Below are 62,388 nucleotides of genomic sequence, written 5' to 3' on the forward strand. Positions count from 1 at the left end.
GCTCCACAAACGTCCAACGGCCTTGCACCGCCAACCTTCATCATCAGCGGTAAGGCCGAGTGCCAGCGGCAAGCAGAAAACTGGCGGACACCCAGTCCAAATCTGATTTGGACACCCACCACCATCTTCTTTGATCAGCACCGGCCTCACCCAAGGAGGTTTCAACGATCGTTCGATCTTATCTGACACATGCCGAAAGATATATGTACTGCGGCGGACTCTGCCTTCAAATATGCAGTCGAACTGTGGGTTTCTGTGGTGGTCGAGCGGACAACAAAGCTAAGTTTATCTCCCTTCATGCTTTATCTGCTCAGTAAACTCTATATGCTCACCACGTACCCACAGCCTTGCAAAAGTGGGAAATGATAATTTATCTATATATAGAACTCGTTATCAACCGCCACAGCATGTTATACCTGTCTGCCTAGGCACACATAGCGACATAATGACATAATTGATCTGTTCGTGCTCTGCTACATACTGAAGCATATAGTTGATATTCAGTACACGACATTTTGTCCTTTACTCATTACCTACAGCATGCAAGATAATAAAATATCATCACTTATTGAACATGCTAGCAAGGCCCATGCCTCTATGACAATTGACAAGTACATATTTAATTGTCTTTAGGTCGGATATATCATCAGCTATGTCTATTACTATATATATATATATATATATATATATATATATATATATATATATATGCTCACAATTGGTACATAGCTGGGCGACCCAGGAGCATGTATATGTATTGAGCACAACCACTATGTCATGCATGTGCTACACACTAAACCACATGACTATTAAACAAAGCTTGTCCCTCGCAGAGTGCCATTTCACTCAAAATGTCTCTAAAATATCATCACCAACTTGAAATTCATATGGCAGCCAACAAAAGCTCATGCTTCTACCATATATTTTGTGGGCAGGGACCTATATACGTGTATAAGCTGCTGCATATGTATACCAAAAACATTATCTCACTACTGCCACATGACTAGTCCAGTTACACATAATTGATGCCGCATTAATATGTTCCAATTGTCATGGCACCGAATGCGTTCGGTTCAACACAAATTTGACATTCAAAATGGATATATATGCATGTTATTTGTTGTCAACTACTACACTTGCCTATACACTTTGTTTAAAATTTTTATCAAAGTACATATGCAAAATACTAGTGTTGATTTTACATACTCATGTACTAATCACCTATTTTGTTTCAAGGAAATTCAACTATTTCCATCGAGCATTCAACCTCAACTACGAGTTGACATACATTATCGGAGCACTTTATCCACCAAAGCAATGGACCGCCATGTTCGGCCAACTCCGCTAGCCTCCAAATCGGCATAAGATAAGTCACTTTATCTTATCTTTTACGCTCTTTCAATTTGAGCTACCGCCATGCCAATACCATGCTTTTACTAATTCTAAGCATGCTTATAGAATATCACGCTTGATATGCTTTTACATGCTTCCGTAAACTTTTTGAGCATGCCAACAACATTTCGTAGATTTGGCAACACTTTCTAGACCTCACATGCTAGATATGCCATGCTTCACATACCGATCTCAATGACCCTTTAGCATATCTACAAAAAATGCAAAAATGATATTACCATCCACATTACAAGCAAATGCTATACACATATGTCATGCTTCTATTTTAATTGCAAAATTAAATAAGTATGGGAAACTCAAACAAAATTTTGTTACTTGCTCTATGTGTTTATCATTTTTCAACCAACCGCCAAGCGGTAAGGCTACGCCTCATAATGACAATGACCGCTACGCGGCATTGCAGTCAAGTTTCTCATTTGAGAAAACAGTAAGGGACTAGTTAACACAGCCTACGGCAGCCATTGATCCGGCAGTTAACCCCGACGCTTGGGTACCAAAGATTGGGCTCGCTACCCAACACCCTCTGCTCCGCGCAGCTCCCCTCATCAAACAATTTTCCGACCATCCGGAGGTCTATAGCCAGGAGTGGGGGACTCCTCGCAGGGCCTAGCAGGGGCCCACCCGAAAGGGCAAAAGCGTTCGCTCCAACCAATTCTAGATGGACGACGCACTCGCACTAATTATGCTTCATATACGGCACAAAGCTACGCTTTGGTATCAACCCGCAAGAACACCCTCCTTGACTGGGGACTTCGGGGACTTGTACATACAGCCCAGCATAATTAGCAACGGCCACGCTCATGCCCCAGGGCATCACCATCGAGCTACCCGTTAGTGCCTCAGCGGCACCGCCACACTTTCCGCTCATGCCTTCCCGGCACCCCCGAGCTTCCGCTCATGCCTTCCCGGCACCCCGAGCTTACCGCTCATGCCTTCCCGGCACCCCCGAGCTTACCGCTCATGCCTTCCCGGCACCCCCGAGCTTCCGCTCATGCCTTCCCGGCACCCCCGAGCTTCCGCTCATGCCTTCCCGGCACCCACGAGCTTCCGCTCATGCCTTCCCGGCACCCCCGAGCTTCCGCTCATGCCTTCCCGGCACCCCCGAGCTTACCGCTCATGCCTTCCCGGCACCCCCGAGCTTACCGCTCATGCCTTCCCGGCACCCCCGAGCTTACCGCTCATGCCTTCCCGGCACCCCCGAGCTTCCGCTCATGCCTTCCCGGCACCCCCGAGCTTCCGCTCATGCCTTCCCGGCACCCCCGAGCTTACCGCTCATGCCTTCCCGGCACCCCCGAGCTTACCGCTCATGCCTTCCCGGCACCCCCGAGCTTCCGCTCATGCCTTCCCGGCACCCCCGAGCTTACCGCTCATGCCTTCCCGGCACCCCCGAGCTTCCGCTCATGCCTTCCCGGCACCCCCGAGCTTCCGCTCATGCCTTCCCAGCACCCACGAGCTTCCGCTCATGCCTTCCCGGCACCCCCGAGCTTTCCGCTCATGCCTTCCCGGCACCCCCGAGCTTTCCGCTCATGCCTTCCCGGCACCCCCGAGCTTCCGCTCATGCCTTCCCGGCACCCCCGAGCTTACCGCTCATGCCTTCCCGGCACCCCCGAGCTTACCGCTCATGCCTTCCCGGCACCCCGAGCTTCCGCTCATGCCTTCCCGGCACCCCCGAGCTTCCGCTCATGCCTTCCCGGCACCCCCGAGCTTACCGCTCATGCCTTCCCGGCACCCCCGAGCTTACCGCTCATGCCTTCCCGGCACCCCCGAGCTTACCGCTCATGCCTTCCCGGCACCCCCGAGCTTCCGCTCATGCCTTCCCGGCACCCCCGAGCTTCCGCTCATGCCTTCCCGGCACCCACGAGCTTCCGCTCATGCCTTCCCGGCACCCCCGAGCTTCCGCTCATGCCTTCCCGGCACCCCCGAGCTTACCGCTCATGCCTTCCCGGCACCCCCGAGCTTACCGCTCATGCCTTCCCGGCACCCCCGAGCTTCCGCTCATGCCTTCCCGGCACCCCGAGCTTACCGCTCATGCCTTCCCGGCACCCCGAGCTTCCGCTCATGCCTTCCCGGCACCCCCGAGCTTCCGCTCATGCCTTCCCGGCACCCCCGAGCTTCCGCTCATGCCTTCCCGGCACCCCCGAGCTTTCCGCTCATGCCTTCCCGGCACCCCCGAGCTTACCGCTCATGCCTTCCCGGCACCCCCGAGCTTCCGCTCATGCCTTCCCGGCACCCCCGAGCTTACCGCTCATGCCTTCCCGGCACCCCCGAGCTTCCGCTCATGCCTTCCCGGCACCCCCGAGCTTCCGCTCATGCCTTCCCGTCACCCCCGAGCTTTCCGCTCATGCCTTCCCGGCACCCCCGAGCTTACCGCTCATGCCTTCCCGGCACCCCCGAGCTTCCGCTCATGCCTTCCCGGCACCCCCGAGCTTCCGCTCATGCCTTCCCGGCACCCCCGAGCTTACCGCTCATGCCTTCCCGGCACCCCCGAGCTTCCACTCATGCCTTCCCGGCACCCCCGAGCTTTCCGCTCATGCCTTCCCGGCACCCCGAGCTTCCGCTCACGAGCTTCCCGCTCATGCCTTCCCGGCACCCCGAGCTTCCGCTCACGAGCTTTCCGCTCATGCCTTCCCGGCACCCACGAGCTTCCGCTCATGCCTTCCCGGCACCCCGAGCTTCCGCTCACGAGCTTTCCGCTCATGCCTTCCCGGCACCCCCGACCTTACCGCTCATGCCTTCCCGGCAATCCTCGAGCTTTACGCTCATGTCTACTCGACACACCACACGTTAATGGAACATTGAATTTTTCTACCATTTGTCATTTACCGACCGCGACAAATCAAATTCTTTTCGCGTTCCATTAATACGAGCGACAACCAAACAAACACAAGCGTTCAAACATTCAACACTCACGAATTACAAACGCTTACCTCCGCAACGCTCATACAACTTACATTCATCATATGCAATCCATATGCGCACACGCCCGTACGCGTCCTCGAGTTTGTACGTCATAAGCGATCGTACTCGGCACCATTCGAGTGTATACATCAACATGTATCATGCACCCCGTACGTTCGTATATGCCAACGCATATAGGTGCAACTCACATTTGTTGCCCAGGGCAACAAGAATCCTACATATGCCTGTTTTTTGTCTTTGTTTTGCAGGTTCACGAGTCCCTTCTTGCTTACGGAGTTCGGGGACTTGTAGGGGCTCCGTACCGCCCGGTTACTTATGCTTGATGACTTCATGATTTGAACTCCCCAACCAAGAAGCTACTCTTACTCGGGGACTTCGGGGACTTGTACATACCTCCAATAATATAGAGTATTTACTACATCACCAAGCATAAGTAACACCTACTTTGGGACATCCACAAGACATGGCAAGGCCCAACCGAGACATGCATCGTGTAGCCCTATGTTCAAGCTACGCCACGGTATCCGGAAGTCGCAAATCCGACGTCGGGAAGCCACCTTTCCGCCCTTGCCAAGATGCCACTACAACATAGCTTTCTACATGTTAAATAGACTAGAATAGTAACTTTGCTTGTCCCACATCGAAGAACAAGTAAATGAGAGGCATTCCTTCATCTATAAAAGGAATGCCTCCTCCCACAACTCAACACATTCATTACATCTCTTGTAATCTTGTTAGGCCGCAAGGCTCGACACACTAGTATAGCTTTCAAGTGGACGTAGTCTCCCGCTCATGCGGAGGCGAACCACTATACATCTTGTGTCAATCTCTCTTTCACTCTCTTTACTTATCGTTAATAAGATCCCACGGATCTAAGCATTAACATAAACTTAAACATAAAGTTGCCACACTGCAAGATCATTCACAATATATAGACACAATTGTACGCATTAATATTCAACAAGATGATCATATATATCTAGGGTTAGAACTTGTACTTGACGTGTTACCTGTGGAAGACAAGTTTGCTAGCTAAAGGTCTTCTGGATTTCACTAAAGTTTAAGTGGCTTGCCAAAGGTCTTCTGAAATTCTCTAAAAAGTGTCTTTCTTTGCTTTCTGTGAGACAAGAACTGTATGCATGCTTGGTCTTTTGAGGTTGCAGAAGGGACCTTTTGTTGCTTTCTATAGGAGTCAGGTTAACCCTGAATGCCGCTCATGAATTTGCATTAAAACTATATTCTTAATTAGTAATATTTACTATATCTTTTGAATAACCTAATATTTAAGAACTAGATTTATATTTCTAATCCCAAGATCACGAGGAACTCGCTCCTAAGTTCAATCAGAATTTACCTAGCCTTTTTCCTAATTATATCAAGAATTTTGTGAAAAAAAAAAAGGGAAATACTAGTGTAGTGGTGGGTATCTCATACCCACATTTACAAAAGTGAGAACAAATTTTGTTGTCAAAGTTGTAATTTGAGTCATACTTTGTGTAATCTTAGTTCTAATAATGGTAATTACACCTCTTACGATATTTTACAAGTTTTTGAACAAATTCGTTGTCAATGTTGTAATCTTAGTTACACTTCTTACGATATTTTTACAAGCTTTTGAACAAATTCGTTGTCAATGCTGTAATTTTTGTTTAACTATATGTAAATAGTGTAAATGAATATGGTAACTTTTGTTCTCAATGTTGTAATTTTAGTTCAAATACTTGTAAATTTTTGTTCAAATAGTTGTAAATGAGGGTATCTCATACCTACCAGTACACTGCTAGCTTGTCTCAAAAAAAAAAAAAAACCACTATATCACCACATTACAATGAATCATTGACATTATCTAGTAACATTAGTAAAAATTATTATCAAACTCACCAAAAATATAGTTTGACATGCATAGTATACCTTTACCAAAGAAACAACACAGCCACCAAAAAAAGAAAAACGTACACTCCGATAGAATTTATTGAAGTCTTTAATCATGACTTATTTAGTATGGCTCAGTCAGAAATTTTGCTTGACGACGTCTGTCTCGAAAGAAACCAGCAGGCCAATATTTGTGGTCTAAATATATTAGTGATAAGTTTGGAATATATAATTTAGAGGCTAAATAAAGCCTCTTTGGAGATTTAGCAATCTTGATGTATACTGATTTACTATTAATTATCAAGGATTTGATAATTGAATGGTTTGCTTGCTTACAAAGATTGTGCAAGATTGGGCAGTATTGACAATCTGCAACTAAGTGATGAGAGGCAATGAGTAATCTCACTCTAGGCTAACACGTACTCGGAGAAGAAGTCAGGAGACGCACAAGAGTTATCAGCGAAGCTCCAGTATCAATACATTATGAATGTGTTGGCACGCATCGCAGAAGCAATGACATCGATCTAGACATAGCGGCCAAAAGGAACTACTGCTTGTCAAAAACACGTCAAATAGTATATGCGCGTTCTCTGAGTCCAGCTTTGATATTCTAACATGCGTTGTTCATTAAAATAGATCTGTGAAGCTCTCGAAATTAATGTTTCTCCCCAATGTCACTCTCAGCCTTTATAGCTGAAATCAAAGCCATCATCATTATGGTATCATCGTGCTCATATATAGTTCACCTTCTCATCACCAAAGTGCATTACAAAATCTCTCAGCAATTCTCCTCCCTCTGCTTGACTGAGAACAAGTGATATGTGGGTTTCAACTCATACATTGGACGCATAAATCAACTCACGAATGCGACAGCGAGGTGAGTAAAGAAACCAATAGACCTAGTAGGACTCAGCAACCTGAAACACTTTTAAGCTGGACCTGTCAAGGTTAGTGCGAAAGCTCGACACAAAATTACTTCTGGAAAGTTAAAGAGATCCGTATAAATCCAAAAGTCTCTGAGGTTGTACTTGGGGTTTCCATCACATGGTACTGACAGTAGTAAGCCTCCATTTTTGGCATCTTAAATTTGCGTGGTACAGATGCCTCTAGTACTTCTGTAGTGAAGGGAGGCTCGCGAGTTGAGCTGATTCACTAAACCGATTGATAAACAATTTACTGAGATCGATGAAAGAACAAATTGACCCGAGTTTGAGTCCCCTGAACCACTTTCGACCTGCACCTGTCTAGGTCAATGAAAAGTGCGGCACAAAAATGCTCTTAATGATGCTGCACCTTGCATTATTCATCGAAGACCTAAAGTACTCAAGATAGTCAGTAGGGTCTCCCTTGCAAGAGTAAGCTCCCGATGGTTACTAATTGATACTATACTTCTTCTTCTTTTTTTATTGAAAATGTGAACTTTATTAAACTCCACATATTACATCAATCTTGGAACACTCTGAAACATCAAATTAGTTTACTCTACTACATCAATAATCTAATGAAGCTAAGGGGGCTCTACTTCCTTACAATACATAGCTTGCAGCCTTGCACCATTGTCAATTTTGTGAATTTTGAGAGAATCAATTTTGTCAGCCAAAGTGAGTGTGAAATAACAATAAAATCCTTATATTTTATATTAATTTTAGATAATGTTAATTTACTTGTGTGGCAGTATAGTAAATATGAAAATAAAAAACTAAATTAAAAAGAAAAGAAATAACTTCTCACACATTTAGGTATCCATGTCTGGGATAACCAAATATCAATTAAAAAAGATATAAAATTTAGTAAACAATATTCACTATTGCGCCCCTTTTATCAAGTAATCATTAGGTACGTAGTTGTAGACTACTACGCGTCAGTAGTTCCGGATGACTTTATTGGTCAACTTGACCTTATGTTGAGAGTTACTCGTCTAACTAGGATTATTTATCTTTAAAGTGACGGCGTTATGTTGGCGAGAAACATGCACTTAATTGGTATGTTATTTTACTACATAATACTTTTGTAATGAAAATAAATAACACACGATAATAATAACTGTCCCTTTCTTTTTAGTTTGGTTAAATTATAACTGTCCTTTATCATTCAGTAAATCTTTTTGTTTTGTTTTTAATAAGATCAAAACAGATATCTAAAAGTGGTAATTAAATGATGTTCTCTGAGGAGGAATGTAGTATATGATGAGTGGAGTAGCTGCAAAACGTGATGAGGGAGTGGTTGAAATCTGCTGGCATGACATAATGACACGGCATGTCGTTAAGTTTGTTACGCGCACCAGGTGGCAGTCGTTCCTTCCATTTCCATCAGCAGTACTTGAGCTCGGATTCCGTTACAGACAAGTCTGCCATCGCTTTCTCTTCTGCATGCGCTTCTAACCTCTTCTCCTTCTTTTTCTTCTTCACCATCACATCACAGAGGTCCTCTGCATTTTCACCTCAGGTAAAAACTAGGTTTCTCAATAGCCACGAATGCTAGTGCAATTAATCCTGGTTTGGTTTATTATTTTCTAAAGGAAACGGTTTCATTAATTAATTGCTGGGAATTTGATCGAGTTATTTACTTACTGCGTCTGTAATCCTTGTGCATGTGTTTTTACATTGCTAGGTTGAAATTTGGAGAAGCGAAGCTTAGAGCTTACAGAGAAATGGTACTACTACTTGATTGCTTTCTTCTTAAGCTAGCTTCCTACTCATCATCCCGGCCCCCTTTCTTTTTCAACTTGTGATTCGTCTTCAGTTTCAATTTCTTGGAATTTGGGTTAGATTTGTGGGCTGATTCGGTTTCTTCTTAAAGATTTGCTCTTTCCTACTTCAAGATTCGCTGCTTTCTTGGGGTTTAATTTCTTGTTCATGTGTGCATATATGGATGTATGATCTTGTGCAGGATGGAAGTACTTCTGGTGTAGAAGACAATGATATTGATTGGAACACAGAAGATGAGCTTGAATTGGACAACTTCACTTTATCTCCTTGTTCTAGTTTGCTACTTACTGGTGGCGAAGCTAATGCCTTCTCTGGGGAGGTAAACGATTTCGCATCAGAATCTTCTGAAGATTCCTGTTTTTTTTTTTTTTTTTTTAATTAGTGTTACGCTCTTAAGTTGGCTGATTTTATTTTATGAAAGTAGTACAAGAAATTTGATCTGGTGTTCAGATTCAATGCATGTGGGGACTAGATGAAATACTGGCTTGTTATGTGTGTTCCTGGACACTCAGCAACAAAATGCCTCCTTGTGGTACCTAAGCATTCCTTCATTGCATATTCCTGAAAATTTTGTATCTGATTCTTCATAGTTAACTGTTTAAAGAAGCAGCATATATGGTTGCTGATAGTGTTATTTAATTATCTTATATGAAAGTACTCGGACGTATAGTATCTACAAAAATAACTTGCTTGTCACTCCAGCTCATAATGTGTACACCTGGCTGAAGTTTCTGATTTGTGTACTTTTTCTATTTTCAGCTCAAACACACTTCTCTTGAGTCTTGCCCCGAAAAAAATCGATAGAACCTCAAATTTGGATAGTATCACATCTATGGTTGGGGTGCTTTTACTATCTGGACATTCTTCATCAACCTTTTGGTTTTAGCTGAAACTTTTCAGCAAATTCATATTTGCCTGTTGCCTTATCTCTACTGATAGTGAATTGAATTTAGGCATGGTAAGACTAATTGTTGAAGAAAACATATCATTTTATCCCAACTTCAATTAGTTGAATTGGATGTCAAAGTTGAAAATACAATGGACTGGCTTCTAATTTCCAAACCAAATTGTGTCTATATATTACCTGGATGCCTTGGTGCTTTACAGTTGTTTGCAGTGACAAGTTCAGTTTCCCATGAACACTGTAGTTCTCTTTTGTGTATTATCACAAGCAATCATGAGATGTAGATAACTAACATGAAATTAATTTTTCATCCTGAAGGCGAGCTCATGTCCAAGTTCTTCCAACTCCAAAGTTCTTGATCAGTTTATAGGGATGGGATTTTCTAAGAAGATGGTTGAAAAAGCAATTCAGGAACATGGTAAGAGCACTATTTCATTCATAGATTTTTCCCACACTGCATCTATAACTTTATCCTAATGTGACACTGCTATGATGGAATACCCAGGAGAAGAAAATACAGATGCAATTCTGGAAATGCTCCTCTCAGATTCAGTGAGTTTTAACATGCCTTCAGATACCAATGCTGTCTTTGACATATACTCTGAGTTTGTGAGCTTGGTTGTCTACACTTTTAGATTCTGCCAAACAGAATTTGTGTATAGCTGAGAGAGAAAGAGAGAGCACTTGCACGTAATGCTAATATAACTTTTGCTGTCTGTCTTTGATGTGATGAATAAATGAATTATACAAGCACCACAGCCCAACCATGATTTCTGCTCATTTCTTGTTTTCCATCCTTTTTTCCTATATGTGCAGTACCTTCTGTTTTTTAGGTCTATTCGTCGTACTTGCCATGTTAGTATTACACGATCCTTACCGTTTACTGTAGCTTCTCTTCTTTTGAGTGTATCTAGTGGTCGTCCCTGTATATATCTATACATTCTCAGCCAACCTAATTTTATCTCATCACCTGTTGCCACTTCGTATGTTTCTCATCCAGTGATTTTTTATCGCCTTTTCAGTCAATGGCATCATTCATATTATTTCAATGTACCTTATGCATTGCTCTGGCTTCTGCTTTCATGTCGATCCACCATACATCATATCTTTTATTTCCCTTAACTGTAGTAAATAAATTAAAATGAAACTAATAAGGAAAAGACAGAACAAATAAAATAAATAATAATTTCTAACTTCAACCTTGTCAAGTACACTTTGATGTTGAATGTATGTCATACGGTAGCATAATAAAGTGGGACATTGTTGGATCGTTACTTTGTTCATTTACTTTATTTCCAAGATAAATGGATAATAGGTAATCTGCTCTCCTCTTTGCATATTTTAAGAATGTAAGCTGATCTTGACTTAGAAGAAAAGGACAGGAAAGGAAAGTGAAATCAACATTCTTCTATTTCTTGCTATATTTTACAGGTTCTAGAAAGTTCTTCCCAAGAACTGCAACAAACGGATTCAGATCACTTTTCCTCTGATTATGATGGAAGCTTTTTGGATGACTTTTCAGATTTGGAAAGCTCTGGTGATGAGGTAATCATTGGATTCTGTAATAGCTTTCTCCACAAATGAGTCCCACACACATGAATCCAATAATGCCGATACTCCCCCCACTTTAGCCACCCGGTGCAGAACGGGTATGGGGTTTTCATACAAAAGGCCTCGGCATTAATGTGTGTGGTACCATTCCTTATAACCCAAGGATGACTCTTCACCTTTCTGATGTGGGATTCCAAATGGCTCTAATCTAAGCCACACTTTTTCCAACAGTTGGAGCTCCCATTTTTGCTAAGCCTTTCTCTTCTTTTGATCCTTCAGCCGAAAGTTTAAAATCGTGTTGCAATATCTTTACTTTGTGTCTTCTTATGATTGTCTATGAGTAATAAGCCAATGTAGTAATTGGAATTATGACAATGACATGTGACTTGCAGGTTCCATGTATATCATAAAAATTAGTCTGTCTGTTTTGCAGGAAATCATGAGTCCTACATCCGAGGAGGAAAAGCTACTCATGTCCTTGATCAAAATGGGGTACACAGAAGAGGAGGCTTCCATAGCTATAGAAAGATGTGGTATAATTTTAGTTTTATCTATTTTACATTATGTTGATTTAGATTTCTTTTAGATTTTCCAGTACACATATCCAATTAGTTATTTTTCCTTTAAAACGACGGTGTATTTGATTTTTAGTATAAGTTTGAAACCAAACCAAGTCCAGAAGTATGAATAGACCTACAAATAGGGCTAACTTTTTATTTTCAAGGCATTATATAAATCATATTGGTTCCTTTCTCAGTAGTCAGGATTGCAATCATGTGCTCGAAATTATGTCTTGGAAACTTGACTAGTCTGCCCCTTCCAAATTTGCAGGTCTTAGCTCTTCACTTCTGGAATTGACTGATTTTTTATCTGCTGCTCATTTGGCAAAGGCAGAAGATGCCCTTCTTCCTCTAGAACAGAAGGTCTTCTTTTCGTTTTATTTTCCTATTGACTATTAAATATCTGAGTTTTCTATGGAATCAGTTTTGTTTATCTTGTATGTTTGGTAGATTGTGATTGCTGCTTCTGATTTTACAGCCTGGACTAAAACATTTGCACACTGATTATCCTAAGAAGAAAAGGAAACTTTTGGTTAATCAAGTGTCGAAAAGGAAAAGGCAAAATAGGCTCATAGGCGAGGACAATGAGACAGTTCGTCTCCCAAATCCAATGATTGGGTTTGGTATTCCAACTGGACCATGCCAATCTCACAGAACTCTTCCAAAGGCAGCCATAGGACCTCCCTATTTTTATTTTGAGAATGTAGCCCTCACTCCTAAAGGGGTTTGGGACACTATATCGAGATTCCTATATGATGTGCCACCTGAATTTGTTGACTCTAAGTACTTCTGTGCTGCTGCTAGAAAAAGAGGTTATGTTCACAATCTTCCAATCGAGAATAGAATCCCTCTCGTTCCACTTCCCCCACAAACCATAGATGAGGCATTGCCCATGTCAAGAAAGTGGTGGCCTTCTTGGGACACACGGACAAAGCTAAATTGCTTACAAACTTGCCATTCAAGTGCAAAGTTAACAGAGAGGATCATGAAGGCTCTTGAGGGCTATGATGACATTCCACCAGAGAGAGTCCAGCGGGGTGTAATGCATGAATGCCGTAAGTGGAATCTAGTGTGGGTTGGAAAAAATAGGGTCGCCCCACTTGAGCCTGATGAATTTGAAATGCTTTTGGGGTTTCCAAAGAACCACACCAGGGGAATAAGCAGGACTGATAGATATAAATCACTCGGGAATGCATTTCAGGTAGTTCTGTCTACTTTTCACTGGAATTAATGTTCCTTTAGAATTCCTTTTTACTGCTTTAATTGTTATGCAGTGACTCGTAAATACTTATATATGTAACATGTAAAAGAGTTTCATTGTTTCTGTGTTTATGTTCTTATTTTTATTTAGTCAGCAGAAGCATGATACTATCAGTTATTGCCAATGGCCGCAAACATTATATTTCAAGTTATTCTATTAAATCAACCCAATAAATGTTCAATTTAGATCAACTATGTTTGTCATGTACTCTTGTCATACATTTTGCTTATGGGTTCAACCTATTCCAGATTGACACCGTCGCATACCACTTCTCTGTTTTGCGAGACATGTTTCCCAATGGCATCAATGTCCTCTCCCTTTTCTCTGGGATAGGTGGGGCGGAAATAGCCCTTCATCGGCTTGGTATCCGTATGAAGAATGTTGTGTCTCTAGAGATTTCAGAAGTTAACAGAAACGTTCTGAGGTGTTGGTGGGAGCAAACAAACCAGAGGGGGAATTTGATTCACCTTCCTGATGTGCAAGAGCTTAATGCTGACCGCTTGGAACAGTTTATGAGTTCATTTGGTGGCTTTGATCTAGTAGTTGGTGGCAGTCCCTGCAACAATCTTACAGGTAGCAATCGATATCATAGAGATGGACTCGAGGGTAAAGAATCTTCCCTATTCTATCATTTCTTTCGTATACTGGACTTGGTTAAGTCTATTATGGCAGGGATATAAGTAAGTCCACATAAAGCTAATCTGTTTGTGGTTACTTGTATCCAATCCCCTTTTCCATCTGAACATTATTGGCAAGTAAGACAAGATCATGCCTCTCATTTTTTCTCCAGTTTTGGCTCGTATTGTAGATAAAAATTGTAGAAAAAGACTCTAGTAGCTTGAGGATAGCTTGTATATTGTAGCTCAACTGTGTGAATAGCTTGGGACATGGCTCAGCTTGGTTTCTTTGATAAACCAAAAGCATCGGCAAGCAACAAGTCAAGTGGAAACAGGAGGAAAACTACCTGAATGAGTCATTGGTAAGTAGACCACATGTATACTGTCCAGTAAGATAAGTGAACCTCACCATCTGTATCATCCAACTTGTCTACAATAACCAAATAAGCATAATAATGCAATATGAACCACATGCATCCACAGACCATGTCCAGAAGTTTGAAACCCAACTTGCAAATGTGTCTCCTGTTGCCATGCCCGCAGAAAATGCCATTCTTATGAACACAGAAATATGAATGCAATCAGCACCTACCCGTAATAGCTATGTTGTCACTGAAACCCTGGACCTGCTTCGCTTCGTACTTCAAGAACTCGTCCTCCCTGTGCTTGATTGAGAACAAGTGCATTGCAGTTTTGAGTTTTCTTGGGCACTGTTAGTATTGTTTGTGCTGCAAGTTTTAAGCTTCAGGACTTGTTGGTAGGAAGGGTAGGCATCTTCAAGTTTGCAGACTTGCAGTAAATGGATTTTTGATTTTGATAGTGGACAATTCTTTTCTTTTTAATATACTAGTTGTCATATGTAAGTTGTTTATTTATTTAAAAATAATAATAATAAAATAAAATAAAAAAACTAGCGATGAAAATGAGAGAGTGAGGATTGTAATTCGTAACATTTTGTTAACGTGTGACAACGAGTTTCGTAAATTAACACAATACTACCAGCCTTTTTACTAATGGGTAACTATTCGGTTGACATATTAATGATATTATCACACGTGACATCTTAACGAGCTGTGGCAGGTGGACTAAAAGCACGCGGGTCTCCAGAGAACAAAACTCGACCATTAGGATTTGGGAAGTTAAAAAAATTCATATGGTGGGAGGAGTGAAAGAGTGGTGCTACAGATCTCAAAAAGTATTACAAAATGTTGATACCGAATGAGATGACATATGCTATGTCATCAGCTTTTGTTTAGAAAACTAGCTAGTGAGAGGTGGATTTTCCATATTTTGATAATTATGTTATTTAGACTATTTACGAGTAAGGATACATGAATATGATTCATGTCTCATATCATTCATTGTAAATATAGGAAAAGGGATATGAATCATCTTATATTAAAGTGCAAGTGCTGCAATCAAAACTCAATCAATAAAAAAATCACGATGGACAAGAGGAAGAACTTAAACATGCATGGTTTAATACATTTTAATGGCGGAGATTTGCAACTGAAAACTTTAGAGAGAGAGAGAGAGAGCAACTTTTGCTTATGTCATGTTATGGGTGAATGAATTGAACCTCCAACAAGATATCTAAAATAGCAATAGCAAAAAGGGATCAAGTCTGGAGATTAATTGGTATGGTGAGGGTGGACCTGTGGAGGCGATTCCCATAAAATGATAAGGGATTAAATTTAATTTTTTGTTGAGGCTGAATATAATATAATAAAAAATGAATAAATTCCACCTCATCAATATATTTTTAAGGCAAAATGCTAACATGGTGTGTGCCACATCATTTGGAATCTAAATTTTGTATAAAAATTTAGGATCTCTAGCATTTTTCGGAGGGAAATGGGCTTGAGATTCGAGAGTGGCAGTTTGGCTTTGGGTTCTCTTAGTTTTTTGTATAAAATGCAACTATATTACTTGCAATTTAAAAAAAAAAAATTATATACTTCATACTTTTGAAGTAAACTTGTTAAATTTCACGTACTTTTAAATCTAAACTTGTTCTCCTTATGCTTATTGTAATTTGGGGTTCAGGTATCATGTCCCCCCCCCATGTGTTCTATGGTTTTATTAATGGTAAAAGTTTAAGGGCAGCCGTTCTGGCCCTCTTTCAAAAAAATATATATATATTAGTCAAGATATTTACTTTTTTTTCTTCGTATTTCACACATATTTATGAGACAAAAATAAATATAAATTAGTATTTTAATTTTAAAAATTCATTAAAAATATATTTTACTGAATTTATCAGTAAATTATTATAAAAAATATCTGAATAATACACGTATTATACATGTCCCACCTCTTACTAATAGCTTGTTTTTTGCCTCCTAAGAAAGTGAAATTACCGAAATTCCCCACCTGTATTTCTGCTAAGTCTTTTGGTCTCATGGAAACTCTGGATGGTCTGATGGTATCCCAAACTGGGGCAAATAAGGAACATGTGGAGACTAAAAAGAAACGAGGCCGATCTCTTGGAGCCAAGAACAAAATCCACCAAAAAATAAGAAGTCTGATGTTGTTATGGAACCATTAAGGTTGACCTATCCTACTTGTTCTCCTTGCCCTATTTCTAAGGGTAAGGGGAAAGTTTAATTTTCAGTTTTTTTTTTTTTGTTCTAGCTTACAAATTATGGGTTCTTTTTACACCTAGTTAATGAATCTCCTGGAGTACCACAATTGAGTGCATTGACGAATGGAGATTCACAGTAGTTTTCTCTGTGTTGATGGAATTTTATAGTTTGTAGGCTTCTAAATAAGTGAGCTTCATTGTACAAGTGGATGGTATCCGTATTCCCTTAACTGCTTAACCACTGATTTAGGGTACAAACATATATGGCTTATTTGTATGTGCCGTTCTGGTTTTGGGATTAAATGAAATCTCTATTATTCTGTCAAAAAAAAAAAAAAGATTTAGATTTATATTTATATTAGGAATGGGACTTTTTGAAGTGGAGAACCAGGACCTGGGTTTCTTTCTTGCGTTGGCTCGCCTGGTTTGTACGCATGTCAACTTCTTATTGGACATTGGCAGCCTTGGAAACCCAGCCACGGGCAGCCAAGTACGGTATCATTACACGGCGTGTCGTCAATAGTATTAACCACACCAGGTGGCAGGCTCTCTCATTACTTTGCAAACAAGGCTCACTCTCACTCTCACTTCCTCTTCCTCTTCCTCTTCCTCTTCAAATTACGCCCAACACTTTCTCTCTCCTCCTCATTTTCTCTCTCTCTTCACACCTCTTCGTCTTCGTCTTCTTCTTCTTCTCCTTCACTGAGCTCCTCTGCATTTCAAGCTAGCTTTCGGAGAGGCAAGTAAGTAAGCACAACTTCTTGAAAGCCATGAACAGAGAGCAGACCCTGGTTTTAGCGTTGAATTTCTTTACCGCGTTTGAAGCGAAATGTGGCTTCGTTGATCCTTCTTTGTTTTTGCTTGTACAGCTAGCTAGCTTCGGCTCTTTAGTTTTGGAGAAGCGCAGCTTCGAGCTTACAGAGAAATGGTAGTAATTTCTTTCTACTTTGAGCTTCCTACTCCTTGGTTTTGTTTTGGCCCCCTTTTTTATTTTTCTGATTCGCTGTTCATTTCAATTTTAGTGACTTGTGGTGCTTGAGAGAGGTTAGATTAGGTTACAGAATCAATTTGAGGAGGTGTTGATATGATACTCTATTGGGAATTTACATGGTAGTCGGGTTAGATTTTGAGATGGTAACAGTATAAAGATTGCTCTTTTCTTAGGGGTTTTTTTTTGTTTTTTTTGTTTTGTAATTTGTGAGGATATGTTGTGATATAATTTTCTTGTTCATGTGTGCTTATATGTTGTAATCTCGTGCAGGATGGAAGTAATTCTAGTGTAGATGACAATGATGTTGACTGGAACACAGATGATGAAATCGACAACTTCACTCTCTCGCCTTCTTCGAGTGTGATACATCCTTGTGGAGAAGCTAATGTGCTCTCTTGGGAGGTAAAATTACTTGCATCCGCGCGTGTTCGATCTCAAATTTTTACTCATGTAGGCATGGCAAGGCTACTTGTTGGACAAAACTTATCATTCGTGATTCCTAATGGCCAATTCAATTGGTTGAATGGGATGTTAAAGTTGAACGCAAAAATTAACTTCTATTTTTCCAAACCAAATTGTATGACTCTATTTATTGCAATTCTTATCAAGTAACACAGTTTTCCTTCCCTTACTCATAGGATGTCTTGCTGCCATTACCGTTAAGTGTGGTGACTAATTGAGCACCCCATGAACTCTGCACTTAATTCAGTGCTCCACCATTAGTCACTACATTGATATATTGTAGAGAATGCATAATATCTAGATGGAGATACCAATTACCTAACACAGATTAAATAACTAACATGCAATACATTTTCATGCTGTAGGTGAGCTCAGCTCCAACTTCTTCCAATACCAAAGTTCTTGATCAGTTTATAGCGATGGGATTTTCTAAGAAGATGGTTGCCAATGCAATTCAGAAACATGGTAAGAGCACTTTTCATTCATAAAGGAGCTACGCCTTTTCTTTTAAGTGCTTTATTTATAACCCTATGCTAATGCAACACTGCTGTGATGAAATATCCAGGAGAAGAAAATGCAGATGCAATTTTGGAAATGCTCCTCACAAATTCGGTGAGTTTTAACATCCCTTCAGACGCCAATGCTGTCTTGATTTAGATAATTGGGGTTGTTAGCTTGGTTGTCTGTAATATTACAGTACAATTCTATATCTTTAGATTCTGCCAACAGAACTGTGACAAATTGCATGTAACTGAAAAAAGAAGAAATGCTAACTCATGAATTTAAGTAGCCACATTCATTCTTTGCCATTTTTGGAATACATAGCAAGCACAACCAATATGGTATGTCATATATTTTATGCTCATTTCTTGTCTTCCATCCTCTTTTATTATATTCAGTACACCTTACTGTCTACTTTAGCTAGTCTTCTTTTGATTGTACTGAATATAGTGTTTGACTCAGTATACATATCTTATGTTACCACCAACAGGGTAGCCTATTATCCCCTACTGTTGCCACTTCGAATGTTTCTCATCCACCACTTTTTTTATTGTCTTTTCTAGTCAATCTTCTCATTCATATATGCATCACTCTTGCTTTTCCTTTCATGTCCAACATTCTTCACATCGTCCATCTCTAGTAACTGATTAAAGTGAAACTAACAAGGGAGAGAAAAATTACAGAAAACTTAAAAAAAAATTTATGATTCCCTGTTCAATCATTTCTAACTTCACCCTTCTCAACACACTTTAATATTGAATATACGTCATACACTTGGTAATATAACACAATGGCTACCCTGTTGGAGTTAGTTTGCTCAGGAATCAGGATTCATCTAGAATTTCATGGTAGTATGAAGTCCATAATTGTTGGTGCTGTTGTTGGTTATTTATTTATTTATTTATTTTTCACAAGATATATGGGCCATACGTATTTTTCTCTCATTTTCAAACATTTTGAGCAAAATAAAGTAAATTTACACTCTTCTGTATCTTGCTAATGTTTTGCAGGCTCTAGAAAGTTCAACTCATGAACAGAAACAAATGGATTCTGATCACTTCTCAGATTATGTGGAAAGCTTTCTAGATGGTTTTTCAGATATGGATAGCTGTGATGATGAGGTATTGGCTTCTCTAAGAGCTTTCTTTAGTTAGAGCTATCATTTTCCCTTCTTCCCAAGCGGTTTTCTTCTTTTGATCCTTCAAGCTACAAAAAGTTTAAATTTTTTTGCAGTATCTTAACCTTGTATCTTGCCATTATTGTATATGCTAATACCCCAATTTAATTGGGATTGTGGCACAGCCACTTTTTGAGTTTCAGGTTTCATGTTCCTAGAAACTTTAATTTGTCTATTTTGCAGGAAATCATAAGTCATACATTTGAGGAGGAAAAACTAATGTCCTTGATCACAATGGGGTACACAGAAGAGGAGGCTTCCGTGGCAGTAGAAAGATGTGGTATAATTTTAGTTTTATCTACTGTACATATTGCTAATTGGTATTTTAGCATTCTCATGTACACATGTCCAATTAGTTACTTTTCTTTTATTCTTTTTTGGCAGTTTGATCTAATGATCTGCTGTACAGTGGCTTTGTGTATGATTTAAGTATAACTTTAGTCTGAACCAACTCCAGAATTATAAATAGACGTATTCATTTAGCGCTAATTTCTCATCTTCAAGGCATTAATTTTGAAAATTATATTGGTTCCTTTCTTGATAGTCAGGATTGCTATGAAATGAATAGGGAGTAGAATATCTTTGAAACTTGACAAGTCTGCCCCTCTTCAAATTTTGCAGGTCATAACTCCTCACTTCTGGAATTGACTGATTTTTTATCTGCTGCTCAATTGGCAAAGGAAGAAGATGCCCTTCTTCCTCTTGAAGAGAAGGTATCTTTCCCTTTTTTGTGATATCGACTATTTAGTATCCAAAGTTTTCTACAAAATTATCCATATGTTCAATGTTTAGTAGATTCTGATTGCTGCTTCTGATTTTACAGCCCAGACTAAAACATGTGCACACTGATCCTAAGAAGAAGAGGAAAATTATTGTATCTGATATATCGAAAAGGAAAAGGCAGATGGGGCACATAGACACAGATACTGAGACACTTTGCCTCCCAAATCCAATGATTGGGTTTGGGATTCCAACTGGAGCATGGAAATCTAACAGAATTCTTCCAAAGGCAGCCATAGGGCCTCCATATTTTTATTATGAGAATGTCGCCCTTACTCCTAAAGGGGTTTGGGACACTATATCCAAATTCCTATATGATGTTCCCCCTGAGTTTGTTGATTCAAAACATTTCTGTTCTGCTGCTAGAAAAAGGGGTTACGTCCATAATCTTCCTACTGAGAACAGATTTCCTCTTGTTCCGCTCCCCCCACAAACCATACATGAGGCATTTCCCTTGACAAAAAATGGTGGCCTTCTTGGGACATAAGAACAAAGCTAAACTGTATAGTAACTTGCTATTCTAGTGCAAAGTTATCAGAGCGGATAATGAAGCTTCTCGAGGGCTGTGATGGCATTCCACCAGAAAGAGTCCAGCGGGCTGTTATACATGAATGCCGTAAGTGGAATCTATTGTGGGTTGGAAGAAATAGGGTTGCCCCACTTGAGCCTGATGAAGTGGAAATGCTCATGGGGTTTCCAAAGGATCACACAAGGGGAATGAGCCGCACTGATAGATACAAATCGCTTGGCAATGCATTTCAGGTACTGAGTTCTGTCTACTTTAGAGTTCCTTTGTAATGCTTGAATTGTTATGCAGTGATTCATAACTAATATAGCAATTCAAATTACATTTTTTTTTTTTCTGGTTTTCTCTTCAATTTCAGATGCTTCAGTTTGTCATATATGTCAACTCAGTGAATAAATTAAGACATGTCTATACCTAGTTTCTTTCACCAAAAACATCTAGTAGTAGCTTTGTTTCTGTTCTTCTGTTCTTGTCTCAAGCCTGCGGGCGTAAATAAACATTATTCTTCAGGTTTCTCTATGAAGTCAGACCACTATATAGTCAATTTAAAATATTTTCTGTTTCTCATAAATTCTCTGCTGTTACATTTTGCTTATGGGTTAAACCTATTCCAGATTCACACTGTGGCATACCACTTCTCAGTCTTGCGAGACAAGTTTCCAAATGGTATAAATGTCCTCTCTCTATTCTCCGGGATAGGTGGAGCAGAAGTAGCCCTCCATCGTCTTGGAATCCATATGAAGAATGTGGTGTCCGTAGAGATATCAGAAGTGAACAGAAACGTTGTGAGGTGTTGGTGGGAGCAAACAAACCAGACGGGAAATTTGATTCACCTTGCTGATGTAAAGGAGCTAGATGCTAACAGATTGGAACAGTTGATGTTTTCATTCGGTGGCTTTGATCTTGTAGTGGGTGGGAGCCCCTGCAATAATCTAACAGGCAGCAATAGATATCATCGAGATGGACTCGAGGGCAAAGAATCTTCACTTTTCTATCACTACTTTCGAATTCTGGACTTGGTCAAGTCTATTATGGCAGGATAAACAAAGTGGATGTAAAATCTATTTGGTTCGTGGTACTTTTATCTAATCCCTCCTAACACCTGAACATTGACAACCAAGACAATAGAAAAGGTTTTGGGTTGCTTTGTGGATAACAAATTAATTAATTGTCAAAAAGGGCTCATATGGCCTTGATTAGTAACTCAACTCAGCTAATTGCTTCAGACATGGCTTTACTTGGTTTCTTTCATAACCCTATAGCATATGCAGCCAATGTGTTGGAGACAAAACATGAGTGGAAAGAGTTTGTTTACATACACATGCATGGAATTCAGTAGTTATGCTATTTATTTTCATGTACGTAAATTTCTTCTTTTCCCTAAATGTAAGCATAATAATTCGCTTTATGCTTCATGCATCTAGTTATTCTTTACATTCAAAAAAGAAAACTCATCTCTACAATAACATTTCTTTAATTTTCTCCATGAACTTATAGGAAAAATTAATAATCTATCATAAATTAGTTGGTTTAATTTCCTTCTTGAAAGCTAGTCCTTATTTTACGGGGGTAAATCTTCTATAATTTGAATAAATATTCCAAAAGAAAATGTCTACCAAAATAGAAACACACTATTTTTTATTCTCTCTATTCTCTATGACGAAAAATAATGCGATTATGTGAAAGGCCCCGCTTGAAGTAGAATCCAGACTCATCCACTAGTGGGGATTGCACGTTGGCAATTGGGGCTTCCCTTGACAGAGGTCTAAGTGTGACAGCGATGGCCTACATGTAAAGAGCGACAGCAACATCTACTCTAAGCGTATTATCCAGCTCCCATAAGCACTGATTAGTATTATGGGACTAACTAGTTGAGACAGTTAGGTCATAAGGCCATAAAAAACAGCACTTTACTACGTCTAATAGCACCAACGCAGCTGTTTGTACAACCAAAACTCTTTTATTTGATGATGGTGAAAGTAGTACTTTCCTGAGATTAAGCAAGTGAAATACACAAGGGTTCCACCATTCCATTTAAGGAAAAGAATCAAGTAGTACCTATCGATTATTTGGCAAGCATAGAAGGATGTCCTTACAAGAGATCCATAGTTCCGAAAGGTAACCACCCTGTGTCTAAATTATCACAGAGGTTCTATCTCAAATGTTGCAAAAGCAACAGCCACAAAAAACTAGGACAAACCAACGAAACAAAATAAAAGGCTTTTTCATTTTTGAACGTCAATGTTGCAGCGTATACTGGATATTGTCTCCTCCCCTGACTTTATTCCATCCGAATAATATCAGGCTGCAATTAGTGATGATCATCAGAGTGGTCTGGAGATCCGCCGGGTCCAACCACTTCAAGCTGTTAAGTATCAAATGAAATACATTAGGTGGAACAAGCATAGCATGTAAACCACCACATGATCAAACACTGTGATTTTAACATGTTAGTATACAAAGGCCAAATGGATGTTCTGTCTGAATCTACCCTATAAGGTATGACTCAAAGCATGTGTAAATAACCTACTGCATGACCCCTACCATCTTTAGAATTTAGATAATGAAGGGTATGAACCAAAGTACTGGAACAGCTAATTTCGTGTCAACCATGGGCATCCATGGCTCAGGTTATGAATACCGGTGGGCTCAATAACTCTTCTATAACTATGGCTGCCATATCAATGTGGTTAGCAGTTAATTGAAGTCACAGTCCTCTGACCAGTCTCACACATCCATGTATGTGCTTCATGAAAAACCACATCTAATTGAATCTAAACCCAATTTATGACACAAAATTACAAAAAATTTCATTCCGGAGGGAGGGATTCAATAACATCCAACTCCATCAGGAAGCTGTAATAAATCATGGCATCGAGTTAGACCGCACTTACCACAAAATACTGTGAGCAAACTGGGCATTCATGTGGCTTGCCCTTCTCCAGCCAAAACCACACAACATCATGTTCATCCTCTGCATAAAATATCGGGGGTAAAAAAATCATATGGACATTAAATTACAAGAATTATTTTTTCCTATCATATAAATTAATGAACAAGCATACATGAAGAGAAACTATAAAGACAAGAAATACCCACCGCCTTCACCACCAGGGCATCCAACTATTCTCTTGTCGTAATAGGACTTCACAACTGCAGGTGCTTCCTATAGGCCAAATCACATATATAATAAGAATTTCACATCTTTCATCTCTTGATAACAACATTAAAGGAAAAGGTAGACGTATAAAATGATTATGGACTTTCAGAAAACCAAAAGCAAATAACTTCTTCCTCTCACAAAGTAAATTAAAAACATGATTTTTTAGAAGAAACAAGGTTTTATTATAATGAAAGAGTTACATTAAAAGGTTTGCTTACAGAGTCCTCAGAGATAAGAGAGACTCTACAAAACTCATAGACAATGGCAACCAGGTTAAGCATCAGTTTACAACAGTAACCGATGTCCATAAAGCAGAACACAATCGCAAACATCCCAAATCTCTCCCACGCCCACCCATTTATAACCCTAGAAGATGATTATGTTACATTCCATCTATAGAACCCAAAGGGTTTTACTTTCTTTACTTTCCCTCAACCCTGGAACCAAGTACTTTTAAGAGCTCAGAACAAGCCTTTGGAATAAACCAACATGCTCCAATCTTCCTTAACAACTACTACCACAATAAAGAATCAGAGCTGTGGAGAGATGATCCACAAATGGTGAAGTCGCATCAGATTAATAGTAACACAAATGTCAACTTAGAGAACAGAACGGCCATGCAATAAACTCAACAGTATTTTAATTCCCGTCTCCTTGGATGCATAACGGATGACTGTACTTTCGTGGAGACAGAAAATAGACTTTTTGTATAATGGGTGCCAACAGCTGCTAAGTGATATAAAGAGCCAGAGTGGGATGAATTACTGGGAGATTTACAATAATTGTCATAGAGTTATTAACTACCAATATTACTCACGTTATGATTGTATAGAAATATAACCAAAGGATCAGCCATGAAACTCATATGGAGTCTTAAACTTGATAGTATTTGATGAGAAATGATATGGATTGTACTTTTCAAACAGTTTTTGAAAAAGTCCCACAAAGAAAACAGTTTGATGGAAAGACATCTGATTCTACGCATTAAATTAGGAAAAGAGAAATCAATAGAACAGTAAAATTGGTCACATACTAATTCAACCACCTTGCAACCATTTAAGCAGCACATCAAACTGCAAGGGGTGGTGTGGATTTTGTACATTCCAATACAAATTTGAAATGGTTCCATCCTTTCCAGAAAGAAACAGATTTTATTAAAGGTAATATATGAAAACAACCTAAATTACGAAGAGGACAAGGAGTCCATTGTCCACACAGACAGCTGCGCTTAACACTTATCAAAAAGACAGTGACAGAAAAAATGAAACCAGCTCACCTAACTAGAGGCAGTCCCAGCGGAAATAAATAAAAAAGAAAAGAATTTCCCAGTATTCTGAAGAAACCGAAGGCTACAGATGTCCAAAAATAAAACCCATTCCTTGCTCAGATGTTCCTTTTAACCAACTATTACATAATACAGCAGTGTCCCCATGCTATCAACTTATAATCACAACATTTACTTGCAAAGAAACACTAGTATATAACTAAAATCAACCTATATCAGGGTAACCCAATATCTACTCATTTGAAAAGAAAATTTAAAACCACAATGGACCAGCCAGTCCACCCCTATTAACCAGAACACCTGGCAGCCGGTAGGTCTGGTTCAACCATGAAACCAGAATCAAAGTGAATGGCAGCTTGATCACCCAGCAGTATGAAAAAGGTCCTACAGCTTGCTCAATATAATGGCACAATTGATTGACTAGATCATGCCTTCACCCTCTTTATCTTACATTTTAATGAATTGCTACCATGATTTTTCTGTCCCATTTTTCAGAACATCATTAGTTTTAAGCGAGTATCAAGTACACTGTACAACAAATGTGCAAATTATAACACCATAAACTTAAGAAGAACAAAACCCCTTAATATCTGAGAAATTCATTAACAAAATTGATCAGCTCTTCACATTATACAATGATTACAATCCTAACTCACCCTCAGATGGCATAGCAGAAAGCTAGATAAACTAACTTTTAAACCATTCTGAAATAATAAACTGCAGAGTCTAATTTTACTAAAATTTCATATCAGACTGACCTTTGTGCCGAAAGGACCTTCGGGATGGTCGATTTCCAGGATATCCTTTCCCTGAGAAAGTTGAAAAATGTAAATCAAAAAACGCATTCAACCATTAAAACCAGCATATTATTGGACACTCCTTTAGCTTCTAAACCGGCATCGGAAACGAAATATAAACACTGATTTAGAACTCAACTGAGCTACATTAACAAGTAACAGAATAAAGCAAGATTCCACATTCAATCACAATATCAATTTCTTACCCAACATTTTCGATTCCAACAAACACAGGATATCAAATCAATTTCTAAACAAAACGTTGGAAGAACACGAAAAAATGAAGTTTGGAAAACGAAAATGTCACCTGAACTTCAGCTGCAAGCTCCTCTAGCTCGTGGCCGGTGGCAATGGGCATTATCTCCTCAACCTTCTTCTTCACAGTAGTGTCCACTACAACAACCACACACACACACAGAGAAAACTCAAATCAGGAAATTTTCAAGATTAGAGACAGAATCAGGGATTTGAAGGAGATTGTACCAGAAGGAGTGGTGCTGAAGTAGCGAGGAAGGGGCTTGGGGATGAAGAAGCGGGCGGGAGAGGATGCGGCGGCGGCGGATCGGCATGGGGCGGCGGCGGCGGCGGAGGAGGAGGAGGCGGCTAGGGTTAGGGTTCTGAGCTGAGCCGAAGAGAGGATTCTCCGCCACATGGTTTGGTGGTGGTGGTGGTGGTGATGATTCTCTCTCCTTGTGATTTCAGGTCACCTCCGTTTGTTGATGGAGATATATAGAGTGAGAGAGATTGATGGTCGATCTCTTGATCTCGACAAAAAATGGGGGAGGAAATGGGTATGGGAGAGTCAAGAGCGTCTCAGGGTCTTGGGGATGGTGGCGAGCTAGGGGTTTCACCTCGCACGTGACAGGCACGTGCCCAAATTTGTCAAATTTAGATGGAGAAATGGAATCACCTTTTCTTTCTTTTTTTTTTCTTTTTTTTTCCCCTATTAGGATGGAGACATGGAGTTACGGATTTCTCTTCTCTGAAATTAAAACTAAATTTTACCCACCGAGGAGCATATTCCGATGAACAATCATTTGGTGGTAAAGGTTGAATTTCCAATGATGATTCGCCATCTCGGGTCCCACTTACTGGGGTAAACAGAACTCCGGGAGACCAATAAAGTGTTGGGAGTATTTACCCATTAAGGGAAAGCATTTTTTTCTTGCAACTTCGGAAAATGAATTATTATAGAATCCTTAATCCAAAACACTAAAATTGGCCATAACTATCCCAAGTCACAGTAAGAGATTTTTAGGTCCCGTTTAGGATTGCTTCGCTTTTTAAAAAAATCAGTTTTTGCTCAAAATTTTAGATTTTATTGTGTTTGGTAAATAAATAAAAAACAGCTTTAATTGAAAGTTATAGGTCTGGCAGCACATTTTAGAAGCAGCCTAGAGGTTTCTTTTATAAGCTGTTGTGGATCAAAACACAATCTGCAGTTGTTTTATGTACTGATAACACGTTTAAAAATATCATTTACCAAACACGAAACTGTTTTAATTCACAGTTGATTATTCTCACAACACAGTAGCAGTAGTTTTTTTTTAAAAGTCACAGCAATCTCAAACTAGCCTTTATTCTCACTACCCCAGTTTAAAAGGAAATGACAACTTTGTCCTTAAACTAATTAAAAAACTACATCATGCCACTCTCTCATCTCTCTCCTCTCTTCGATCCGGTTTCTCTCTCTCCCCCCGATCTCCAGTTTCTCTCTGTCTCTCTCTAATCTCCACCTTTGGAGAGAACAAAGAACAGAGAGAGACAGAGATGGTTTGCGTCATCAGAGCTCAGCGTAAGGGTGCCGGATCCGTCTTCAAGTCCCACACCGACCAGTGCAAGGGTCTGGCCCAACCTCCGATCTCCACCGGTTTCTCTCTCTCTCCCCCAATCTCCTTTAAGGCAATCAAGTTCATGGACAGAGAGAAAACGGCGATTCTGTTGTCACCTCCGCCTCAGCTCTGCCAAGATTCTGCGCTTTTCTCGAGGACATTTGGCGCATGTCGCCTAGCGTGGTGGTGTTTGTCGACAGCGAAAAGAAGAAAAAAGGAAGTTCTATTAGGGCAATAGAGGTTTGCTAAAGGTCTATTGGGGAACAGTAGACGTCTATTGCCCCCAATAGACGTTTTGAATTTATGTAATCTCCTCATTTTTTTTCTTTAATCAAAGTTTTATTTGTCTAAATTTAGGGAGATTAGTTCTTATTCCGGTGACTGAAAGTTCTATTGTGGAGCAATAGACGTCTATTGAGGGGCAATAGAAGTTTATTACCCCTCTATTGGTGGGCAATAGACGTCTATCAAGGGGCAATAAACATTTCCGGAGACCTCTTTGGGGACCTCTGGCGAGGTTTTCAAAAAAGTCCAGAGGGCGGCGACCAGTGATCGAATTCCGGCGAAGTTGACTGGAATCCGGCGACCAGTGACCAGTGACGAGACTCCAGTGAAGTCTCCTATGGTTTCTCTCTCTGTCTAAGTAACAAAGGGGTGAGAATAAAATAGTTTCAAAAAAAAAACTTATATTAGGAAAGACTTACTTAGAGTGTTTTGGGTAAGGGGGGATTAAAAAAACCATTATTTGATAGTGCCAAAAACAAAAACAAAAAAAATTCGGAGAACTTCTACAGATCTACCATGAATTTCCAAAAATTTTGTCTAGTACAATGAAATTCTCTATTATGTTGAAATGTTGAACTACACTCATGTTATGTTAAATTATTCAATATTTTGTCATTTAGTTTTTAGTAGATTGTGAATCAAACGACTCTCGATGTTGAACAGGAATCATAATAAAAGGAGACATTGATATTAATCCAACTGAAAGATGAACAAATTTAGTATGCAATCAAACTACAATTAAATTAGTAGAGCACACAATTTTACACATACTGCATCCTAAGTTTGCAGTAATTATCATTCTCCAAAAAAAAAAAGTTTGCAGTAATTATCCGAACAAAGAAAAGTTCGAAGTAATTATGGTACAGAAGCTGCAAAGCAATGTTATACGTGACTAATGACAGACAAGACTGCAATGCACAATTAAGGCATAACTAAATGATGGGAAGAGAGAGCAACGGTTAGAAGGTTTTCCTAGCATTGTGTGCCCGAGCTGAGTTCAAAGGTTACATCAGGCAGCGGCTGTTAGATCATCTGCGTATAGTGAGTTACGGACACTATCAAGACCAGGTCATAAGAAGAGAATACTACTAAATCTTTCCGAAATGAGAGGAGGGCAGGCAGCTACAACTAGTTCATCTATTTCTGCACCTAGCTAGTCTGCAACCATTAGCCCGTCAGCTTTCTTTGCCGTTTGTTCTTTACCTCTGGCTTTTGGTCTTCCTCCAGTTTTCTTCTTAAGTTTATTAGATCTTCTTCGCTCACCGAGCTTGTCAACTTCCGGTTCAATGCATATGCTTCAGCCATTTTCTTCTTGCATTCTTTGCTTGCAGAATCATGATAAACCACTGAAATAGTATAGGAAGTAAGCAAAGTACTAAAATGACAAAATCAGTGAAGTCAAACGGACATGCTATGTTAGGCCTCTAAAATGCCTTTCTCCCCAGTCCCCACAACTAAAAGAACAAAAATCACAGTAAAAGTAACACCATAGCATTGCATCTTTGGTTGATTTCCCACAAGACCAAAATTTCACCCTTCATCCCCAAAATCTATAATACTTTGTATTATCCCGAGAATGAAAATGACAGAATTATTTATACTGCAATAGAGTATTACGCAACAAACGCTGCCCTCCAGTTTAAGCTGGTTTAATAAATACTGACAGAACTGACCTGGCTTTGGATAATCTCTTCCAATTATGCACTTTGCTTTGTTCTGAATGCTCAGAGGAGCTGTCCATGGCTCATAAATGTACTCCTTTGGCATATCTGGCCAATGAAATTTGGTTATACATTTCATACAAGAACATCGATTCAGCAGAAAGAATATGATGGAAATGGGAGAAAGTAAAGCATACCTTTAAGTACAGGGAGAAACTGTCTAATGTAATCACCATTTGGGTCATACTTCTTTCCAAACGAGATTGGGGAGTAGATACGGTTATACTGGTCATAATGAAAGTCATTCATATGTAAAGTATTGCATCAAAGTGATCGGTAAATGTAACTATGAAAGCATCAATATTCAAGATTAAAAATTCTCAAATCACAGAGATGCCTACTTCATTACGCTCTTAGAAGAACCAAATTGTAAACTGTAATCTACGCCAAGTCAACAGGCTTAGAAACATCTATCACACAATTCCAAACTATGAAAGTTCACCATAATGTTCTAGATGAGATATCTAAAACTTAATCATGAATTTTGGTATTATAGCCTATGGAAAAAAGCCCAATGTTCAGAATCTTCAGACCAATGACAATCACCTATCAATCCAGTGCTAAATCTAAACAACTAATTTCTAACTTTGCCCAATCTTCGCACCTGGTAGAAAAATGATGAGCATGATAGCCATAGCCAGTTTCCATTATTGATTGCCCAATCTGAATCAATCAGCAGCCTCTCAAAAACATCACGCCCTTTTTCCCAGTGAACAAACTATCAACAAAAACAATTAGCGTAAGAAAAGAGTTGGGGAACTAAAAGAAAATATTACCGGCTCAGAAGAGTATTGAAAATTTGAAATCCTTACCAAATCACCACGAGTTAAAAAACATGCAACAGAATGTCGTGCTAGATGGTGCATCCATCCCCACTTGCGGAGCTAAAACAGCAAACATGTACAGTATGAGCTTCAAATAGAGTGCCAAAATAAGAAGATATTAATATAAAGATGCAGACTAGTTTGAATAACATCCAATATAATCATATCCATGTAGAAGAAGGATGAGGTCATGCCACAGACCTACCTGGGTCATGATAGCATCGATCCAAGGGTATCCTGTTCTAGCCTCCCTCCAAGCTGCCAGCAATTTATCATCATCATTCCAAGGTATCTACAACAATGTGCAGTTACCAAAGATTTATTACAGTCTTACAGATATGGAACCTGACAGTATGTCATCGGCATAAATCGAGATTATCTTTATTAAGTAACATTCAAGGATATTTAATTTAACTTATTGCTGAAAACTACAGTGCTTCTCACAGGTAATCAGAATTTTAAAGTTTTGCCACACAGGAATAAACTACAGTACTGCTAACAGACACCCTATCTTTTAAAGTTGCAGTCTCACTCAACAAAATGTATCATGCACTTTAGTGTACAACTTTCAGTTGTCTAAAAAAAGCATCCTATGGTAAGAACAAGTTCTCAGAAATATCAAAATATAGAAGTAAAGTCATAGAAGCTAATAAGTTTTACCTGCTTGCATATTTTGTTCCCCCGCATCTGGTCAAAATTAGGAGTGCCAAATGCCACTGTGTAGAAAAACTCTCGCCATAATAACTGAAGATTGAGATGATCTTTCATATTTCTAAATTTAGAGTAAGAAATTGCAAGATACGATGTAACTAGTTTAGGCTGACTAACCTGTCCAGCAAGAGATACTGGGGGTAATGTATGCCTTTTGACATTTTTCTGTACATCTTGAAGGCATGTGTAAAAGTATCTAGAAGAGAGACAACCAAACTACAAAAAGATGGCGAAAACAAAGTAACAAACATTAAAGAAATGCATGCCATAAAGTGTGGTTATTTCAAAGAAGATGATTTATGTTAAATAATTAAGCTCTTCTTTATTTACAACTCACTTTCAAATAAGGTGATAAAACAGTTGTTGCTGGCTTTAGAAATGCAGATGGATCACCCTTAGGTTTCTCGAAGTTTGCCACCCACTCCTGCACCGCCAATGAAAGAACAGATTGATGTAAATGCCAAGACGACATCCTACTACGTTTGAAGTAAAGCACAAAGCATGGCAATTAACAATAAAAACTTAAAAAGACACAAGTAGATACATATCATTGGAACCAGGTAACAAGAAACAAAACCAGACAGAACAGTGCTAATTTATAATAGAAAGAGACAGCACAATGCCATACATGCACATATCCTTGAATTGGCTAAATAAACTGGCATTTAAAATGAAAAAATTCAACTCAAACAAACTAAATACTTGAAAACAAACTCCCACAGTCGAAACACAAATTTCACATTTCAATTCTTAGTATCATAATGAATTATGAAGCACAACTTCTGCAATACATAAGTTTCTTCTGGTCACACTTTTGAGTTCAATGATTATTAAATCATAAATGTGCACGCTTACTGTTAACAACAAAGAAAAATTCACAGACTACTAGCCATTGGAGCAAAACCCAAATAAAGTTTCACAATGAAATTCTAGCATTGCACCTTTTTTTCGATTGATTGTCTTAACCTCTTCAAGGCTTCTGACTCACCACCTCTAAAAGGAGAAAATTCACCCTGCACAATGTCTTTTGTTATAATAACAAACTTGAACAATACGGGCCATGAAAAAAGCATTTGACCAAACCTGTTGAGCCTCTTCATAACCAAGTTCTTCAACAGTCGGAACTTCTGAAACCTCACAGTTCGCAACATTCCCAACCGGAGGAAGTGAAGAAAGCGTCATAGAAAGAGGCGTGGATATCCACGAGGGTTCCCCAGCAAGCTTTACAAATGATTGATAACTCAAAGGTGGCCTTCCCCCATTCTTTTAAGCCATCAAATAAATTCATCCATCAATCAAACAAGCATATAACAAAACCCTCCATCACAAAATCACTGACAATTAACATATTACTTCAAAAACCTCACCTTCTGTATAATCTCCGCAGGATTGAACAGCGTATGACTTACAGGGCTGAAAACCTCAATCCCAGCCGCGGATGCGAATCCCTGCCAAAACAAACAAAACCCTCTTGCTGTTACCCAATATCTAAAACTAAAGCACATCCTAAATAGTACCCTATACAACCCATTCAAGATTAAATTATTAGTGTTACGTTGAAACTAAGTACATAGATCAATTTGATAATCAATAATATAACATTTTACATGAGATAACTTGTAATCACAAAAAATGAAAAATATAAAGCTGCATACCTTGACTTTAACATCTAGAGCTTGGTAATATGGTTCAGTATCATACTCAAAGCAAAGCTTTTTCACATCCCACTGCTCAAACAAACAACAAACCAAAACCCCAAACTCTAAATTTCAATTAAAATCTTGATAATTAAAATTATATAGTGAATAATAAAAAATAAAAAAGAGAGAGTTAATTAACCTCCTTGAGGCAGCGAACGATGACCTCGCTGGGGTCGCCTTTAAGCACCAACAATCTGGACCCGAGCTTCTTGAGGCTCAAATCCAAATCGACCAGACTCTGGAGCAGGAACCGGATCCGGTTCAGGCCGGCCTTGGACGACCCGGGGGAGAGTGCGGTCGGGTCGGGCTTCATGTAGTGCGGGTCGATGACGAAGACCGGGTAGAGGAAATTGGAGGCCTTGGAGGCGTGCTCGAGAGCAGGGTTGTCGTGGATCCTCAGGCCCTTGCGGAACCACATCAGAGAACCCGACCCGGATGACATTATCGGGTTGGGACGGAGAGAGAAACCGAAGTTCGGAAAAGGAAGAGAGAGTTTGAACCGTTTGCTCTGTTCGCGCGCTTTATTAATGGGTGTTTTGCTTCAGGGCAAATGTTATGACCGGTGATGAGGGCGCCACGTTGTTCGTGTTATATAGCGCCACGTGATAAGTGTTAGCATTTCAATTTTTACGCCAATATTTTTTTTTTTTTTTTGAGTTACATTCTTGTGGATTGTGGTAGTTAATTCATGAGGAAACTACAACCGCCTCCTTGACCAAACTCTAAAACACAAAAAACTCCATTACATTTGTTTTTAGACACTTAAGGACATTTTTTCTTTAGCAAGTTTCACTTTCTCTTCAAAGTTTTTATCATTCCTTTCAGTAAAAAGAAAATTGACGGAGCGTAGTGGGCCCATGCTTTGAATTTGTTTGTCTAAACATTTGCAGGTATAAACTCATCCTCTATACTCGAAGGCAAACAGTTATTTTACTATTCATAATTTCGATTGTTGACAGACTAGAGTTACTTGCAATTTGTAAAAATACTAGCAAAGAATTAAAAACAGAAAGAGAAAAGTTGAAAAAATTGAAACTCTATAGAGATAATCTCAACAGAAATACTTCGATCCAACTACTGGGATATTATTTATAGACTCCAAACCAGAATCTATAAACTAGAGGAAGATATTGATAATCTCTTATATGTTCTAGAAATATAACAAAAACCTCTGGATTATTTGAGCATCGGTTAGATCCGCACATCACTGGTATCAGAGCTTGTAAAAATAGCTCAAAAGAGAACCCCTCCTTAATGGGGACAATGTCAGAATTGTTATTAGAGAAATAAATTCTCTACTGAAATCTTCTGATGAGAAATATCAGAAGCTGTTACTAGAATTATCTAGATGTCAAGATCATCTAGAAAAATTATCTACCATAATCCACCAAATGGAAAGATTGGAAAACAAACTGGATTATATCAAGGAACTTCCAAAAACGGAAGAAGAAAAGCTGACAGTCGTCAGTAGAAAAATCAATGAACAGCAAAAAACGCTGGATTCTATGAAAAATATACTGAAGGACAAGAAAGTGCCTACAGTAAAAAAGAAAGCTAATGGATTCAAACCATTAGAAAGGCCAGACAAGAATCCTGTTCCAAACATGATTTTTCTGGATCCTTCAACTAGTTCTACTAGTATCCGGTATGAAAACCCGGAAAAAAAGAGAAATGAAGATGTTAAGCATCTTTGGGAAAAAGAAAGGAGTACAACTCCTAAATGCTGAAGAATTTGAGTTCAATGAGATTGAACAAGAAGTAAAAAATTCCTCAATCCCAAAGTTAGATTTCAAACAGATCTACAAAAGAGGAAAATTTGATTTACTGGATAGCCATTATTTCAAATTACTGGAGATTACAACCCCAGCAACGGCAGGTGGAGAGACTGATCTTCTACTGATCACTCCAGCAGAAGTTTCCAGAGCACAAGAAAAAAAATATCAATTTATGCATATTGGAGCAGTCCAGGTAGGCATAAACTTGCTTGCTCGTGAAGGTATAAACTGTTCAGTCCTATGTGTTCTACAGGACAACAGGTTAACAGACTTCCAAGCTAGTCTGTTGGGAACACTTGAAGCATCCTTATGCGACCAAGTAGCATATTTCAACTGCTTCCCCAACTTCACCACCAGCTTGAAAGATGCAGCTCACTGTCTCAGACTGAGAGTCAAGACAGATGGCATATCTATGAAATAAGATATGCAAGAACTTGCAATAGTATACAGGATATACTATAAATTGATGAGCACCACAGTAGCCCCTAAGACGAGGATTACAAATATCCCAGGTCTTACTACTGGGTTCCTCACCAATCAGAAGAACCATTCACAGCAGATCCATAAAGTTACCTGGAATGAAGTAACATTTCCTCCTGAATGGAAATTATCCGGTCCAAAAAAGCAACCGGAAAGAGCAAGAGCAAAAATCTACGAGAGTAGAAGAACTGGAGAAATCAGCCTCAACTTCGACAGTCACAGGAAGAGTGATGTCTGTCCTGAGAACAACCTCAGAATAAATAGCAGTCTTCTGAGAAGGAGCTACAACACTAGAGAAGCTAGTGTCAGTGGCACAAAACCCACTATTGAAGAGCCAATATCAGAAGAAGATCTAGAAGCTGATCTAAACAGACCAGTCCATATGCTCAAAGCTGAGAAGCTCTATGATCTTTATGAAGAAGCTGAGAATTGTGAAAATCCTGAACGATTAGAAAAACTAATCGAAGAAATGAAAGAATTCAAAATCAGAAAGACAAGAAAAGTCTTTCCATATCAAGATATTGAAATGGAAGAAGGAGAGAGCTCCAAGACTTCCATAGTTCGAGAAAAGGGAAAAGTCAAACTCCCTATACAGAAGGCCCCTACGGGCAGAAATGGAGAAAGAAATTCTCAAAGATTTGTCCCAGAGGACAAGATACCCAGAGTACCAATTTCCAACTATGGAATTTGGCTAGATCTGGATAAAGCTCTTGACAAAAGAAAAACTCTTGACCAATGGGTAGACAACCTAATGATGGCCTCTGCTCTTACCCTTGGAAAATTTGAAGCTCCTGATCTTCAGATGTACTTTGAAACTACTCTCACTGGGGTAGCAAAAAAGTACTACTTCTCTTTCAAGGAAACAGCCAGAGGAAAAGAGTGGCTGGAAGAAATCAAGACTTCAAAGTCTCCGTATGATTTTGCAGTACCCCTGTACGATCAGTTCTGTGGAGATCTCTCAAATTTGAGTGAAAAAGCCAAAGAAACGGCAAAGTCGAATATCTATGCTCTCAAAATTTGTGACATGAGATATTTTGAAGAATACCTGAATGAGTTTCAGGAATACTACTGTACAATTGGTGAACTAGAGAATACTGATCTAGTTAATCTGTTGCACAGAAAACTCCCTGAACCATGGAGAACAGCTGTAAGAGAAAGCATAGCTGAAAAACCAATTGAAAGATTTTCAGTTGGAGGCATTGCCGACAGAATCCGGCAATTATTAAAAGAGCAATGTAAAGCCAATCTTAGAGCTAAGATGGCTAAGAAGCAACTCAGAGGAGTTGAAAATTTCTGTTACGGAATATTGGATATGCCCACAAACTGGGGATGTCATGAATCCAAGTTCCACAGAAAAAGAAAAGAAAAATATTACTCTAAAAAATTCAAAAGGAGTAATCAAAAGAAGAATTGGAATTTCAAGAGAAGTTCTAATTACAAGAAACAGAAGGATGAAGATCCTAAACAGAAATTCTTCAAGAAAAAGAAGAATACTCATCAGCATAAACAACCTAGCAAGAAAACTTGCAGATGTTGGTTGTGTAAAGCCGAAGGGCACTATGCCAATGAATGCCCGGAAAAGGGGAAAAGATCTACTAAAGCTCTCTTTGAAGAATATGAGCAAATAGTAGAGGTAGCAAACTTGAAAGGCTACGAAATAGCCTATTCTGATGATGAAGATGACGAGTCAGTTTATTCTGCCTGGTCTAAAGAAGAAACTTCATCAGATGAGTCTGAGATAGATTCTGAAGTAGAGTACTTCGAATCCAGACAAATGAATGTTTTAAAAATCAAGAATTGGGAAGAAAGCAAGACAGAATCTTTCATGTCTTCTTATCAGGTGAACCCTGGTACATTCGTTTGTGACTATTGCTTTTGTCACGAAAAGAATGGTCTCCCTATGTTTTGTGAAGAGTCTAAGAAGACTTATCACAAAGAATGCTTCATAGCTGAAGCTAGAAGAAAAACCAAGAATGGCCTTGTCAGCCAATTGGTTGAACAAGAATATGAAGAATATTTCTCTGAACAAAAAGAGAAAGAAGAAGAAAAAGAGGCAGAAACTTTGTTCCAAAAAATTATGGAACCTTCTCCTCCCTCTTCCTCAGAAAGAAAGGAAGAAATCATCGGTGAAGAAAACATCGATGCAGATATTGAACTGGTCGAAATACCAGAAAATGTAGAGCTGGTGAAACCACCAGAAACTGTTCATCTCTTAGAACGACAAGAGGAGGTTACTAACACATGGGATCTACTTGGCCAACCATCTGGCAAGTTTGATTATAAAGTCAGGTATGACCCTCAGTCATGGTTCAATGATCTAGAGATCAAAGAGATAACTCCTACAAACTGGGATGATGGAATTGATAAATCACCCACTTAGGAAAATGTTCCAGAAGAATGCAAACCATTCATTCCCAAGGAACAAGATCAGAAAAATGAGCCCCAACAATCAAAAGTCGTCTCTACAAGTAGATACAGCAACTATATAGAGATTGGACTCAAGTTCCCAGATCACAGGAAATATCATCTACATGCTTTTGTAGATAATGGATCGGGATTTACTGTTGCAAAGAGATTTGCAATTCCAGAAGAACTCTGGAAAGAAGATAAGAAAAAGTCAGCTACTGGTGTTACATTTGATGGCAGCCATCTCACCATGAAGAAAGTAGCAAAAAATGTTCATATCACCATTGGTGGAGGAACATTTATCATCCAGAATGTTTGGCAATCTGAAGGACAAGGATCTGATTTCTTGTTGGGAAATGACTTTATTCTCCAACAACGATTCATTCAGGATGACGAAGCGATAGGCTTCCGGAAAGGCGAACGGGTGTTCTGGGCAGACCGACTCACACATGCATTCAGTGTGGTAGGTTCCGGTTTTACTACTCACTATCAGAGATCGCAACAGAATTGTGGTGATCTTACCCCCTACAAAACCCCCTACAAACCCAAATTGGAACCCATACTCCAAATCAAGCAACAAGAAGAATTGCTTGTTGAAGAATCTTCTGAAGAAGATGAAGAAGCCAGTTTCATCCATGAGCACAACCTCAAGCACTTTCAGAACAAGCTTGAGTCTCAACAAATTCCCACCCTTGAAAAAATCAAGAAACTACTAGAACAGAATGTGGATACAAATCCTCAGAAGTTTTGGGAAAAAGACCCAGTGGTCTGTGAATTAAGATTGCATGACATGAACGCTATCTGCCATGTCAAAGCCATTCCTCAGTACAAAGAGGAAGACCAGAAAGAATTCAGAAGTGATATTGAAGATCTCCTAAAAAAGAGATTAATTCAACCTTCCACTAGCCCTCATCATGCTCCAGCATTCTATGTAAGAAATCATGCAGAGAACCTACGAGGCAAAGCTAGAATGGTGATTGACTACCGAGATGTCAACAAGAAGACTGTCAAAGACGGTTATCAAATCGCTCAGGTACGAGTACTGATCAACCAGCTCAGAGGAGCCAAAGTCTTTTCGAAATTCGATGCAAAGTCGGGTTTCTGGCAGGTCAAGATGCATCCTGAAAGTGTACCCCTCACTGCATTTGGAACACCACAAGGTCATTACGAATGGCTGGTAATGCCTTTTGGTCCAAAGCAAGCTCCCTCAATATTCCAAAGAAAGATGGACAACATCTTCAAGCATGTGGCGGAGTTCTGCGTCGTCTACATAGATGACATCCTGGTCTTCTCCAAGAACCGAGAAGAACACATGAAGCACCTCCATGAGGTAACAAAGCTGATAGTTCAGCATGCGATTATCCTAGGAGAAAAGAAAATCTTCTTTATCCTTGATGAAGTCGATTTCCTAGGGATAAACATCAAGAATGGAGTCATAAAGCTTCAACCTCATATCCTTGAAAAGATCTGGAAGTTTCCAGACAAAATTCCTGATGCTAAGAGTCTAGAGAGATTCCTTGGTGTCATAAACTATGGGAGAGATTTCATCCCTAAAATCTCAGGGTTAACAGCAATATTATCTCCTAAGACTAGTTCCAAAAGGAAATGGAACTTCACAGAAGATGATGAAAAAATCGTGAAGCAGATAAAAAATCTCTGCAAAAACCGCCCTCCTCTTCAACAACCAGAAGAGAATGATGAAATTATCCTCCAAACAGATGCGAGTGATAATTACTGGTCCGGTGTAGTCCTTGCAAAAAACGCTTGGAACTAACATCGAAAAGATTTGCAAATTTTGTAGTGGCAAGTTCAGCCCTGCAGAACTGAATTATCCCACAGGGGAAAAAGAAATTTTAGCTGTCAAAAAAACGATTTTAAATTCTCCAGCTTTTCTTGGAAAACCCTTTACTGTCCGCACCGATTGTGCTAGAGTAAAGAATTTCAAAAATTTTAAACTGGACAAAGCTGTTGATAGAGGAAGATTAGCTAACTGGCAATTATTTCTTAACCAATATGATTATAATGTTGAATTAATTGCAGGAAATAAGAATTATCTTTCAGACGCATTGACCAGAGAACTGGCAATGTTCAGCCAGAAAGAAGACGACGAAGGTCGTAATCCCAGAAACAGAAGAACTGGAAAAGAACATGAACCTCAAGAAGATCCTATGGAAACCAAAGAAAAGGTTCTTAAAAGGTTTCTGCTAAGTCCAAAAGGCTTGGCCACAACTGATCAATCCCAGGGTAAAGGATTGGCTAACCCGTCTCAAACGGCAGACGGTAAAGGCTCATCAAGACCGTTGATGGCTGCTGCTTTGCCAAAAAGCAGACCAACTCCAAATGGAGTTATAAATGTTTTTAATTATGAATTAAGAACTTTTGATACTCCTGTGTTCAGAACTGGCAGGAGACTAGCTTATCACCAGAAGGCAATCCTGGATAATCTCTTATTTGCCTTTCAAGAAAGAAGCAGTGGTCTAATGTTCCCGGCACTCTTTGCACTAGCTGAAGAACTATATGAGAATGCCATACCACAATTTGAAGAAAGTCATATACAGCAGAGTGCTGTAAGAAAAGAAAAAATCATCTTCCTTAAAAGTCCAGAAAGTGCTAGGGTTCCTGTCATGGGACTTAATGAATCAGACTGGCATGAATTCCATAGTCTGATAGGAAGACATAATCCAGAAGACCTGGTTCCTCCAACTCTCTTTATTGTTTCAGGTCCTTATGTTGGAAGATACCTGGTTAATGTTCAGAGTGAACATCCTCAAGAACACAAGCTCTGGCTTGTTGAAAATGGTTTTGTCCATAATCTGTGGACTAAAACAAATAATGATCTAAAAGGCTTGCCGCCTATCATTGTCAACACAGTCAAAAATATCAGAAAGAATGACTGTATGCTTCGACTGAAGTTCAGATCTACTCCTCCAGAATGGATACAGAAGGCAAACGGAGAAGTTGAATATATTCCTCCTTATCATTATGTAAGAATTATTCAAAGGAAATATCTTCAACCAGCCTGTGTAGGGTACAATGGCCAGCCAAACTCAAGCATCCCATGGTTGAAGGCCATGACTCTAGAATATATCAAGAAGATCATCTCTGAAGATGTCAACAATACCTTCCTGGCAGCAGGAGAAAAAATCATTATCACTGCATACGATCATCCTGACGTAGTCAGCAGTGACTTATTCCTATCTCTTACCAGAAAAGAGATAGATTCGACACTGGCATGCTTAAGATGGGTGGAAAAGCTTGAAACAGACAACCACTACAAAATGTATGTTGATACAGATGTCGAAGATAATGCAACAACAGTAAGGATGGCCCAGGCAGATAACGACTCGTTTGTCCTTGGTCACAATTCAGAAACCGACGAGAACATGTGAAGCAGCAGGTGTAGAAAAACACCGAAAGTTCTTTTGGACTTTTCCCAAAAGCAACTTTTGCTTTTCAAAAAGCAGGTGAAAAACATTTCACCCGAAAGAATCTGCTTTTCCCCGGCCGACCTCCACCAACAGGAGCACTAAGGAAAACAGGAAATCAAGGAGTCGTACTGTACATTTTGTTGTTTTGAATTGTATTTTGAGTTCCGCTCCCTATATAAGGAGCTTTAGCTTCCCTTAGAAGGAATTCGAAAAGGAGAACATCAGTTCTATATTCGAAAATCTCTAAGAGCAGTTCATAGTAGCAGTCCGTCTGTGGACACAGTGTGCTTTCTATTACAAGTAAGTCTTTGTAACTCAGCTATGAGTAGCTAAACAGCTTCTAGCTGTTTGCCCAAGAGTGAGGCTCTGAGTCCTGTATCTGTATTTATGTTTGTTTGCCCAAGAGTGAGGCTCTGAGTCCTGTATCTGTATTTATGTTTGAATAAATAAATTCAGTTTGTGCCCAGTACTCTGTCACAAAAATATTTTACTGTTTTTGCATCTATGTTTTGGTAACAGTAGCAGTCAGTAAGCAGTAGCAGTCTTTCTGTTTTACTATAAAAACTGACCCCTATCATACTAAGGCAGCAGTGATTCCGCCCTGGTAGTAGCCGCTTAGACAGGAAGTCGTTAGGTGAAATTGTGGCATGTTGAAGGCTAGTCCTTAGGCTGATATTGTGTTTAGTTTTGAAAGGAAATAGATAGGCTAATACTGTGTACTATAAGCTGATACTATGTAAAAAATAAAGAAGGTAAAAGGAGAATAGTGTATGTCCTTAATTGTATAGTGGAAAAGGTTGTGGACTTAGTTGTCAAAAAATCTGTTGTCTGGTAGTGCTTTGTAGTTAACCCTTAATTCATTTGTGCCTTGTACATGACTGTCGTTGGATTTAAAATTTAATTATGGAGAATGATGAGCATTTCGATTGTATTGTTATTTTTTTACCAAGTATAATTAAGGGCACGTTTATTTACTTGGAAGGAAAGGGAATGATTACGGGGTAAAAACATTCACTACTAGAATAATGTCATTAAACATCGCCACTATTAAATCGGTCAGGATTGCACCTGATGTTAAAAATCGTGTTAACATCAGTTTGTGAAAAAACCGATTTCTATTGTTATTATAGACATCAGTCACTAACAGAAGCGATGAGAAATGTTTCGTTGGCAAATTTTTAAAAAACGCGGAGGGACTAACTTTCAAAAATTTGAGAACGCGGGGACTAAAATTTCATTCCCCCCTCCCCCTCCCCCCCCCCCCAACACTTCGTTTTTTTTTCCGCTTTCTCTAAAATTTCAAACCCTACCTCCTTCTTCGGCAGATCACCCTGTCGACCTCATCATTCTCCAAGCAGCCTCCGACCTGACCCCGAGTCCCCGACCTCAGTCTCTGACCCCGTGTTCCCCTGCCTCGCTCTCTGACCCCGAGTCCCCGATCTCGTTCTCCAGACCTCCAGCTTGAGATCCGATCTGTCATTATTTTGTGATAAGGACGACACCCGACTATCATCATCTGCACTCCCTTTTTCAGGCTTGGTGAGATTTGGTTGTTGATCTTTATCATCTATTCTTTTCCTTTAATCTCGGTGACTAGATTCACAATTTATTCAATTTCATCACTGCTATTTTTGGGTGGTTGAATCGTGATCTTGGTTTTTGTTTACAGCTCCGCCACTTGGATTTGGGTGCTGATTTTGGAAGAAGGACCGAAGCAACTAGATCTTGCGTTCTTGGAATCAAAAGAGGAGGACAGAAGACTTTTGATTGAAGGTGGGTATTTTAATTACTGGTTTCTGTTGTGGTTTGGTTTTAACTTATTTAACTTCCTATGTTTTAGAGGTGTTTGTGCTTAAAAGAAAGATCAAAGTCAGTCAATCTTGCGTTCTTGGTTAGTTGAATTGATGGTTTTTTATGTGGATAAGTTTTGATTTATTTGGGTTTCTTGTATGAGTATTAGTTTTGCTGTACTTTATTGAGGTTTTGTTGTTGGTTGATGTCTCCCCCGATAAGCACTTAGATTTCAACTGATTTCCAAAAGTTTGCATAATTACATGCAAGGCATAAGAGGTTAATACGGCTTACGTTTTCTCGTGGCAGTTGAAAATGCTAGAAGCTCTCCAGGACATTGAAATTGCTTCCAGATTAGTCGGTTTTGATGCTGATAGTGATGTCTCTTTGGATGAGAAGTATAAGAAGCTCCGGTGTTGTATGAATCCACTACTCCACGATAGTGAAGATTATTGGTTGATTGAAAAGTATCTTCTTACTACTCATGCCCCTACACATACGGTGGGTTTTCATTTTGATACTCTAGTGCATATTGTCCTGGTGAAAAATTTGAATATACTCAAAATTTTAATGTCAATTCATTTATTTATGCAAATCTTGTTTCTGGCATCTGATGAGATTATCAGGATTGGAGTCTTGAACTTGAAGAAGTTTTTTCACTTGAAAGGGAAGGGGAATTGGATAAATACGCTCCTTGTGATCATCTGAATATTTCTGTACCGGCATCAGACTCGATCCATGCTACTAGGTACAGACAATGACCTTCAACCAATGAATATACTGAAAACTTTAGTTTAACACCTTTTGCCTCAATTTTCTGGGGAAGACTTATTCAGTTTATCCTTTTATCGATATGTTATGTTCACAATAATCCTTCCATTGTTTTTTTTATCATGATCCATTAATATATGAATGTTGACTTCATAATCCAAAATCATCGAACCAATTACTTTTATTAAAAGTTTTGGAATCTGACCCATTTTCTAAAAGCAGGTAGCTTAAATAGTTTAAGATTTTGATTTGGTTTCATCTGAATTAGTTATTCATAAGTTCTTTTGCACAACAAAGACAAGTGAAAGGACTTGCAGGGCTTTGGTTCCAGTTTTCTGTGATGGGTAATACTCGAGCCATTGGTGCGTTTCTGGTGCTTGTGTTAGTCCAGTTCTTTGTTATTGCAGCAGAGGCAAACACTCAGGAATGTAAGTTCTCTTCAATTGTTATGTTCTTTCTCAAAGTGAAGCTAATCAGTTTTCCTTGATGGTATGGCAGCAGACATTGGTTTTTCTTCTTTAGCTTTGTTAATAAGCACCTTTTTGCATCCTCTAGTTGTACAAAGAGCTTTATGTAACTGTTTCTGCTTTACAAGCTTCTTGTAAGTCACTGACTGTGGATTGAAGCATTAAACATGATTTGAATTTTGGATGTAGATGGTTATATGCAGATTCTTATGGATGAGTGGAATATAAAACCTCCTAGTTGGGTGAGTGCCGATCCTTGTGACGGCTGGGAAGGTATATAGTGCACCAATTCACGCATCACTGCCTTGTAAGTTCTTGGTCTTCACCTTTTTAGTGCTCCTGGAAGTTGCTTGCTTCATATTTTATGAGGATATTACCGGAAAAATCTTAAAAACAGAATGCTGCTTTGGCATGGTAAGTTGCACTAGCCAAATTTTATGGAATATAGTGTTTTTCTGCAGTGAGATGAGAATGGCTATAGTTCTTTTCAATGTTATTTTTCAAAGTACACAGAAATCTATTGATAAATGTATCAGGATTTAGGATGCAGAATAATGACTAAGAGCAAAATGTATTAGGTACACAGAAATCTAATAGTAATTATCTTTTCCTCAGGTTCTCGGTTTACGAACTTTGTGGGAATACTTAGCCAAGGACTAAGAAAAGCTCCTCCTGAAGCTCCAGCTACTGGTTATATGGTTTGTTTTCTTTGTCTATGTATATATCTGTATACATATGTATTAATGTTTATACATCTCTGTTTTTATATGTATGTTTACACTGTCTTATCCACTTTTCTTGAAACTAACAGTTTCATCATTTTGCCTTGCAGTTTGGCAAGGGGATTTACTTTGCTGACCTTGTCAGTAAGAGTGCTCAGTATTGCTATACAGATAAGAAAAATCATATGGGCCTCATGCTTTTAAGTGAAGTTTCCTTGGGAGAGATCCATGAGCTCATGAAGGCCACAGTGAGCTCATTTGCATCCCCCCTTATCCTTTCTTTTTCTTCTATCCTTTTCATGTGTGTTTTGATCATTTTGATATTCTGTATATATATTGACATCATGTGTCAACTAATTTTAACTCCCGTAAAATTTTTCAATTTGACCTATGTAAAAAAACAATATACTGGATTCATTAGACTTATTATTTCTTACAACTTTTTCCCACTTAACTTATCTTTATGCATTCTATTGTCATTCAGTATATGGATAAACCTCCTAAGGGAAAGCACTCTAAGAAGGGACTTGGCAAGAAAAAACCTGAGTCGGACTATGTTAAATGGAGACATGATGCCACTGTGCCCTGGGCAAACCAGTGGATTCACATGTCAGGGCCTCTGAGCTAATGTATAATGAGTATATTGTTTATGATACAGCTCAAGTAAGTTATGAACTCTGTTCTTGTTTTTTTATCTTCTATATGGGATAGTGGCAGTTTCTTACACTAAACTTTACGTGTTTATAAGATTTTGATTTAAATTAATTCTTTACTAGTAATACTAGCTACATTAACTGGATATCAGTGTAAGATTCTGTACACTTTGGGTTCTAATTCTTAGAGCCGCTCTAAATAACTGGATATCAACCTTTGCCTAGTGTTGGTACACTACTAATTTTAGAAGTTGTTCTCTAAACAGGTTAAGATGCAATTTCTATTGAAGGTGAAGTTTCATCACAAGATAACTTTTTTTTCTTCCCCTGGAGCTTTAAGGCCTCTGGTGGCCTGGCTGGATGTTAACCCTTACTGGCTAAGTGATCCGATCAATCTTATCCATGAATTGCTCATGAATCTTGTTTTGCATTTTGCAGGGCACCAGCAAGTAAAAGGTGGAGAAAGTTGTTTGCAATGAGAGCACCTCAAGAATTTTGATCTGGGCTTCTAGTTCTGGTTCAAGGTATTGTCCACTTAAGTAATTCTAATTACGGTGCATTGATATGCATTCTGTCTGATATATGCTTCAGTTACGAGTAATGTGAACAATAAATTTGTTGTATGTGGGACTGAATTAATCTAGCATGACAGATAACCTTTCTCCATTAACTTTTGTCTTTCAAGTCTCTGTAGTTATAATCAGGTTCCTCACTAGATTTTTCTGTTTTAGGTAAATCATACAAAGCTGACAAATATTAAAAAGTATATAAAGCACTACACTAATTTTTCTGTTGACGTATCTTTTATATTGGAAAATTGTTTCTGAAAATTTTGTTTGATAGGGCAACCTTTCCCAACAAATACTGTTGAAATTTCACATGCTTGCAGCAGAAGAGCTTGCATGATTGGTCCTCTCCATATGAAATTCATATACATATTTTGATCTGGTTTTAGAGAAATTGTACACTAGGAGCATAAATTCATCGAATGTTTATAACTAGTTAGATAGACTACACTCTGTACAAATACTATATACAAATAGTAATAACTTCTTTTATCAGGTTAGAAGCTCAGGCATTTCTTTTCTATATGCTGCAGATTGCCAGTCAACACTATGATAGCCAGTGAGGTATTTAAGCATGCCGCTACCATTTTAGGGTGTTGAACTTCTGGTAAGAATAAAACTGGAGTTTTTTTAAGCTTGTTGTGGGATTTTGCATGCGTGTTGAAGTTCTTCGAGCGCGGTTGTAGGAACCAAGCAGGCTTCAGAACTAAAGGAGCAAATTTTTTGGTAAAATCAATCTTCTATTATTTCTTTTCTTGTCAGTGACAAATAGAGTGAAATTGAGATTGAGTGTACTTTTTGTGTATTTGGTGTTCTCTGCTAGAGAACAAGAAGATAAAAGAGATATCGTTGTGATATTCATATGCATTTTTTTTTTCCTTTCCAACTTGAGTTTGTGTAGCCGTGTGTGTGTGTGTGTGTTTTTTTTCTTTAATTGGTTTGCATTTGATGGATTGTGATGTATATTCTAGATGTATGTCTCTGAGTTACTCAAATATGAGCAGAGGAATGCACACCTTTTATTTCACTTGCAAATCCCATGCTATAAAATCCCAAACAAACTGCAACCTTTGGACTTTTAAAAATAGAACATTTGCTTTTGACATTTCTTAATGATATCTGTCTTTCAAGTGAAAGCATGCACATACAAAATAGTATGTGGTTAATAAAACAGAAGGGAGTTGTGAATAGCTCATTTAAAAGTTTTACATTGTCGAAAGCTAGTAAAAACTTGATCTGATAGTTGTGAATAGCAACCCAGTGTGATTGTATACAACATGAAGCGTATGAGTAATGTAATTATTTGTGTTGTTGCAGATGACTTCTTCAATCATTGAAGCTCTTTCTTGTAATGTAATATTAATGATGACACGCTTTCGTTTTCAACCAAGCATTGTAATTTGACAAAAAACTATGTTTTTAATATTGGTGTATCATTATGACATACATTGTTATATGTATTTGTAGTGGGCGGTAAAGGATCGGAAAGGGTATACCCAACAACAACTTGACGAGGTCTGCATTGAAGTAGCCGACTACTTACAGACTCTGCTGTAGGTTCTGACCAGTTTCTTGATTTTGAGTTAGGCTAGCTTTTAACTAACTTTTTTGTAGCAATTATGAACAAACAAGAATACTAATTGCTAGGCTAGCCTTGTAGTATATAGGTGCATGAATTGGGGTTTTATTTTGCCCATTTTGTAAACTGTTAAGGATGATGAATGTCGGATATAATACCCAAATTTGCAATTTATAATCACAGTTCTATTTTGTGGACAGAATCCTCTTTATAGAATGTGATGTTTAGATATAAAGTTGAAATCAGTTTTAGCCATAAAAACTGATGTCCAGAAATACAGATACATCAGTTCCAAAATGAAAATCGATGTTACTAATATATCCAGACATCGGTTCATTATCAGAAACGATATACTACCGAGTGCCAGACATCAGTTCCGAAATGAAAATCGATGTTACTAAAATATCCAGACATCGGTTCATTATCAGAAACGATATACCACCGAGTGCCAGACATCAGTTCCGAAATGAAAACCGATGTTACTAAAACATCCAGACATCGGTTCATTGTCAGAAACGATATACTACGGAGTCCCAGACATCAGTTCTGAAAGGAAAACCGATGTTACTAAACTATCCAGACATCAGTTCGTAAATGAACACTGATGTTACTAACATATCCACACATCGGTTCATTATTAGAAACGATGTCTACAACAGTATTACTCATCGGTTCTTAAATCAATAACGATGTTAAAACTCAAACTTGTGTTATATAATCTATATTTCTTTAAGCTTTAAATACAATAAAATGTGGGTTTAACAATAGTAAAGCATGCAAGTTTGTTATCATTTAAACTTCTTTACATCGGTTTATTATAAGGAACCGATGTCTACCCGAATATTAGACATCGGCTAAAAACCGATGTCTGCATTTTCCGGATCTTTCTCATCACCCACAAAGACATCGGTTGGATTTTTGTTTCTCATCGGTTTTTGACCGATGTCTGGGGCTATAATTCTAGTAGTGATTCCTGCGTTTACTAACACATAAAGCAATCGGAATGATTCCGGGTAAAAGAATTCCTACATTTACTAACACTTGAAGGAATCGGAATTGATGTAGGTCCCACCTCCTTATCAGGAATCGATTCCTGAATACTCAGGAATTCGATTACGAAGGGGGGAGATGGGTTTAGGAATCATTCCTCCGGAATCAATACCGATTCCTTTCTTCTCTCATTCCACTTGTCTCCGATTCATGATTATTTTCCATTCCAAGTAAGTAAACGTGCCATAAGTTTAAAATCAACTAATCATCTGAGTTTCCACCTAAGAAACTTGATTCCTTGGTCCTTCTCATGAGCATGGGAAAATAAATTTTCCACCAGTTTCTCTGTCAAGGTTTGGCAATGCTAGCGTAACTAAGTATGTATGGTTTCTTTATTCAATATGTGTATATCGAGATTAGAAATCATTTGTCAAATAAGACTAAAGTCATTGTATATGTTGATTAAATTTCGATTCAACTTTTTCTTCCCGAAACAAATCTTGGAAGTAATAAAACAGTATACTCTCATAACGCTTGTCCTAGGCCCCTAGTTAATTTGTATAATGTATACAGTGATTAGTGATACCGATGAGATATGTAACGTATAAGATGAAAGTCATGAAACAAGCACGTAGACATTAATGTCTACAAAAACAAAATTTTGCTAATTGGTGAACTCGTTTCATTTGATAGTAAAGGATGCATAGATATATAGATAAAAACTCGTGTATGTTAAAGTAAAATGACAATTTGAATTGGTCTACTCATTTCATTCATAACCCCTATATAGGGATAGGATTACAACGGAAATATCAATTACATTGATGATACTAAATGCTGATTGAACTGTGATTTGTAATTGCTTGTTCCCTCTTCGTATGTTTCTTTGACGAAGGCACATAATGTGCTTTTCCTTTAACACTGCCCCTTGTGCCAAGTCAAAGACGAAATGGTGCATGAGTTGTTGCCTCACTAAAAACCTTGCCAAGTAACAATAAAAACCCTGTGGGACAAAAATAAAGCTTGGTCGAAGGAAAAGAGCACAACGCACCTTCTACATTTGAGAATGACAAGTGTGTGTTAGACTCCCCCTGACGTCTACACCTCCCCCTGATCATTACATTAATCAAGTGAGCTTGGAAAGTCTTCGCATTCCCATGCTTTTCACATGTTTTTCAAATGTGGCCTTAGGCAGTGATTTGGTGAACAAATCTGCCACATTCTCCTCAGACCTTACTTGATTCACTTGAATCTTGAGAAAGGTCTGTTGTTGCTGATTGTAGAACAACTTTGTCGATATGTTTTTTGTGTTATCACCCTTAATACAACCTGGCTTCATCTGTTCGATGCAAGCTGCATTGTGTTCATAAATGCAAGTAGGCTCTTCAGTGGTAGAACTCAAACCACTAGTCCCTCGAATATGTGTAATGATAGCTCTTAACCATATACACTCACGAACCATCTCAAGTAGAGCAATGATCTCTGAGTGGTTCGAGGAGGTAGCCACAAGGGTTTTCTTGGTTGATCTACAAAATATCGCGGTGTTCCCAATGGTGAGTACATAACCATTTTGGGAACGACCTTTATGTGGGTCATAGAGGTACCCAGTATTAGCAAAACCAACCAAAACGTCATTTGGTGTTTCAGTGTAGTTAGTGGCGCTTTCGCCATCAACATTTCCTTTAGGGATTGCAGTTCCATATGCGGTCCCTCTTGTCTCTCTGTAGGGAAAGAACGTTCCCAAGTCAATGGTCCCTTTTAGGTATAGAAGATGTTCTTGATACCATTCCAGTGACGCTGCTTTGGCGCTGAGCTAAATCTAGCTAACAAGTTCACTGAGAATGCAATGTCTAGCCGAGTAAATTGGGCTAAGTACAATAATGCGCCTATTGCACTTAGATAGGGAATTTCAGCTCCCAACACTTGTTCATCATCTTCCTTTGGACGAAATGGATCTTTCCTTGCATCCAAACTTCGACCAATCATGGGAGTGCTAGCAGGATGTGCTTTGTCCATGTTATATCGCCTGACTTTTGGACATATGCAGACTGGTGGATTAATATTCCACACACTCGGTGCTCTAGTTCAAGGCCTAGATAGAATCGAGTTTTCCCAAGATCCTTCATCTCAAATTCGGATTTCAAGTAGCTCGCGGTTTCTCTTATTTCATCAAGAGTACCAGTTATGTTCATATCATTGACATATACTACTACAATTGCAAATCCGGAACTTGTTTTCTTTATGAATACTCAGGGGCATAATTCATCGTTCTTATATCCCTTCCCAATCAAGCAGTCACTTAGACGGGTATACCACATCCGCCTGGATTGTTTTAATCCGTAAAGTGAGCGTTTCAACCTAGTTGCAAACGCACTCCGTGGTTTAGAGTCACTTGGCTTGGGTAATGTAAGGCCATCAGGCATTTTCTTATATATCTCTGAATCTAGATCCCCATGGAGATATGCAGTAACCACATCTATGAGCTGGATTTCCAGTCCTTTGGAAACGACTAAGCTAACTAAGTAGCGGAACGTTATAACGTCCATTTTTGAGAGAGAATGTCTCCTCGTAGTCAATTCCAGGGCGTTGTGAGAAACCTTGCGCCACAAGGCGAGCCTTGTACCTTATAACTTCATTCTTCTCATTACGCTTTCTGACAAAGATCCATTTATGTCCTACAGGCTTTACACTTGGTGGGGTTAGCACTACCAGACCAAATACCTGTCTCTTTGTCAGAGAATCTAATTCTACCTGATTGATTCATTCCATTTAGGCCAATCTGCTCTTTGTTGACATTTTTCAACAGAGCGTGGTTCGATATTATAGTGCTCCATGATTCCTTGAGCAACAGTATATATCATCAATGTGTATGGAAGATCTTTCTATCAACTCATACGCTCCTTTGAGATTTCTTTGTTCTCTGGAATCATTTCAAACATCAGAGCGTCCTCCAGTATTGATTAATGGTCATAACTATAATCAGAGATAATCTCATGAGAGGGATTCTATACATTGATGATTGGTTTGTGCCTTACTCACCCTCTTCTTCCTTGGGTGAGTGTCAATCGAACCAAGTGACCTCCCCCTCTTCCTTGGGGAGCCACGGCCTCAACCACACCTCCACTAAGTGCAGTTGCAGTGCCTCTATCTGCGGCACCGTGCCCCTTGTTGGGGACTTCTAACCTTGCAGGCACATTTGCATCTGGTATATGTGATCTCGTCCCTTTTGCGATATCAGTAAACATATTAGACATCGAATCTGCTACGTTCTGAAGATCGATTATTCTTTTCACTTCACTTTCACTTTGTGAAGTGCGGGGATCAAAATGAGACAGAGTGGGGACAAACACGACAATTCCTGTTGTTCCCTTGGAAAAAAAATTTTCCTATCTCCCCCTAACGACGGGAAGACTGTCTCATCAAAGTGACAATCTGCAAATCTAGCGGTAGAGAGATCGCCTGTCAAGGGTTCCAAATAGCGGATAATTGTTGGGGATTCGTATCCAACATAAATACTTAATCGTCTCTGAGGACCCAGTGTAGTGCGCTGTGGGGGCGCAATATGCACATATACTGCACAACCAGATATGCGTAAGTGTGAAATGTCAGGCTCATATCCAGTTACCAACTGGTACGCATAAAATGGTTGGCTAGCAGTGGGTTTGAAACGAATAAGTAAAGTTGCGTGCAATATTGCATAACCCCATGCAGATATAGGCAGGTTGGTGCGCATAACCAATGCCCTAGCCACCATCTGTAGCCTTTTGATGATGGCTTCTGCGAGACCATTTTGTGTATGCACATGGGGTACAGGATGCTCTACATCGATCCAAATAGATATGCAATAATCATCAAATGCTTTTGATGTAAACTCTCCAGCATTATCAAGCCTTATAGACATGATAGACATCAGGGTGGTGATCCCTTAAACGTATAATCTGTGCTAAGAGTATTGCAGCATTTCTTGTGGACAATAAAATGACATGTGACCAGATTGTCGAAGCATCCACCAGAACCATAAAGTACTTGAATGGTCCGCATTCTGGATAGATAGGTCCATAAACATCTCTTTGTATCCTTTGTAAGAATGGAATGTTTTGTTTTGTATCTTTAGTATAGGAAGGTCTCGATCCTGTTTCTGCTAAAGAGTAGGCTTTGCAAAACGAGTTATGTGCCTTTGAAATAGTCAATGAGGCATAATGGGAGGGAGGTAGTGCTTCTGGTACTTCAGAAGGCAATGACTGCATTTGAGAAATACTAGAACAGACACCTTGCATTGTGTGGCGGATTTTTCTCCCATTTTTCACTCGAAAGAAGAGATGTCCGTGTGAGTTCTTTAAAAATACGGATCATCATGTCACGACCTCAGTGCCATAGGCGGTCATGCAAAAGCTTGTATGAGTCAGTGTCCCACATTTCATTGTTGGTGATGGTATAGGATTCAATGATCCGAATCGTAGTGAGGTACAGTCCACTAGATTGACTCATAATTTTCTCTAATATGTGTTTCCTTCCACAGTCATTAGATGTAATATCAAGGTATTCAGTTCCATTTTCACGGTGTGTTTTTACATGATAACCGTTGGCACAAATAGCTTTGAAACTTTAACAAGGTTCGATTAGCTCTTGGTGCATATAGAGCGTCTGTGACTTTAAATGTTGTGCCATTAGGCAGCAAAAATTTGGCAGTTCCTCGCCATTTTATTAGTTGTGATAATCCAATCATCGTAGTCACAGATGAATTATAGGCTATTAGTTCAATGAATAATTGTCTATTTCTTAATATTGTGTAGGTAGTCCCACTATCATCTAAGCACATATATCGATATCTTGCTGTTACCCAATATCTAAGCACATCCTAAATAGTACCCTATGCAACCCATTCAAGATTTAAGTATTAGTGTTACGTTGAAACTAAGTACATATATCGATTTGATAATCAATAATATAACATTTTACATGAGATAACTTGTAATCACATAAATGAAAAATATAAAGGTGCATACCTTGACTTTAACATCTAGAGCTTGGTAATATGGTTCAGTATCATACTCAAAGCAAAGCTTTTTCACATCCCACTGATCAATGAAACAACAAACCAGAACCCCAAACTCTAAATTTCAATTAAAATCTTGATAATTAAAATTATGTAGTGAATAATAAAAAATAAAAAGAGAGAGAGTTAATTAACCTCCTTAAGGTAGCGAACGATGACCTCGCTGGGGTCGCCTTTAAGCACCAACAATCTGGACCCGAGCTTCTTGAGGCTCAAATCCAAATCGACCAGACTCTGGAGCAGGAACCGGATCCGGTTCAGGCCGGCCTTGGACGACCCGCGGGAGGGTACTGTCGGGTCGGGCTTCATGTAGTGCGGGTCGATGACGAAGACCGGGTAGAGGAAATTGGAGGCCTTGGAGGCGTGCTCGAGAGCAGGGTTGTCGTGGATCCTCAGGCCCTTGCGGAACCACATCAGAGAACCCAACCCGGATGACATTATCGGGTTGGAACGGAGAGAGAAACCGAAGTTCGGAAAAGGAAGAGAGAGTTTGAACCGTTTGCTCTGTTCGCGCGCTTTATTAATGGGTGTTTTGCTTCAGGGCAAATGTTAGAACCGGTGATGAGGGCGCCACGTTGTTCTTGTTAGATAGCACCACGTAATTAATACTCTTAGCATTTCAAATTTTACACCAATATATATATATATATATATATATATTTTTGGGTAATTCTTCTTGTTGATTGTGGTAGTTAATTCATTTGTGCCTTGTACATGACATGCCGTTGGATTTAAAATTTAATTATGGAGAATGATGAGCATTTCGATTGTATTGTTATTTTTCTACAAGTATAACTAAGTTCAGAATCAACTGATCACCTAAGTCAAATTATTCCTTCCATCTAAGATCATGTTTGATTTGAGGAAATAAAATTAATTCCTTAGTTTTTTCATGAGCATAAGAAAATAAATTTTGCACTAGTTTCCTGTTAATGTCTAAAAGTCCGGCGGTAGCTGGACCTTAGTTAACGCTGATCCGGTGGGCGGATCGGTACTTGTGTTGTTCTCGAAGCTCCCGCTACCTGTCAAGTAAAATACAATGGGCGTCAGAGGGAGACCGCGCCGGGCGGTCTTCAACTCTCTGATGCCTAAGTTAGTCAATGTATTTATGTTGACAAAGTAACAGTAGGTAAGTATTGAATGCGTAATTAATGAGGAGAGAGGAGAGAACGTTTTATAGGTGAGGAAGAGGTTGATCTTCTCTTAGTTTTCGATATGGGACTGATATGCTTTAGTTCCCAGTTTCAGAATCTTCTGATGCCATCTTGGAGCGGCGCGTGGCGGCGCGTCGGCGGCGATCTGGAGGTGGTCCGACGCTGAGGCTGTAGCCCGTCTGGCGGTGTGTCTGCATGTCATTCCTTTGGTTGGAATTAGTACCTTTGGCGGTACAATGAGCGTGGCCCATTATAGCTAATTATGCTTGCAAATGTACATGTATGTACAAGTCCCCCAAGTCCCCAGTCAAGGAGGGCAATCTTGGTTGGGGAGTTGTTCGGCGGTTTGAAGCGTTTTCTTCCGCTAGACTTGCAAGAGCATAATTAGCGTCAGTGCGTTGTCAACCGTTGGTTTTACTGAGCAAACGCTTTATACCCTTTCGGGTGGGCCCCTGCTGGGCCCCCCAGGGAGTCCCCCACTCCCCGTCGAAGATAGACCTCCGGATGGTAGGCAAATTGTTTGTTGAGGGGGAGCTGCACGGAGCAGAGGGTGTTGGGTAGCGAGCCCAATGTTTAGCACCCAAATGACGGGGGTCAACGTGCCTGATCAGGCCGTCGTAGACTGTTGACTAGTCCCCGTGTCCCGTAGGGACGGTCTGACGGTAACACCGTGTGGCGGTCGTTGTCAGAGTGAGGCGTGGTCTCGGGATTCGTCATTTGGCGGATATCCCCCCGCTGAATGCAGCAGGAAGCAGCGTCCGGTAGACGTGCCTAGCGGTATTTTGTTGAAGGATATTGCGTTGAACAAAGCACACAGTTTGCAAGTTCCGCTGGCGGGGTTTCGCTCAGCGGAGACTTCGTCACTTGGAAGATGACAAGGGAGAAGTTCCGCTGGCGGGGTTTCGCTCAGCGGAGACTTTGTCACTTGGAGGGTGACAAAGGAGAAGTTCCGCTGGCGGGGTTTCGCTCAGCGGAGACTTCGTCACTTGGAAGATGACCAGGGAGAAGTTCCGCTGGCGGGGTTTCGCTCAGCGGAGACTTCGTCACTTGGAGGGTGACAAAGGAGAAGTTCCGCTGGCGGGGTTTCGCTCAGCGGATACTTCGTCACTTGGAAGATGACAAGGGAGAAGTTCCGCTGGCGGGGTTTCGCTCAGAGGAGACTTCGTCACTTGGAGGGTGACAAAGGAGAAGTTCCGCTGGCAGGGTTTCGCTCAGCGGAGACTTTGGACGGTTGGTGAAGTCATCCCAGTGGTTATTTCCACCAGACGCTTCGTCTGGTGGTGGTTGACACGTGTCCAACCTGCAGGGGGTTAGAGTGCGGAGGCTTGTCCCCTAATCCTGGCCGTCTTCTCGCCATAAATGATAGTAATTATGGATTTCGTAACCGAGGCGACGCCTCGATTAATCCGGGTAGTAAGTGGAGGTCTGTGACACGTGTATGGCTGTCGTGTGATGTTGTTTTTTAGCGGACGGCGGAGAACACGCTGATGTTGACATAAAAGGGGGGGGGGAAACCCAGCGAGATTTGACACTTTGGTAAAAGCTTCAAGCTCACAGTTGTGTTCCTCTCGCTCTGCTTGTCCGAGACTGAAGAAAGAGGTTGCCGGAGCTTGGAGATACCGTTCCCGGAGAAACGACGATCGCACCCCCCTAAGATTACTGTGCACCATCGTATCGTAGGCTTCACCACCGAGGTTGGTATCTGGATTCCCTTTTCCCTGTTTCATTGGATCTGCTATTTTCTGGGTTTTGTTGTTTTTGTTTTTCTGGGATGATTCCTGTTTTTCTTTGGCGTGTTATGAGGTGTAAAATGAGATTTTGGGGGGGGGGGGGGGGGGGTTGGATTATGGTGGTTGGCAGAGAGTTAGTGTTTAGGGATTTGCTAGATGGTCGAATCCGGGTTGAGTGCGTTTGTTCCTATTTTGGCATTTTCTGGGTTTTGTTCTTGATGCTCTTGGCTATAACTGATGTAAGAATAGGCTAGATCTGTGTTTGTGCTAACTGGTGTGGGTTTTAGGGTTTGGGATGGCTAACGTCATAGAGATTTCGAGCAGTGAGGATTTCGGGTCTGACGTGTCGTTCAGCGTGGCGGATAGGATATTTATTGATTCATTGCGTCCGTCTGTCTATGCAGGAACCTCACTGCCAGAACCGCTAGAGGTTGAGCCGCTACAGACCATACCTTGGGAAGTATCTATGGGTCGTGGTCCGCGTCCAGAGAGCTCTAGGGCGGGTGAGGCCGCTGCTGCCAAAACTAGGCGCGACGAGCGTTTGGCGAGCAATAGTGCTGCCAGTGGCTCCGCTGGGGAAGAAGAAGCAGCGGGGCAGAATGCTGAGTCAGCGTGGTTCCTCCAGGATGGCACCGCCGTCGACGAGGCAGGAGGGCGGATGAACCTCGCCGCTGTCACTCGAATGAAGCAGACGTTCCGGTTACCGGGCTCTGTGAAGCTGCGCCCGCCAACGGCGGATGAGAAGGCGTCGATTCTCCCAGTGGGATTTGCGGCCGTGCATGAGGCGATATTCTGCGAAGGAGTGACATTCCCGCTGGTGCTAAATCTCCAAATCTTGGTGTGCGAATTTGGCCTTGCCTTCGGTCAGATTTGCCCCAACATGTGGCGGTTGATGTTGGCAATGAACTCACTGTGGCGGTTGTCCGGGTGCGAGGGGCCTACTGTGGGGGAAGTGCTTCACTTCTACGAGCTGGTGTACGTGAAGCGCCGAGGTTGCAGAGGGCAAGTGAACCTGAGCCGCCGTCAAGGAGCGCCTAAGCTGATCGAGAATCTAAGGGACTCAATGTCCTACTGGCGGGGAACCTTCTGCGTCGCCACAGAGGGTTGGGAGTATCACACCAGGTCGAACGAGGAAGGGCCGACATTTAAGATTAAGTCGGAGTTCCAACCCATCCGAGGTTGGTAATCGGTTTCCGCTGAACGTAGTTGGCGGGTTCATGTATTTGCAGACTTGTATTCTTACTAACGATTACTGTGTTTGTGCAGCGGGACTGCGGTATACTCTAACGCGCGAAGAGGAGTGTCGCGTAGCGAGGATCAGAGGTTGCTGGCGGAACCGTAATTTGCTGGACTTCCGACTTCTGACTGGTTGGGAGTTACTGGTCGAACAGCGGCTAACTCGCTCCGTTGGTGAGACATCTCCACCATACCCTTTTTTGTAATAAGTGATCCGGACTGAATGGTTTTTTTTTTTTAGAAACTCCGCCGGGTAACAAATCAAGTCGCGACGCTTTTGAAAAAGCAATGGACCGCGCGGAGATAGACAACTTTCTGGAGACCATGTACGCCGAGGGGCTGGAGGCCCAGAAGACGCTGGTGAACCCCGAGACACTGGTACTGAGCCAGTCCGAGGTTCCGGTGGTGCTGCCAATGCCGCACCACTCCCATCTTAGTGAGGATGGTCTGCTGATAGTGCAGGCGGGGGCCCAAGTGGTCGGCGGGAGAGGGGAAGCGCTGCAGCTGGGAAGCAGAAGGAACGGATTCCTGCCAACAGGCGTGGCCCCCAAAAGGAGAAGGTGGTGCAGCCGGCGGAGACTGTCATTGTGCCAAGGGAGGAGCCGCCGGTGAGAGTGACGAGGACCACCGCCGGGAACCAAAGGGCGTTGGAGAGAAAACGTCGGCAGGTTGACTCTCCTGACGAGGAAGAGGGGGAGGACGTGGAGGTGATCGGGGCCCGCCGGCAGAAGAAGGCCCGACAAACTCCGTCGAAAACTGTTGTGGTGGAGGGAGAGGCGCCCGCCGTTAGTGAGCTGGACTCGTTTGCCGAGTATGCAGCGTTCATGACAGATGGTGAGCGGGAGTTCCTCTTCCATCTATGCGAACGGCTAGGGTTCGGCGGCCTAGCGGGTATCTCGCGCCCCACGACAATTGACCAATCGCCCTTCAGCTCGGCGTTTGGTCAAATATCGGCGGGACTGCACGACATGTTCGTGGCGGCGTCAAAGCAGCCCCTGGTCGAGGGGGAGCTCTGGGAGGAAATCGAAGGTCTCCAGAGGGAGTTGGCGGAGGTGAAAGAGAAACTGGCGGAGGTAGAGCGACGGCTGGCCAAGGCGGAATGTGACTATGCCGACGCCCGCGGTAAGCTCAACGTGGCCATCGAGCGGGACTTAGAGAGGAATGAACACGTCTCCAAGTTAGAGCAGGACATCTCCCTGCTGTAGGAGCGGATAGCCGCCAAGGACAAAAAACTCATTATTGTGCAGTGGGAGTCCGCCGCCAGACTAACTGAGGTGAAGCGCCTGGAGGGTGAGGTTACCCGCCTGAGGGCTGAAAGGAGTACTGCCGCGGCCGCCGCTGTTGAAGCATTCAAGCAGTCGGCGGAGTTTAAGAAGGCGATGACCGAGTCGGCGAAGGCTGGGGCCCTAGCAAACATAGACATGTTGAAGCGGAAAGGCGCCATCGACTTTGCCAAAGCGTCACAACCTGATGCGCCGCCGGCCAAGAGTACCCCGCCGGAGAAAGATGTCGTGCCTGCCTCGGCGGGAGGTGCCCGCTCAGGCAGCGGAGAAAGTGGCGCACATCCAACGGAAGGGTCCCAGCAGACTCCCAACCCCACCCTGTCGGAGGTGTCGCGTGCTGGATTCCTGGCGGCTCACACCCGAGCAGATGGCACCATAGAGACCCCTAGTCCGACAACGCGAGGGTCCGATCAAGCTAGTCGAACAATCGTGCCGCCACCTGCCGAAGCAGAAGATGCCGAAGGCAACCCTTGAAGCCAGCTGGGATCGCTCTAGATTTTCTTACTTTTTTGTAGCGGCTGAGGCATAACAGTTTGTAATGAATGTTGCAAAATGAAATAAAGTTTTGAATTGGTTTGCTATGATGTGTTTGTAGTGCTAGTACTTTGAGTTATATTTTTCTTTTGTCCATCAATGAAACATTAAAGGAATTAAGATTGGTCCAAGTGCACCACGTAGCGGACGAGGTCCGCTGACGATTGCTGGCGTTGCCAGTTGCCCTCAGTGCTAGAATTGGTAACAATGGTTTGAATAATTCCTCGTTTCATTGATAACTGACTGATTAGTGTACAAAAGTGGGGTAGTACCCGTTGGGTAGCTTCCCTTAGCTGAATATTGAGCAAAAATTTAGCTAAGTCAAGATGCTCCCGGGTAGCGGTCTGATTATTTGTAGTAATACCAAAGGTGTTCAGTATTCCAAGGGTAGGTCGATGTGATGCTGTCCTTGTCCATTAAGTAGAAGGTGCCTGGGCTAACGACTTCCACAATTTTGTATGGGCCTTCCCAAGTTGGGCGGAGTTTTGTTGGTGGCGGAATGACTTCCTTCATTACCCAGTCCCCCAGTTGGAGGTTCCGGGCCTTGACTCTAGCGTTGTAGAAACGCGATACCCGTTGTTTGTTTTGCAAGTTGTGCAAATGGGCATTGTATCTTTTTTCTTCTAGGAGGTCCCTGTCCAAGTTGACGCCGTCGCTGTTGGTCTCTGGGTAGCCTTCGACCCTAGCGGTAGGCTGAGTTACCTCAATAGGTAGGACAGCCTCTGTGCCGAACATCATACAAAAAGGAGTTTCGCAGGTGGCGGTAGTTGGAGTTGTCCGGATGGCCCATAGGACTTCTGGAAGCTTTTCCGTCCACAAACCTTTGGCGTCGTCGAGCTTCTTTTTTAGCAGCTTCTTGATTATCTTGTTTGTTGCTTCGACCTGGCCGTTGGTTTGGGGATGGGCGACAGATGCAAAACTTAACTTAGTGCCCAAGTTGGCGGTAAAGGAGATGAGTTCCTTATTGTTGAACTGTGTGCCGTTGTCTGTAATGATTGTATGTGGGACACCATAGCAGCAGTTATTGCGGTAGTTATTGCCGTCAGTGGCTCCGCCTCTATCCACTTGCTGTTGTAATCGATGGCAACAATGATGTATTTGAACTGGCCCTTGGCGGTTCGGAACTTTCCCATCAAATCAAGGCCCCACGTGGAGTGAATCCATGGGCCGATGATGATTGACAGCAGTTCCGCCGGTGCATGTGGGAGATCTGCAAATTGTTGGCATTTGTGGCAAGACCTCGAAATCCGCCGGGCGTCATCACCAAGTGTGGGCCAGAAGTAGCCTTGTCGCATTGTGCGGTTGGCCAAGGATCTGGAGCCCGAGTGGTTTCCACATTCTCCGCTATGGATTTCCACTAGGACGACCTTTCCCTCCTCTGGGGTTAGACAGCGGAGGTTGGGATGGGTGAATCCCTGGCGGTAAAGCTTGCCATACTGGATGTTGTAGCGGGTTGCTCTCCGCTTGAGCTGTCTTTCCTGGACCTTATCTTCTGGCAATGTGCCACTGCGCTTATATGCAATGATCTCGTCCATCCAGTTGGGGTTGACTTGAATGTTGAAGATCTCCGCCAGGGTCTTTGTGATGCTTGGCTTGTCAAGGTACTCCACCCTTGTGTCCTCTGGACTCTGATATGGCTGGGCGGTTGCCAGTCTCGCCAGTGAATCAGCCTTGGCGTTCTTTTCCCTGGGGATTTGTGTGATGGTGTGAAATTTGAACTTTTTTAGCAACGTTTTGACGTACCCCAAATATGCCGCTAACTGCTGGTCCTTTGGTTGGAAGCTGTCGTTGACCTGGTTAACGACTAATTGAGAGTCGCTGAATATGTTGACGCTGTTAGCCCCTGAGTCAATGGCGAGGAGTAGACCGGCGATGAGTGCCTCGTACTCCGCCATGTTGTTTGAAGCTTTGAAGTTGAATTTGAACGCGTATTCCGCGTTCAGTCCCCCGGGTCCTGTTAAGATGACTCCGGCGCCGTTGGCCTTGGCGCTGGCGGAGCCGTCCACATGCAGGTTCCAATCTGACTGTAGGGGAGTTGCCTCCTCACCGGTTACTATTTCTGTTCCGGGCTCTGTTTCAGTACCGGGTTCCGGCTAACGCTCGGTGAGTTCAGCGATGAAGTCCGCCACTGCCTGGCCCTTCATGGCGGTTCTTGGCTTGTACTCTATGTCGAATTCGCTGAGCTCAATGGCCCACTTGCTGAGGTGCCCCGAGTGTTCAGGGTTCTGCATCACTTGCCTCAGCGGCTAATTGGTTAACACATAGATCGTGTGAGCCTGGAAGTATTGCCGGAGGCGTCTGGCGGCAACGATAAGTGCGAGGGCCAGCTGATCCAAGGGAGGATATCTTGTTTCTGCTCCGTTCATGCCTCTGCCGGCGTAGAACACTGGGAGCTCATCTTGGCCTTCCCGCCGGACAATGGCAGAACTTATCGCCGATGCCGAGACCGCTAGGTAGATGAATAGTGTTTCTCCTTGCACAGGGACAGAAAGGAGAGGGACTGCCGCTAGGTATTCCTTCAGGCCCTGGAACGCCGCCTGACACTCTGGGTTCCAGTCGATGACCTTCTTGTGAGTTGTTTTGAGGAGTTTGAAGAATGGGGCACACTTATCAGTGAGTCGAG

General features: G+C 40.8%; 5 protein-coding genes and 2 long non-coding RNA genes across 16 annotated transcripts; 4 read left to right on the forward strand and 3 right to left on the reverse strand.

Moving 5' to 3' along the window:
- The first annotated feature begins 8,540 nt into the window (after positions 1-8,540).
- Positions 8,541-14,624, forward strand: LOC112185516 (DNA (cytosine-5)-methyltransferase DRM2). 4 transcript variants are annotated; one of them, XM_024323770.2, is made up of 10 exons: positions 8,541-8,649; positions 8,815-8,857; positions 9,094-9,231; positions 10,135-10,234; positions 10,322-10,368; positions 11,248-11,361; positions 11,801-11,900; positions 12,199-12,290; positions 12,406-13,128; positions 13,437-14,624. In XM_024323770.2, the coding sequence occupies exons 2-10, from the start codon at positions 8,855-8,857 to the stop codon at positions 13,866-13,868; spliced, it is 1,749 nt and encodes a 582-aa protein (XP_024179538.1). In that variant the 5' UTR covers positions 8,541-8,649; positions 8,815-8,854; the 3' UTR covers positions 13,869-14,624. The 4 variants fall into 4 exon arrangements, with proteins under 4 accessions (XP_024179538.1, XP_024179537.1, XP_040371140.1 ...); XM_040515206.1 differs by lacking the exons at positions 8,541-8,649; positions 8,815-8,857 and adding exons at positions 8,864-8,967; positions 9,363-9,444; XM_024323769.2 differs by lacking the exon at positions 8,541-8,649 and having other exon boundaries at positions 8,717-8,857.
- Positions 14,625-16,808: 2,184 nt separating this feature from the next.
- On the forward strand, positions 16,809-22,513 carry LOC112187136 (DNA (cytosine-5)-methyltransferase DRM2-like). Its single transcript, XM_040514851.1, is given in 11 exon segments — positions 16,809-17,136; positions 17,259-17,317; positions 17,651-17,782; positions 18,208-18,307; positions 18,408-18,454; positions 19,354-19,464; positions 19,704-19,800; positions 20,142-20,233; positions 20,344-20,752; positions 20,755-21,062; positions 21,441-22,513. Coding segments are annotated over 10 exon segments (1,728 nt in total). The 5' UTR covers positions 16,809-17,136; positions 17,259-17,314; the 3' UTR covers positions 21,870-22,513.
- A 253-nt stretch (positions 22,514-22,766) lies between these two features.
- On the reverse strand, positions 22,767-26,907 carry LOC112187137 (cytochrome c oxidase subunit 5b-1, mitochondrial). Its single transcript, XM_024325794.2, has 6 exons — positions 26,555-26,907; positions 26,379-26,464; positions 26,033-26,083; positions 23,926-23,992; positions 23,721-23,800; positions 22,767-23,191 (listed from the first exon to the last, which is right to left on the reverse strand). Exons 1-6 carry the CDS (start codon positions 26,721-26,723, stop codon positions 23,138-23,140), a joined length of 507 nt encoding a protein of 168 aa, XP_024181562.1. The 5' UTR covers positions 26,724-26,907; the 3' UTR covers positions 22,767-23,137.
- Positions 26,908-28,857: 1,950 nt separating this feature from the next.
- Positions 28,858-33,650, reverse strand: LOC112184533 ((6-4)DNA photolyase). The gene is made up of 14 exons (XM_024322797.2): positions 33,284-33,650; positions 33,100-33,171; positions 32,812-32,892; positions 32,528-32,707; positions 32,386-32,457; positions 31,782-31,868; positions 31,562-31,660; positions 31,394-31,477; positions 30,939-31,025; positions 30,722-30,793; positions 30,514-30,627; positions 30,047-30,134; positions 29,862-29,957; positions 28,858-29,534 (listed from the first exon to the last, which is right to left on the reverse strand). Exons 1-14 carry the CDS (start codon positions 33,584-33,586, stop codon positions 29,356-29,358), a joined length of 1,614 nt encoding a protein of 537 aa, XP_024178565.2. The 5' UTR covers positions 33,587-33,650; the 3' UTR covers positions 28,858-29,355.
- An 8,616-nt stretch (positions 33,651-42,266) lies between these two features.
- Positions 42,267-45,676, forward strand: LOC112185679. 5 transcript variants are annotated; one of them, XR_005807207.1, is made up of 9 exons: positions 42,267-42,772; positions 42,903-43,006; positions 43,334-43,525; positions 43,651-43,772; positions 44,075-44,223; positions 44,452-44,676; positions 44,878-44,960; positions 45,095-45,232; positions 45,469-45,676. XR_005807207.1 is itself a non-coding variant. In XM_024323956.2 (6 exons), exons 3-6 carry the CDS (start codon positions 43,340-43,342, stop codon positions 44,541-44,543), a joined length of 549 nt encoding a protein of 182 aa, XP_024179724.1. In that variant the 5' UTR covers positions 42,267-42,772; positions 42,903-43,006; positions 43,334-43,339; the 3' UTR covers positions 44,544-44,867. The 5 variants fall into 5 exon arrangements, 1 of the variants encoding a protein (XP_024179724.1); XR_005807208.1 differs by having other exon boundaries at positions 44,452-44,569; XR_005807209.1 differs by having other exon boundaries at positions 44,093-44,223.
- Positions 45,677-45,791: 115 nt separating this feature from the next.
- Positions 45,792-47,979, forward strand: LOC121051854. 3 transcript variants are annotated; one of them, XR_005807214.1, is made up of 4 exons: positions 45,792-45,927; positions 46,076-46,161; positions 46,737-47,556; positions 47,671-47,979. It is a non-coding gene; the product is annotated as an uncharacterized LOC121051854 (long non-coding RNA). The 3 variants fall into 3 exon arrangements; XR_005807212.1 differs by having other exon boundaries at positions 45,798-46,161; XR_005807213.1 differs by having other exon boundaries at positions 45,798-46,161; positions 46,737-46,929.
- A 5,831-nt stretch (positions 47,980-53,810) lies between these two features.
- LOC121051853 lies at positions 53,811-54,110 on the reverse strand. Its single transcript, XR_005807211.1, has 2 exons — positions 53,964-54,110; positions 53,811-53,850 (listed from the first exon to the last, which is right to left on the reverse strand). It is a non-coding gene; the product is annotated as an uncharacterized LOC121051853 (long non-coding RNA).
- Positions 54,111-62,388: the final 8,278 nt, after the last annotated feature.

Source organism: Rosa chinensis, chromosome 2, assembly GCF_002994745.2.
Source record: "Rosa chinensis cultivar Old Blush chromosome 2, RchiOBHm-V2, whole genome shotgun sequence".
Lineage (NCBI taxonomy): Eukaryota > Viridiplantae > Streptophyta > Magnoliopsida > Rosales > Rosaceae > Rosa > Rosa chinensis.

Excerpts from the sequence above, each read along its gene's own strand:
- LOC112185516 (XM_024323769.2), top strand. The coding sequence starts at position 8,795 with ATGTGTTTTTACATTGCTAGGTTGAAATTTGGAGAAGCGAAGCTTAGA. Across the intron at positions 8,858-9,093 it reads TTAGAGCTTACAGAGAAATG|GATGGAAGTACTTCTGGTGT; the intron begins GTACTACTACTT and ends GATCTTGTGCAG. Across the intron at positions 11,362-11,800 it reads TGGAAAGCTCTGGTGATGAG|GAAATCATGAGTCCTACATC; the intron begins GTAATCATTGGA and ends TCTGTTTTGCAG.
- LOC112187137 (XM_024325794.2), bottom strand. The coding sequence starts at position 26,723 with ATGTGGCGGAGAATCCTCTCTTCGGCTCAGCTCAGAACCCTAACCCTA. Across the intron at positions 26,084-26,378 it reads AGCTTGCAGCTGAAGTTCAG|GGAAAGGATATCCTGGAAAT; the intron begins GTGACATTTTCG and ends CAACTTTCTCAG. Across the intron at positions 23,993-26,032 it reads AAGGTCCTTTCGGCACAAAG|GAAGCACCTGCAGTTGTGAA; the intron begins GTCAGTCTGATA and ends TTTGGCCTATAG.
- LOC112185679 (XM_024323956.2), top strand. The coding sequence starts at position 43,340 with ATGCTAGAAGCTCTCCAGGACATTGAAATTGCTTCCAGATTAGTCGGT. Across the intron at positions 43,526-43,650 it reads CTCATGCCCCTACACATACG|GATTGGAGTCTTGAACTTGA; the intron begins GTGGGTTTTCAT and ends TGAGATTATCAG. Across the intron at positions 44,224-44,451 it reads AGAGGCAAACACTCAGGAAT|ATGGTTATATGCAGATTCTT; the intron begins GTAAGTTCTCTT and ends TTTTGGATGTAG.
- LOC112184533 (XM_024322797.2), bottom strand. The coding sequence starts at position 33,586 with ATGTCATCCGGGTCGGGTTCTCTGATGTGGTTCCGCAAGGGCCTGAGG. Across the intron at positions 31,661-31,781 it reads TTTTATCACCTTATTTGAAA|TTTGGTTGTCTCTCTTCTAG; the intron begins GTGAGTTGTAAA and ends ATCTTTTTGTAG. Across the intron at positions 30,628-30,721 it reads TTTTAACTCGTGGTGATTTG|TTTGTTCACTGGGAAAAAGG; the intron begins GTAAGGATTTCA and ends TTTTGTTGATAG.